A 71,208-nucleotide genomic window follows, 5' to 3' on the forward strand; every position below is an offset into this window, starting at 1 on the left:
CATTTTATTAGGAAATAAAGTGAACAGTCTACTCTCGATAATGCCAATTATCATTGGTGAGATTTTAAAATTTATTATCTTTCACTTTATTCGAATGATCTTTAAACATAGAAAGAGCTTCTTTATAAGATAAATAAGAAACTACAGAATTCAGTTTCATCTATTTTTTTAAGAGTTGATAAAATAAAGTTATTTGACTTTGCTCACCTCCTCGAGGGTTGTACTTCATATATTGATTTGGTTACTAGCATTCGTTTACTTTTTGCTCACACTTCTGAAGTAACATAACTGTTTGCACTCCTTGCATTGTGTTAGGCATTACAATTTAACTTCTCATTACCATTAAACTTTTGGAATGCATGAAGTTTTGTTGAAAATAATAAAATTTTATCTCAACTTGGAGCAAGTCTCTAATAGTTTGCCACATTTAAAATTGTACCTTCTTCTCTATCATTTCTACTGCCTACTCTTTTGAAAAGAAAATGTATAACACCACATATTACCTTCTTCATTCCTTAGTTGAGATCTCTTGCATCTACCCGAAGTCCCTCACTTTCAACTATTTAGATAAGAAGACCGTTGACACAGGTCTTGTGAAGTTTTGTTTGTCTCTGGTCATTAGCCTTATCTCAGTACTTTGAAATTTACCTTTGTATTCTTCGCCTCCTTGGCTTCTTTCGTGACTAAGTACTCACCCTTTATTGAGAGCAAGGAATCGATAACTCTATGAAAGTCGTGCTTATATGGTACCATGACATTGTCAAACTCATGACCCTATTATCTATCATCTCATATCTACATTCCTTTCTAAGTTATTGGTATATTTGTCTCTACGATACTATGACACTCCTATAACTGCACCTATATTCTAATCAATGCTTGATTTTGTGTAGTTGTCCCTCTAAACCCATCGTCACTTCCTCATCCCTTTTGACCACTTGCTTCAACACCTTTATGTTTTCTAAGCAATTCTCCTCTAAACTACAACTCTCATGCATGGCCATTGCCTTCATGTTGTATGGCTTGTACTAATTATATTCTGCTTTACTTCATTGGTAACAACATTCGCTTACTTAGCCTTGTTCTCTAGCATTTTAAGCTTCCTTAAGCAAATATAAGCATTGGAGCAGTCAAACTACCTAGTTACTCTGATTATACCTTTATATGATCAAGTCACTCAAATTGGACTTACTAGTACTTACATTCGAAATTTTTTCTCGATAGTATATAGTCCTTATATGTTGATGACCAAAGATTTCATCCGATACAAAATTTGATGCATGCATAAAACACCCATCTCTATGGTATCATGATATTCACTTATTTAATCCATAGTCTTTCTTGTCGTATTGTTCACTGAAGTGGAGCTCATAATAGCTCTCAATCATATCTCCGTATAAACATATCTCTTACAAGACTTCTCTTATATGTCATTTTTATCTTGAATTATTTTAACACAATCTGTTGTACAATATTGCCTCTCATTAACATCTTTATTATATTTTGATCTTTAAGAGATAAACTCAAACTATAGTTTTTTTATGTGTAGCCTTTGCCTACGCATTACAAGGCCTTTGCCACCTATTATTATATTCACTTCTTTGACAATTGATCTTCGTCCACCTACTCTCGAGTCACACCAAGATGAAGCATAGCTCTAGGGCATTCCATTGCCTAGTAGCCCTTGAAGTCTAATAACTTTGTTAAAATTAGTACGCCATTGTTTAGATCCTAGGTTTCTGTCCTCAGTACAATCTCTATTGCACACCACTCTCTTCATGGAAACTCGAATGGTAATACAATGACATATTCTTCAAGAGTATCTACTTACATGTCCTCTTACCCCATGCCAAAGTTTTTTAACCCCAACTTCACCTCGATAAATTGAGTTATGCTCTTGCCTCTATAAGAGTTCATGCCCTTGACTTTTGTTCAAGGAAAGATTTATATCTCCACTTCATATTCTATCTTTTATGTCGACTCTTTTCTTGCTGCTTGGGCACTTCACCAAGTTTCATCTCAGTTGTTTCACTCATTGGTTTGTATTGAATTGATGGTGGCCCTCGTTCCCACCATCCATGGGTCAACTCTCCATTAAGTCCAATCTCTACATCGACTCTAAGTATGCTTTCATTTAGTGTTGCTTTAGTTTTCTCTCCGACCTGATCTTGCAATGCATCCACCAATATATTACGTCATATGATAACTCCTCGTCGCTTGCTCAGTTCATTAAACTTTATGGAGTTGTAATTTTGAGGTATCTCTCCTCAAAATATGTAATAAGTTATACATGATTCTTCCTTTGGAGAATCAAGACTTATCCCTCCTAGATATATATCCTATTAGAGCAACTTTCCTATTTACATCTTTCCTTTTAGAAGTTTTAGAGACTATCATCCTCTTAGACTATTCTACTTTGCTGAACGAGTTATGCACTATTTAGCTCCCGTGAATAAACTTGCTAGATTGTGACTCTTCTAATTCAACCCTTGTTGTGCCCCTCACGACTTAGTAATATGTTGAACTTATTGTATACTTTGGGTTTATACAAACGTTTCCTTCTTATGTTGAAGAAAAAATTTCAATGTTCAATAGCACCGAGTTTTGGTCACCTTAGAATAGTCATGAATAGTCCATCGTCTGCATACAAGTTTTTTGTATAAGTAATAAATTCTTTAAGTTAGTAATTTCTCTCACCTCTATGAGCTTTGCACAACCCTTTCGATCATTGAGCAACCCATCCCACCTTACATAGTTTTATCCTTTACCAAGTATCATGTTTGTCTTAAGCGCTATAAAGTTTGGTTTCCAACGTCAAGTCTTAGTTCAAAGTCAACCATCCTAACCTCCGTATGCTATAGATTCTTTATAGTTCGATTGTCCTTATGGTGTCTTTGTGTGAAGGGTTGGCTATTTTTCTTTGAATGCTAATCTTGAATGCCCACTCCTCTAAGTGACTCTTTTCCCTACATCTCTATGCTCGTTTCTCTTAAATAATCGTGTATGCTGACTACCGTTAATGCAACCCTGCTAATTCTCCCGTGTTTATATGCAAAATGTTTCTAAGTATACTTGTCCAACTCTAATACCATATGTCATAGACTTAGATGGTTTTGCATAAGTAATGTGACACCATTACATGTTTATCCTTAAAAAAATCAGCATGCTTAAATCCTCTTATAGCCCTTAAAGACATACAAAAGAGAAGACAAATTAGAGAAAGCATTTTACTTGTGATTCACAAGTAGCCATTTCAGCAAACATTTGATAGACGATGTATATTACAAACATAGATTTTGGAAACTCTGAATGGTCATGTGACAAAGGGTTCAAGGTGGATTGTCATAGGTAAAAATCCTCACAAGTGCCCACATGACACTATTGTAAAAACCCTGAACACTACCCCAAAAGCCTATCTAACCATGTGACACATAGGTAGCTCCTAGGTGTTATGCTGGTTGACACTTCGCACTACTCTATAGAGCTAGAAAATCAATAAAATGACTACTTGGATTGTTTTTAAGCAGTTCTACTTATACATGATAATTGCACATAACTTACGTTTATAAGCCTAAAATGACCACAAAAGTTAACCAAAATGAGACTACAAAACCTATTATAAGTCATCTACATGCTCTATAAAACATGAATAAAATCAAAAGACGCGAATATATATAAGTATTATATCACATCAATACATATATATATTTGTGTCTTTTTATATATCTTACAAATTACCTAAGATATATCTTGCAAATTTGAACGCTTACTAAAAAAATTTAAAATCAAAATTTTGAGTTAAAAATTAAATATATATCAATCTTATTGGTCAATTTTGCAATCAAATAATTGCCAAGATCAAATCCTTCCCTCCCTTGTGATTATAATGGTATTTATTACAAATTTTTCTAAATATTTATGATTTTTTAATTATTTAAAAAATTAATCTTAATAAAATCAAAATGTTGGGAATAGTTGATACGTGGAATATTGACCTTTAATGTTAAATATAAAATTTTGATAATAAAATTAATTAAAAAGTTTTAAAAATTATCTTATAAAAACCTAAATTATATAGGGGTATTTTGATTAAATATACGGATTGTCAAATATTTAGATGTCAAAGATTAAAAGTAGTGTCAATGGCTCAAACAATGTGATAAAAGTTCTTGATGTTATACTGAAAAATCGAACATTATATCAAATATTGAAGAAGGATAAATTGATATGTCGAAATATACGATGATATACTAGAGGATCAACTGACATGCCAAAAGAATGCTAATGCACTGAAAGAATAAATGACTTTCCAAAAGACGCGGTGCTATATTCAAAAAATGAATGTTATTTTGAAATCTTTCTTGAAGTTAAATTAGGGTTCAATTACGCTAAATTCGAGAAATGTCGAGTTACTGAAGTGGGTGAAAATGGATTATTCTCTTGCTCACTCCCAATCTGCATTGAACGGCACATAACTACAACTGTTTGATCTGTCACAAACCGAGGATGCTTGCAATAAGCATAGAACAGAGAGATCTCTGCCACAAACAGAGAGCTCTAACAAGCACAACACAAACAGAGTGGTAGAGCGAAACAAGAAAGAACACCAGATGGGATTGTATAGCGTTTTATTTTCCTAAGAAAGGCAATTCATTACCAACTTCATTTACCTAATGCACCACACACTGTTCGATGACTTGAAGAACCAATTACTTCTTTCAGGTCCTCATCAATGTATGTATGTACGTACAACTCGAACGCCATTATCTACCATTCGAATCGACTTCATCCGCTGGCACTTCTTTTCTCTTCATCATTAGCAATATGCAGTCCAGAAGATGTCTCTGTATCTCGGGGAGATCAAGAAGAGGAGAAGCATTTCAGGGATCAGCAGAAGCAGGTATGGCGTGTCTGCAGAGAGGACACACATGGCTTCTCTCCAACCATCGAGTGAGACAGCCGCCATGGAAGGCGTGCTTGCATGGCATCCGCGTCACCTCCACGCCCTCGTCGAACTCCGCGAAGCAGATGATGCAACTCTCCTCTCTGACATCTCCTCCACGCTCGTACTTCACCACCGCCAGCTCCTTCACCGCATCCGTCGACGCCGGGATGCCGCCGAAATTCCCGTTCTCGCCGACGCCTTCGACGTCCGAAGAAGGTTCCTCATCGATCGGGAAGTGGGCCAAAAGTACGTCCACGATCATGTCGAACCCGTTGCCCGAGTTCAAAGCCGTCTCGACTGGATAATTGCAGAAGGCAACGAGTTGTCTCTCCAACCGCCCGGCGAAGCAGATGTCATAACCATAGACGCCGGCGATTAAGAGAACGGTCGAGATCGCCTGGCGGCGAGATGCTTGGTGGAGGAAGTCGCCGAGAGTGAAGAGAAAGATGTGGTAGGAACGGGGCGGTTCCTCCACGACTTGACCTTCAAGAATGTGCATCACGGTGTAGCCGAGTTTGATCACCACCGGAGCCGATGCCGGCCTCCCATGAGTTTGATAGGCCGTGAGAACCCAATCGGCATAGCCATGGACAGGAGTCGTCTCCATCGCCTTCTTGTCGCACTTCAACCGTGTGAATGAACTCGGCTCAATTCCTGCCATGGAGTGGCTTTATATATATATATATAGAGAGAGAGAGAGAGAGAGAGAGATTCTGGTCTGCGAATCCGAGACGGGATCGAATTCATCGAGTACAAATCGTAAAGACAATCGGACGCGTAGTTTCCGTTGCCACATAAGTTTGCGGGTTGGACTCCGAAAGCAGTTCCATTCGACACGTGTTGAAATCCTACGGAACAACGAACTTGCTTCGTTCTTGATGGATTATTAGTGAAGATTTAATTGGAAATCGAAAGCTTTTATGACGTCATCTCTGTTAAGTCAACTCTTTCCTGCTCCTCCGTGTTGACGGAAGCCATTCACTACTAGACGCCAAATTAATTCCTCCCTAAAACCAATCAAGCATTGACATCCAAAATATAGCTCCACAGCAAAATGTCGAATTAATTGTTTTTAATATTTTAATATTTTATTATATAGTTCGATAGTAATATATTGAATTAATTTTTATTATTTTTATTATTTTATTTAAAAATATAAGGATGATTTTTTTAAAAAAAATACTTATATTTTAGTTTTTTTCAAATGATTATCTCATTTTATTTCAAACTATCCCTTCTCGTCCGCCCCTCTCACTTGGTTGCCATCACCATCACAGTATCTTGCCTTTCCCCCCCCACTCTCTCATTGCTTGATCTTTCTCTCTTATCTTTTCCTCTCCTTTCCAGTAGCTCATCCTCTCCTCCTCTTCCCTTTTCTTCTCTCTCCTTTCCGTCGTCACCTCCCTTCTTCTCCCATCATGGATGGCGAGCAATGACAATAAGTGGATAATGAGCTATCACATATTTAACTTTTCTTATCTAACTCATGTGGCATCTTTGCATGTCCAACCGCAAAAGGTCAACTTCTCCAAAACTTCTTATGATCCCTTGAGAATCTAGAAGATAAGTTATAGAAACTATTTAAATTGGTATTCACTAGTAATCATTTTAATAAACACTTAATAGGCAATACGAATGACAAATATAAACTTCGCAAACTCTGAACGGTCACTCGACAAAGGGTCTAAGGTGATTTGTCGCAATTAAAAGTCCCCATAAGTCCCCATATGATACTACTACCAAATAAGGTAATGAACTAGCCCTAAATACTATCCCAAAGGCTCATCTAACCATATGTCACCTTGGTAGCTCTTGGGTATTATGCAAGTTGACACTCTATACCACTTTATGGGGCTAGAAAATCCCTCAAAAGACTGCTTGGATGGTCTATTTCTGGACAATTGTATCTATACACGATAATTGCCCACAACCTATATTTACATAACGACAACTAAAGCCAACCAAAATGGGTATACCAAACCTACTATAAGTCGTTTACATGCTATGAAAAATATGAATAATACATTAACAAATCCAAAAGATACAGACATGTATGAGTATTATATCGAACACCCTATTTACAACTTCATATATAACATTCTCTCCCACTTATTCATTTAACGTCCTTGTTGAAGACTTTACATATGCTACATTTTTTAACTTTTGTTAAATTTTTAATCTTCTACTCTAGCTGCAACACACCTTTTAGCTCCCAGCTACTCTTCATCATTGTTATTGAGTAGTCGAACTTTAATCTGCCATGTTACTTCAACTCACCAATGACTCAGACACTAGTATAGAATCGACTAAGTTATATTGATCATTATAAGTTCTTGTAGATAGATGAAGGAAAAAGTCCTTCCTTATTATAAACTAGCCTCTTAAACGTTTGTTTGAATTGGGTTGATGCTTGTTTGAACTTGAATAAACATTACCTCAAAAACTTTAAAGTTTTTGAGGTCTTTTCTTCATAAAATATACCCATCAATACCTCTCAATTTATTATCGTTTTCAAGTAGGTCAGTATCATTTCTGCTTTTGATTGCCATTTTATTAGGAAATAAAGTGAACAGTCTACTCTCGATAACGCCAATTATCATTGGTGATATTTTAAAAATTATTATCTTTCACTTTATTCGAATGATCTTTAAACATAGAAAGAGCTTCTTTATAAGATAAATAAGAAACTAGAGAATTCAGTTTCGTCTATTTTTTTAAGAGTTGATAAAGTAAAAGTTATTTGACTTCGCCCACCTCCTCGAGGGTTGTACTTCATATATTGATTTGGTTACTAGCATTCGTTTACTTCGCCCACCTCCTTGGAGCAAGTCTCTAATAGTTTGCCACATTTAAAATTGTACCTTCTTCTCTATCATTTCTACTGCCTACTCTTTTGAAAAGAAAATGTATAACACCACATATTACCTTCTTCATTCCTTAGTTGAGATCTCTTGCATCTACCCGAAGTCCCTCACTTTCAACTATTTAGATAAGAAGACCGTTGACACAGGTCTTGTGAAGTTTTGTTTGTCTCTGGTCATTAGCCTTATCTCAGTACTTTGAAATTTACCTTTGTATTCTTCGCCTCCTTGGCTTCTTTCGTGACTAAGTACTCACCCTTTATTGAGAGCAAGGAATCGATAACTCTATGAAAGTCGTGCTTATATGGTACCATGACATTGTCAAACTCATGACCCTATTATCTATCATCTCATATCTACATTCCTTTCTAAGTTATTGGTATATTTGTCTCTACGATACTATGACACTCCTATAACTGCACCTATATTCTAATCAATGCTTGATTTTGTGTAGTTGTCCCTCTAAATTCATCGTCACTGCCTCATCCCTTTTGACCACTTGCTTCAACACCTTTATGTTTTCTAAGCAATTCTCCTCTAAACTACAACTCTCATGCATGGCCATTGCCTTCATGTTGTATGGCTTGTACCAATTATATTCTGCTTTACTTCATTGGTAACAACATTCGCTTACTTAGACTTGTTCTCTAGCATTTTAAGCTTCCTTAAGCAAATATAAGCATTGGAGCAGTCAAACTACCTAGTTACTCTGATTATACCTTTATATGATCAAGTCACTCACATTGGACTTACTAGTACTTACATTCAAAATTTTTCCTCGATAGTATATAGTCCTTATATGTTGATGACCAAAGATTTCATCCGATACAAAATTTGATGCATGCATAAAACACCCATCTCTATGGTATCATGATATTCACTTATTTAATCCATAGTTTTTCTTGTCGTATTGTTCACTGAAGTGGAGCTCATAATAGCTCTCAATCATATCTCCGTATAAACATATCTCTTACAAGACTTCTCTTATATGTCATTTTTATCTTGAATTATTTTAACACAATCTGTTGTACAATATTGCCTCTCAGTAACATCTTTATTATATTTTGATCTTTAAGAGATAAACTCAAACTATAGTATTTTTATGTGTAGCCTTTGCCTACGCATTACAAGGCCTTTGCCACCTATTATTATATTCACTTCTTTGACAATTGATCTTCGTCCACCTACTCTCGAGTCACACCAAGATGAAGCATAGCTCTAGGGCATTCCATTGCCTAGTAGCCCTTGAAGTCTAATAACTTTGTTAAAATTAGTACGCCATTGTTTAGATCCTAGGTTTCTGTCCTCAGTACAATCTCTATTGCACACCACTCTCTTCATGGAAACTCGAATGGTAATACAATGACATATTCTTCAAGAGTATCTACTTACATGTCCTCTTACCCCATGCCAAAGTTTTTTAACCCCAACTTCACCTCGATAAATTGAGTTATGCTCTTGCCTCTATAAGAGTTCATGTCCTTGACTTTTGTTCAAGGAAAGATTTATATCTCCACTTCATATTCTATCTTTTATGTCGACTCTTTTCTTGCTGCTTGGGCACTTCACCAAGTTTCATCTCAGTTGTTTCACTCATTGGTTTGTATTGAATTGATGGTGGCCCTCGTTCCCACCATCCATGGGTCAACTCTCCATTAAGTCCAATCTCTACATCGACTCTAAGTATGCTTTCATTTAGTGTTGCTTTAGTTTTCTCTCCGACCTGATCTTGCAATGCATCCACTAATATATTACGTCATATGATAACTCCTCGTCGCTTGCTCAGTTCATTAAACTTTATGGAGTTGTAATTTTGAGGTATCTCTCCTCAAAATATGTAATAAGTTATACATGATTCTTCCTTTGGAGAATCAAGACTTATCCCTCCTAGATATATATCCTATTAGAGCAACTTTCCTATTTACATCTTTCCTTTTAGAAGTTTTAGAGACTATCATCCTCTTAGACTATTCTACTTTGCTGAACGAGTTATGCACTATTTAGCTCCCGTGAATAAACTTGCTAGATTGTGACTCTTCTAATTCAACCCTTGTTGTGCCCCTCACGACTTAGTAATATGTTGAACTTATTGTATACTTTAGGTTTATACAAACGTTTCCTTCTTATGTTGAAGAAAAAATTTCAATGTTCAATAGCACCGAGTTTTGGTCACCTTAGAATAGTCATGAATAGTCCATCGTCTGCATACAAGTTTTTTGTATAAGTAATAAATTCTTTAAGTTAGTAATTTCTCTCACATCTATGAGCTTTGCACAACCCTTTCGATCATTGAGCAACCCATCCCACCTTACATAGTTTTATCCTTTACCAAGTATCATGTTTGTCTTAAGCGCTATAAAGTTTGGTTGCCAACGTCAACCATCCTAACCTCCGTATGCTATAGATTCTTTATAGTTCGATTGTCCTTATGGTGTCTTTGTGTGAAGGGTTGGCTATTTTTCTTTGAATGCTAATCTTGAATGCCCACTCCTCTAAGTGACTCTTTTCCCTACATCTCTATGCTCGTTTCTCTTAAATAGTCGTGTATGCTGACTACCGTTAATGCAACCCTGCTAATTCTCCCATGTTTATATGCAAAATGTTTCTAAGTATACTTGTCCAACTCTAATACCATATGTCATAGACTTAGGTGGTTTTGCATAAGTAATGTGACACCATTACATGTTTATCCTTAAAAAAATCAGCCTGCTTAAATTCTCTTATAGCCCTTAAAGACATACAAAAGAGAAGACAAATTAGAGAAAGCATTTTACTTGTGATTCACAAGTAGTCATTTCAGCAAACATTTGATAGACGATGTATATTACAAACATAGATTTTGGAAACTCTGAATGGTCATGTGACAAAGGGTTCAAGGTGGATTGTCATAGGTAAAAATCCTCACAAGTGCCCACATGACACTATTGTAAAAACCCTGAACACTACCCCAAAAGCCTATCTAACCATGTGACACATAGGTAGCTCCTAGGTGTTATGCTGGTTGACACTTCGCACTACTCTATAGAGCTAGAAAATCAATAAAATGACTACTTGGATTGTTTTTAAGCAGTTCTACTTATACATGATAATTGCACATAACTTACGTTTATAAGCCTAAAATGACCACAAAAGTTAACCAAAATGAGACTACAAAACCTATTATAAGTCATCTACATGCTCTATAAAACATGAATAAAATCAAAAGACGCGAATATATATAAGTATTATATCACATCAATACTTATATATATTTGTGTCTTTTTATATATCTTACAAATTACCTAAGATATATCTTGCAAATTTGAACGCTTACTAAAAAAATTTAAAATCAAAATTTTGAGTTAAAAATTAAATATATATCAATCTTATTGGTCAATTTTGCAATCAAATAATTGCCAAGATCAAATCCTTCCCTCCCTTGTGATTATAATGGTATTTATTACAAATTTTTCTAAATATTTATGATTTTTTAATTATTTAAAAAATTAATCTTAATAAAATCAAAATGTTGGGAATAGTTGATACGTGGAATATTGACCTTTAATGTTAAATATAAAATTTTGATAATAAAATTAATTAAAAAATTTTAAAAATTATCTTATAATAACCTAAATTATATAGGGGTATTTTGATTAAATATACGGATTGTCAAATATTTAGATGTCAAAGATTAAAAGTGGTGTCAATGGCTCAAACAATGTGATAAAAGTTCTTGATGTTATGCTGAAAAATCGAACATTATATCAAATATTGAAGAAGGATAAATTGATATGTCGAAATATACGATGATATACTAGAGGATCAACTGACATGCCAAAAGAATGCTAATGCACTGAAAGAATAAATGACTTTCCAAAAGACGCGGTGCTATATTCAAAAAATGAATGTTATTTTGAAATCTTTCTTGAAGTTAAATTAGGGTTCAATTACGCTAAATTCGAGAAATGTCGAGTTACTGAAGTGGGTGAAAATGGATTATTCTCTTGCTCACTCCCAATCTGCATTGAACGGCACATAACTACAACTGTTTGATCTGTCACAAACCGAGGATGCTTGCAATAAGCATAGAACAGAGAGATCTCTGCCACAAACAGAGAGCTCTAACAAGCACAACACAAACAGAGTGGTAGAGCGAAACAAGAAAGAACACCAGATGGGATTGTATAGCGTTTTATTTTCCTAAGAAAGGCAATTCATTACCAACTTCATTTACCTAATGCACCACACACTGTTCGATGACTTGAAGAACCAATTACTTCTTTCAGGTCCTCATCAATGTATGTATGTACGTACAACTCGAACGCCATTATCTACCATTCGAATCGACTGCATCCGCTGGCACTTCTTTTCTCTTCATCATTAGCAATATGCAGTCCAGAAGATGTCTCTGTATCTCGGGGAGATCAAGAAGAGGAGAAGCATTTCAGGGATCAGCAGAAGCAGGTATGGCGTGTCTGCAGAGAGGACACACATGGCTTCTCTCCAACCATCGAGTGAGACAGCCGCCATGGAAGGCGTGCTTGCATGGCATCCGCGTCACCTCCACGCCCTCGTCGAACTCCGCGAAGCAGATGATGCAACTCTCCTCTCTGACATCTCCTCCACGCTCGTACTTCACCACCGCCAGCTCCTTCACCGCATCCGTCGACGCCGGGATGCCGCCGAAATTCCCGTTCTCGCCGACGCCTTCGACGTCCGAAGAAGGTTCCTCATCGATCGGGAAGTGGGCCAAAAGTACGTCCACGATCATGTCGAACCCGTTGCCCGAGTTCAAAGCCGTCTCGACTGGATAATTGCAGAAGGCAACGAGTTGTCTCTCCAACCGCCCGGCGAAGCAGATGTCATAACCATAGACGCCGGCGATTAAGAGAACGGTCGAGATCGCCTGGCGGCGAGATGCTTGGTGGAGGAAGTCGCCGAGAGTGAAGAGAAAGATGTGGTAGGAACGGGGCGGTTCCTCCACGACTTGACCTTCAAGAATGTGCATCACGGTGTAGCCGAGTTTGATCACCACCGGAGCCGATGCCGGCCTCCCATGAGTTTGATAGGCCGTGAGAACCCAATCGGCATAGCCATGGACAGGAGTCGTCTCCATCGCCTTCTTGTCGCACTTCAACCGTGTGAATGAACTCGGCTCAATTCCTGCCATGGAGTGGCTTTATATATATATATATAGAGAGAGAGAGAGAGAGAGAGAGAGAGAGAGAGAGATTCTGGTCTGCGAATCCGAGACGGGATCGAATTCATCGAGTACAAATCGTAAAGACAATCGGACGCGTAGTTTCCGTTGCCACATAAGTTTGCGGGTTGGACTCCGAAAGCAGTTCCATTCGACACGTGTTGAAATCCTACGGAACAACGAACTTGCTTCGTTCTTGATGGATTATTAGTGAAGATTTAATTGGAAATCGAAAGCTTTTATGACGTCATCTCTGTTAAGTCAACTCTTTCCTGCTCCTCCGTGTTGACGGAAGCCATTCACTACTAGACGCCAAATTAATTCCTCCCTAAAACCAATCAAGCATTGACATCCAAAATATAGCTCCACAGCAAAATGTCGAATTAATTGTTTTTAATATTTTAATATTTTATTATATAGTTCGATAGTAATATATTGAATTAATTTTTATTATTTTTATTATTTTATTTAAAAATATAAGGATGATTTTTTTAAAAAAAATACTTATATTTTAGTTTTTTTCAAATGATTATCTCATTTTATTTCAAACTATCCCTTCTCGTCCGCCCCTCTCACTTGGTTGCCATCACCATCACAGTATCTTGCCTTTCCCCCCCCCACTCTCTCATTGCTTGATCTTTCTCTCTTATCTTTTCCTCTCCTTTCCAGTAGCTCATCCTCTCCTCCTCTTCCCTTTTCTTCTCTCTCCTTTCCGTCGTCACCTCCCTTCTTCTCCCATCATGGATGGCGAGCAATGACAATAAGTGGATAATGAGCTATCACATATTTAACTTTTCTTATCTAACTCATGTGGCATCTTTGCATGTCCAACCGCAAAAGGTCAACTTCTCCAAAACTTCTTATGATCCCTTGAGAATCTAGAAGATAAGTTATAGAAACTATTTAAATTGGTATTCACTAGTAATCATTTTAATAAACACTTAATAGGCAATACGAATGACAAATATAAACTTCGCAAACTCTGAACGGTCACTCGACAAAGGGTCTAAGGTGATTTGTCGCAATTAAAAGTCCCCATAAGTCCCCATATGATACTACTACCAAATAAGGTAATGAACTAGCCCTAAATACTATCCCAAAGGCTCATCTAACCATATGTCACCTTGGTAGCTCTTGGGTATTATGCAAGTTGACACTCTATACCACTTTATGGGGCTAGAAAATCCCTCAAAAGACTGCTTGGATGGTCTATTTCTGGACAATTGTATCTATACACGATAATTGCCCACAACCTATATTTACATAACGACAACTAAAGCCAACCAAAATGGGTATACCAAACCTACTATAAGTCGTTTACATGCTATGAAAAATATGAATAATACATTAACAAATCCAAAAGATACAGACATGTATGAGTATTATATCGAACACCCTATTTACAACTTCATATATAACATTCTCTCCCACTTATTCATTTAACGTCCTTGTTGAAGACTTTACATATGCTACATTTTTTAACTTTTGTTAAATTTTTAATCTTCTACTCTAGCTGCAACACACCTTTTAGCTCCCAGCTACTCTTCATCATTGTTATTGAGTAGTCGAACTTTAATCTGCCATGTTACTTCAACTCACCAATGACTCAGACACTAGTATAGAATCGACTAAGTTATATTGATCATTATAAGTTCTTGTAGATAGATGAAGGAAAAAGTCCTTCCTTATTATAAACTAGCCTCTTAAACGTTTGTTTGAATTGGGTTGATGCTTGTTTGAACTTGAATAAACATTACCTCAAAAACTTTAAAGTTTTTGAGGTCTTTTCTTCATAAAATATACCCATCAATACCTCTCAATTTATTATCGTTTTCAAGTAGGTCAGTATCATTTCTGCTTTTGATTGCCATTTTATTAGGAAATAAAGTGAACAGTCTACTCTCGATAACGCCAATTATCATTGGTGATATTTTAAAAATTATTATCTTTCACTTTATTCGAATGATCTTTAAACATAGAAAGAGCTTCTTTATAAGATAAATAAGAAACTAGAGAATTCAGTTTCGTCTATTTTTTTAAGAGTTGATAAAGTAAAAGTTATTTGACTTCGCCCACCTCCTCGAGGGTTGTACTTCATATATTGATTTGGTTACTAGCATTCGTTTACTTCGCCCACCTCCTTGGAGCAAGTCTCTAATAGTTTGCCACATTTAAAATTGTACCTTCTTCTCTATCATTTCTACTGCCTACTCTTTTGAAAAGAAAATGTATAACACCACATATTACCTTCTTCATTCCTTAGTTGAGATCTCTTGCATCTACCCGAAGTCCCTCACTTTCAACTATTTAGATAAGAAGACCGTTGACACAGGTCTTGTGAAGTTTTGTTTGTCTCTGGTCATTAGCCTTATCTCAGTACTTTGAAATTTACCTTTGTATTCTTCGCCTCCTTGGCTTCTTTCGTGACTAAGTACTCACCCTTTATTGAGAGCAAGGAATCGATAACTCTATGAAAGTCGTGCTTATATGGTACCATGACATTGTCAAACTCATGACCCTATTATCTATCATCTCATATCTACATTCCTTTCTAAGTTATTGGTATATTTGTCTCTACGATACTATGACACTCCTATAACTGCACCTATATTCTAATCAATGCTTGATTTTGTGTAGTTGTCCCTCTAAATTCATCGTCACTGCCTCATCCCTTTTGACCACTTGCTTCAACACCTTTATGTTTTCTAAGCAATTCTCCTCTAAACTACAACTCTCATGCATGGCCATTGCCTTCATGTTGTATGGCTTGTACCAATTATATTCTGCTTTACTTCATTGGTAACAACATTCGCTTACTTAGACTTGTTCTCTAGCATTTTAAGCTTCCTTAAGCAAATATAAGCATTGGAGCAGTCAAACTACCTAGTTACTCTGATTATACCTTTATATGATCAAGTCACTCACATTGGACTTACTAGTACTTACATTCAAAATTTTTCCTCGATAGTATATAGTCCTTATATGTTGATGACCAAAGATTTCATCCGATACAAAATTTGATGCATGCATAAAACACCCATCTCTATGGTATCATGATATTCACTTATTTAATCCATAGTTTTTCTTGTCGTATTGTTCACTGAAGTGGAGCTCATAATAGCTCTCAATCATATCTCCGTATAAACATATCTCTTACAAGACTTCTCTTATATGTCATTTTTATCTTGAATTATTTTAACACAATCTGTTGTACAATATTGCCTCTCAGTAACATCTTTATTATATTTTGATCTTTAAGAGATAAACTCAAACTATAGTATTTTTATGTGTAGCCTTTGCCTACGCATTACAAGGCCTTTGCCACCTATTATTATATTCACTTCTTTGACAATTAATCTTCGTCCACCTACTCTCGAGTCACACCAAGATGAAGCATAGCTCTAGGGCATTCCATTGCCTAGTAGCCCTTGAAGTCTAATAACTTTGTTAAAATTAGTACGCCATTGTTTAGATCCTAGGTTTCTGTCCTCAGTACAATCTCTATTGCACACCACTCTCTTCATGGAAACTCGAATGGTAATACAATGACATATTCTTCAAGAGTATCTACTTACATGTCCTCTTACCCCATGCCAAAGTTTTTTAACCCCAACTTCACCTCGATAAATTGAGTTATGCTCTTGCCTCTATAAGAGTTCATGTCCTTGACTTTTGTTCAAGGAAAGATTTATATCTCCACTTCATATTCTATCTTTTATGTCGACTCTTTTCTTGCTGCTTGGGCACTTCACCAAGTTTCATCTCAGTTGTTTCACTCATTGGTTTGTATTGAATTGATGGTGGCCCTCGTTCCCACCATCCATGGGTCAACTCTCCATTAAGTCCAATCTCTACATCGACTCTAAGTATGCTTTCATTTAGTGTTGCTTTAGTTTTCTCTCCGACCTGATCTTGCAATGCATCCACTAATATATTACGTCATATGATAACTCCTCGTCGCTTGCTCAGTTCATTAAACTTTATGGAGTTGTAATTTTGAGGTATCTCTCCTCAAAATATGTAATAAGTTATACATGATTCTTCCTTTGGAGAATCAAGACTTATCCCTCCTAGATATATATCCTATTAGAGCAACTTTCCTATTTACATCTTTCCTTTTAGAAGTTTTAGAGACTATCATCCTCTTAGACTATTCTACTTTGCTGAACGAGTTATGCACTATTTAGCTCCCGTGAATAAACTTGCTAGATTGTGACTCTTCTAATTCAACCCTTGTTGTGCCCCTCACGACTTAGTAATATGTTGAACTTATTGTATACTTTAGGTTTATACAAACGTTTCCTTCTTATGTTGAAGAAAAAATTTCAATGTTCAATAGCACCGAGTTTTGGTCACCTTAGAATAGTCATGAATAGTCCATCGTCTGCATACAAGTTTTTTGTATAAGTAATAAATTCTTTAAGTTAGTAATTTCTCTCACATCTATGAGCTTTGCACAACCCTTTCGATCATTGAGCAACCCATCCCACCTTACATAGTTTTATCCTTTACCAAGTATCATGTTTGTCTTAAGCGCTATAAAGTTTGGTTGCCAACGTCAACCATCCTAACCTCCGTATGCTATAGATTCTTTATAGTTCGATTGTCCTTATGGTGTCTTTGTGTGAAGGGTTGGCTATTTTTCTTTGAATGCTAATCTTGAATGCCCACTCCTCTAAGTGACTCTTTTCCCTACATCTCTATGCTCGTTTCTCTTAAATAGTCGTGTATGCTGACTACCGTTAATGCAACCCTGCTAATTCTCCCATGTTTATATGCAAAATGTTTCTAAGTATACTTGTCCAACTCTAATACCATATGTCATAGACTTAGGTGGTTTTGCATAAGTAATGTGACACCATTACATGTTTATCCTTAAAAAAATCAGCCTGCTTAAATTCTCTTATAGCCCTTAAAGACATACAAAAGAGAAGACAAATTAGAGAAAGCATTTTACTTGTGATTCACAAGTAGTCATTTCAGCAAACATTTGATAGACGATGTATATTACAAACATAGATTTTGGAAACTCTGAATGGTCATGTGACAAAGGGTTCAAGGTGGATTGTCATAGGTAAAAATCCTCACAAGTGCCCACATGACACTATTGTAAAAACCCTGAACACTACCCCAAAAGCCTATCTAACCATGTGACACATAGGTAGCTCCTAGGTGTTATGCTGGTTGACACTTCGCACTACTCTATAGAGCTAGAAAATCAATAAAATGACTACTTGGATTGTTTTTAAGCAGTTCTACTTATACATGATAATTGCACATAACTTACGTTTATAAGCCTAAAATGACCACAAAAGTTAACCAAAATGAGACTACAAAACCTATTATAAGTCATCTACATGCTCTATAAAACATGAATAAAATCAAAAGACGCGAATATATATAAGTATTATATCACATCAATACTTATATATATTTGTGTCTTTTTATATATCTTACAAATTACCTAAGATATATCTTGCAAATTTGAACGCTTACTAAAAAAATTTAAAATCAAAATTTTGAGTTAAAAATTAAATATATATCAATCTTATTGGTCAATTTTGCAATCAAATAATTGCCAAGATCAAATCCTTCCCTCCCTTGTGATTATAATGGTATTTATTACAAATTTTTCTAAATATTTATGATTTTTTAATTATTTAAAAAATTAATCTTAATAAAATCAAAATGTTGGGAATAGTTGATACGTGGAATATTGACCTTTAATGTTAAATATAAAATTTTGATAATAAAATTAATTAAAAAATTTTAAAAATTATCTTATAATAACCTAAATTATATAGGGGTATTTTGATTAAATATACGGATTGTCAAATATTTAGATGTCAAAGATTAAAAGTGGTGTCAATGGCTCAAACAATGTGATAAAAGTTCTTGATGTTATGCTGAAAAATCGAACATTATATCAAATATTGAAGAAGGATAAATTGATATGTCGAAATATACGATGATATACTAGAGGATCAACTGACATGCCAAAAGAATGCTAATGCACTGAAAGAATAAATGACTTTCCAAAAGACGCGGTGCTATATTCAAAAAATGAATGTTATTTTGAAATCTTTCTTGAAGTTAAATTAGGGTTCAATTACGCTAAATTCGAGAAATGTCGAGTTACTGAAGTGGGTGAAAATGGATTATTCTCTTGCTCACTCCCAATCTGCATTGAACGGCACATAACTACAACTGTTTGATCTGTCACAAACCGAGGATGCTTGCAATAAGCATAGAACAGAGAGATCTCTGCCACAAACAGAGAGCTCTAACAAGCACAACACAAACAGAGTGGTAGAGCGAAACAAGAAAGAACACCAGATGGGATTGTATAGCGTTTTATTTTCCTAAGAAAGGCAATTCATTACCAACTTCATTTACCTAATGCACCACACACTGTTCGATGACTTGAAGAACCAATTACTTCTTTCAGGTCCTCATCAATGTATGTATGTACGTACAACTCGAACGCCATTATCTACCATTCGAATCGACTGCATCCGCTGGCACTTCTTTTCTCTTCATCATTAGCAATATGCAGTCCAGAAGATGTCTCTGTATCTCGGGGAGATCAAGAAGAGGAGAAGCATTTCAGGGATCAGCAGAAGCAGGTATGGCGTGTCTGCAGAGAGGACACACATGGCTTCTCTCCAACCATCGAGTGAGACAGCCGCCATGGAAGGCGTGCTTGCATGGCATCCGCGTCACCTCCACGCCCTCGTCGAACTCCGCGAAGCAGATGATGCAACTCTCCTCTCTGACATCTCCTCCACGCTCGTACTTCACCACCGCCAGCTCCTTCACCGCATCCGTCGACGCCGGGATGCCGCCGAAATTCCCGTTCTCGCCGACGCCTTCGACGTCCGAAGAAGGTTCCTCATCGATCGGGAAGTGGGCCAAAAGTACGTCCACGATCATGTCGAACCCGTTGCCCGAGTTCAAAGCCGTCTCGACTGGATAATTGCAGAAGGCAACGAGTTGTCTCTCCAACCGCCCGGCGAAGCAGATGTCATAACCATAGACGCCGGCGATTAAGAGAACGGTCGAGATCGCCTGGCGGCGAGATGCTTGGTGGAGGAAGTCGCCGAGAGTGAAGAGAAAGATGTGGTAGGAACGGGGCGGTTCCTCCACGACTTGACCTTCAAGAATGTGCATCACGGTGTAGCCGAGTTTGATCACCACCGGAGCCGATGCCGGCCTCCCATGAGTTTGATAGGCCGTGAGAACCCAATCGGCATAGCCATGGACAGGAGTCGTCTCCATCGCCTTCTTGTCGCACTTCAACCGTGTGAATGAACTCGGCTCAATTCCTGCCATGGAGTGGCTTTATATATATATATATAGAGAGAGAGAGAGAGAGAGAGAGATTCTGGTCTGCGAATCCGAGACGGGATCGAATTCATCGAGTACAAATCGTAAAGACAATCGGACGCGTAGTTTCCGTTGCCACATAAGTTTGCGGGTTGGACTCCGAAAGCAGTTCCATTCGACACGTGTTGAAATCCTACGGAACAACGAACTTGCTTCGTTCTTGATGGATTATTAGTGAAGATTTAATTGGAAATCGAAAGCTTTTATGACGTCATCTCTGTTAAGTCAACTCTTTCCTGCTCCTCCGTGTTGACGGAAGCCATTCACTACTAGACGCCAAATTAATTCCTCCCTAAAACCAATCAAGCATTGACATCCAAAATATAGCTCCACAGCAAAATGTCGAATTAATTGTTTTTAATATTTTAATATTTTATTATATAGTTCGATAGTAATATATTGAATTAATTTTTATTATTTTTATTATTTTATTTAAAAATATAAGGATGATTTTTTTAAAAAAAATACTTATATTTTAGTTTTTTTCAAATGATTATCTCATTTTATTTCAAACTATCCCTTCTCGTCCGCCCCTCTCACTTGGTTGCCATCACCATCACAGTATCTTGCCTTTCCCCCCCCCCACTCTCTCATTGCTTAATCTTTCTCTCTTATCTTTTCCTCTCCTTTCCAGTAGCTCATCCTCTCCTCCTCTTCCCTTTTCTTCTCTCTCCTTTCCGTCGTCACCTCCCTTCTTCTCCCATCATGGATGGCGAGCAATGACAATAAGTGGATAATGAGCTATCACATATTTAACTTTTCTTATCTAACTCATGTGGCATCTTTGCATGTCCAACCGCAAAAGGTCAACTTCTCCAAAACTTCTTATGATCCCTTGAGAATCTAGAAGATAAGTTATAGAAACTATTTAAATTGGTATTCACTAGTAATCATTTTAATAAACACTTAATAGGCAATACGAATGACAAATATAAACTTCGCAAACTCTGAACGGTCACTCGACAAAGGGTCTAAGGTGATTTGTCGCAATTAAAAGTCCCCATAAGTCCCCATATGATACTACTACCAAATAAGGTAATGAACTAGCCCTAAATACTATCCCAAAGGCTCATCTAACCATATGTCACCTTGGTAGCTCTTGGGTATTATGCAAGTTGACACTCTATACCACTTTATGGGGCTAGAAAATCCCTCAAAAGACTGCTTGGATGGTCTATTTCTGGACAATTGTATCTATACACGATAATTGCCCACAACCTATATTTACATAACGACAACTAAAGCCAACCAAAATGGGTATACCAAACCTACTATAAGTCGTTTACATGCTATGAAAAATATGAATAATACATTAACAAATCCAAAAGATACAGACATGTATGAGTATTATATCGAACACCCTATTTACAACTTCATATATAACATTCTCTCCCACTTATTCATTTAACGTCCTTGTTGAAGACTTTACATATGCTACATTTTTTAACTTTTGTTAAATTTTTAATCTTCTACTCTAGCTGCAACACACCTTTTAGCTCCCAGCTACTCTTCATCATTGTTATTGAGTAGTCGAACTTTAATCTGCCATGTTACTTCAACTCACCAATGACTCAGACACTAGTATAGAATCGACTAAGTTATATTGATCATTATAAGTTCTTGTAGATAGATGAAGGAAAAAGTCCTTCCTTATTATAAACTAGCCTCTTAAACGTTTGTTTGAATTGGGTTGATGCTTGTTTGAACTTGAATAAACATTACCTCAAAAACTTTAAAGTTTTTGAGGTCTTTTCTTCATAAAATATACCCATCAATACCTCTCAATTTATTATCGTTTTCAAGTAGGTCAGTATCATTTCTGCTTTTGATTGCCATTTTATTAGGAAATAAAGTGAACAGTCTACTCTCGATAACGCCAATTATCATTGGTGATATTTTAAAAATTATTATCTTTCACTTTATTCGAATGATCTTTAAACATAGAAAGAGCTTCTTTATAAGATAAATAAGAAACTAGAGAATTCAGTTTCGTCTATTTTTTTAAGAGTTGATAAAGTAAAAGTTATTTGACTTCGCCCACCTCCTCGAGGGTTGTACTTCATATATTGATTTGGTTACTAGCATTCGTTTACTTCGCCCACCTCCTTGGAGCAAGTCTCTAATAGTTTGCCACATTTAAAATTGTACCTTCTTCTCTATCATTTCTACTGCCTACTCTTTTGAAAAGAAAATGTATAACACCACATATTACCTTCTTCATTCCTTAGTTGAGATCTCTTGCATCTACCCGAAGTCCCTCACTTTCAACTATTTAGATAAGAAGACCGTTGACACAGGTCTTGTGAAGTTTTGTTTGTCTCTGGTCATTAGCCTTATCTCAGTACTTTGAAATTTACCTTTGTATTCTTCGCCTCCTTGGCTTCTTTCGTGACTAAGTACTCACCCTTTATTGAGAGCAAGGAATCGATAACTCTATGAAAGTCGTGCTTATATGGTACCATGACATTGTCAAACTCATGACCCTATTATCTATCATCTCATATCTACATTCCTTTCTAAGTTATTGGTATATTTGTCTCTACGATACTATGACACTCCTATAACTGCACCTATATTCTAATCAATGCTTGATTTTGTGTAGTTGTCCCTCTAAATTCATCGTCACTGCCTCATCCCTTTTGACCACTTGCTTCAACACCTTTATGTTTTCTAAGCAATTCTCCTCTAAACTACAACTCTCATGCATGGCCATTGCCTTCATGTTGTATGGCTTGTACCAATTATATTCTGCTTTACTTCATTGGTAACAACATTCGCTTACTTAGACTTGTTCTCTAGCATTTTAAGCTTCCTTAAGCAAATATAAGCATTGGAGCAGTCAAACTACCTAGTTACTCTGATTATACCTTTATATGATCAAGTCACTCACATTGGACTTACTAGTACTTACATTCAAAATTTTTCCTCGATAGTATATAGTCCTTATATGTTGATGACCAAAGATTTCATCCGATACAAAATTTGATGCATGCATAAAACACCCATCTCTATGGTATCATGATATTCACTTATTTAATCCATAGTTTTTCTTGTCGTATTGTTCACTGAAGTGGAGCTCATAATAGCTCTCAATCATATCTCCGTATAAACATATCTCTTACAAGACTTCTCTTATATGTCATTTTTATCTTGAATTATTTTAACACAATCTGTTGTACAATATTGCCTCTCAGTAACATCTTTATTATATTTTGATCTTTAAGAGATAAACTCAAACTATAGTATTTTTATGTGTAGCCTTTGCCTACGCATTACAAGGCCTTTGCCACCTATTATTATATTCACTTCTTTGACAATTGATCTTCGTCCACCTACTCTCGAGTCACACCAAGATGAAGCATAGCTCTAGGGCATTCCATTGCCTAGTAGCCCTTGAAGTCTAATAACTTTGTTAAAATTAGTACGCCATTGTTTAGATCCTAGGTTTCTGTCCTCAGTACAATCTCTATTGCACACCACTCTCTTCATGGAAACTCGAATGGTAATACAATGACATATTCTTCAAGAGTATCTACTTACATGTCCTCTTACCCCATGCCAAAGTTTTTTAACCCCAACTTCACCTCGATAAATTGAGTTATGCTCTTGCCTCTATAAGAGTTCATGTCCTTGACTTTTGTTCAAGGAAAGATTTATATCTCCACTTCATATTCTATCTTTTATGTCGACTCTTTTCTTGCTGCTTGGGCACTTCACCAAGTTTCATCTCAGTTGTTTCACTCATTGGTTTGTATTGAATTGATGGTGGCCCTCGTTCCCACCATCCATGGGTCAACTCTCCATTAAGTCCAATCTCTACATCGACTCTAAGTATGCTTTCATTTAGTGTTGCTTTAGTTTTCTCTCCGACCTGATCTTGCAATGCATCCACTAATATATTACGTCATATGATAACTCCTCGTCGCTTGCTCAGTTCATTAAACTTTATGGAGTTGTAATTTTGAGGTATCTCTCCTCAAAATATGTAATAAGTTATACATGATTCTTCCTTTGGAGAATCAAGACTTATCCCTCCTAGATATATATCCTATTAGAGCAACTTTCCTATTTACATCTTTCCTTTTAGAAGTTTTAGAGACTATCATCCTCTTAGACTATTCTACTTTGCTGAACGAGTTATGCACTATTTAGCTCCCGTGAATAAACTTGCTAGATTGTGACTCTTCTAATTCAACCCTTGTTGTGCCCCTCACGACTTAGTAATATGTTGAACTTATTGTATACTTTAGGTTTATACAAACGTTTCCTTCTTATGTTGAAGAAAAAATTTCAATGTTCAATAGCACCGAGTTTTGGTCACCTTAGAATAGTCATGAATAGTCCATCGTCTGCATACAAGTTTTTTGTATAAGTAATAAATTCTTTAAGTTAGTAATTTCTCTCACATCTATGAGCTTTGCACAACCCTTTCGATCATTGAGCAACCCATCCCACCTTACATAGTTTTATCCTTTACCAAGTATCATGTTTGTCTTAAGCGCTATAAAGTTTGGTTGCCAACGTCAACCATCCTAACCTCCGTATGCTATAGATTCTTTATAGTTCGATTGTCCTTATGGTGTCTTTGTGTGAAGGGTTGGCTATTTTTCTTTGAATGCTAATCTTGAATGCCCACTCCTCTAAGTGACTCTTTTCCCTACATCTCTATGCTCGTTTCTCTTAAATAGTCGTGTATGCTGACTACCGTTAATGCAACCCTGCTAATTCTCCCATGTTTATATGCAAAATGTTTCTAAGTATACTTGTCCAACTCTAATACCATATGTCATAGACTTAGGTGGTTTTGCATAAGTAATGTGACACCATTACATGTTTATCCTTAAAAAAATCAGCCTGCTTAAATTCTCTTATAGCCCTTAAAGACATACAAAAGAGAAGACAAATTAGAGAAAGCATTTTACTTGTGATTCACAAGTAGTCATTTCAGCAAACATTTGATAGACGATGTATATTACAAACATAGATTTTGGAAACTCTGAATGGTCATGTGACAAAGGGTTCAAGGTGGATTGTCATAGGTAAAAATCCTCACAAGTGCCCACATGACACTATTGTAAAAACCCTGAACACTACCCCAAAAGCCTATCTAACCATGTGACACATAGGTAGCTCCTAGGTGTTATGCTGGTTGACACTTCGCACTACTCTATAGAGCTAGAAAATCAATAAAATGACTACTTGGATTGTTTTTAAGCAGTTCTACTTATACATGATAATTGCACATAACTTACGTTTATAAGCCTAAAATGACCACAAAAGTTAACCAAAATGAGACTACAAAACCTATTATAAGTCATCTACATGCTCTATAAAACATGAATAAAATCAAAAGACGCGAATATATATAAGTATTATATCACATCAATACTTATATATATTTGTGTCTTTTTATATATCTTACAAATTACCTAAGATATATCTTGCAAATTTGAACGCTTACTAAAAAAATTTAAAATCAAAATTTTGAGTTAAAAATTAAATATATATCAATCTTATTGGTCAATTTTGCAATCAAATAATTGCCAAGATCAAATCCTTCCCTCCCTTGTGATTATAATGGTATTTATTACAAATTTTTCTAAATATTTATGATTTTTTAATTATTTAAAAAATTAATCTTAATAAAATCAAAATGTTGGGAATAGTTGATACGTGGAATATTGACCTTTAATGTTAAATATAAAATTTTGATAATAAAATTAATTAAAAAATTTTAAAAATTATCTTATAATAACCTAAATTATATAGGGGTATTTTGATTAAATATACGGATTGTCAAATATTTAGATGTCAAAGATTAAAAGTGGTGTCAATGGCTCAAACAATGTGATAAAAGTTCTTGATGTTATGCTGAAAAATCGAACATTATATCAAATATTGAAGAAGGATAAATTGATATGTCGAAATATACGATGATATACTAGAGGATCAACTGACATGCCAAAAGAATGCTAATGCACTGAAAGAATAAATGACTTTCCAAAAGACGCGGTGCTATATTCAAAAAATGAATGTTATTTTGAAATCTTTCTTGAAGTTAAATTAGGGTTCAATTACGCTAAATTCGAGAAATGTCGAGTTACTGAAGTGGGTGAAAATGGATTATTCTCTTGCTCACTCCCAATCTGCATTGAACGGCACATAACTACAACTGTTTGATCTGTCACAAACCGAGGATGCTTGCAATAAGCATAGAACAGAGAGATCTCTGCCACAAACAGAGAGCTCTAACAAGCACAACACAAACAGAGTGGTAGAGCGAAACAAGAAAGAACACCAGATGGGATTGTATAGCGTTTTATTTTCCTAAGAAAGGCAATTCATTACCAACTTCATTTACCTAATGCACCACACACTGTTCGATGACTTGAAGAACCAATTACTTCTTTCAGGTCCTCATCAATGTATGTATGTACGTACAACTCGAACGCCATTATCTACCATTCGAATCGACTGCATCCGCTGGCACTTCTTTTCTCTTCATCATTAGCAATATGCAGTCCAGAAGATGTCTCTGTATCTCGGGGAGATCAAGAAGAGGAGAAGCATTTCAGGGATCAGCAGAAGCAGGTATGGCGTGTCTGCAGAGAGGACACACATGGCTTCTCTCCAACCATCGAGTGAGACAGCCGCCATGGAAGGCGTGCTTGCATGGCATCCGCGTCACCTCCACGCCCTCGTCGAACTCCGCGAAGCAGATGATGCAACTCTCCTCTCTGACATCTCCTCCACGCTCGTACTTCACCACCGCCAGCTCCTTCACCGCATCCGTCGACGCCGGGATGCCGCCGAAATTCCCGTTCTCGCCGACGCCTTCGACGTCCGAAGAAGGTTCCTCATCGATCGGGAAGTGGGCCAAAAGTACGTCCACGATCATGTCGAACCCGTTGCCCGAGTTCAAAGCCGTCTCGACTGGATAATTGCAGAAGGCAACGAGTTGTCTCTCCAACCGCCCGGCGAAGCAGATGTCATAACCATAGACGCCGGCGATTAAGAGAACGGTCGAGATCGCCTGGCGGCGAGATGCTTGGTGGAGGAAGTCGCCGAGAGTGAAGAGAAAGATGTGGTAGGAACGGGGCGGTTCCTCCACGACTTGACCTTCAAGAATGTGCATCACGGTGTAGCCGAGTTTGATCACCACCGGAGCCGATGCCGGCCTCCCATGAGTTTGATAGGCCGTGAGAACCCAATCGGCATAGCCATGGACAGGAGTCGTCTCCATCGCCTTCTTGTCGCACTTCAACCGTGTGAATGAACTCGGCTCAATTCCTGCCATGGAGTGGCTTTATATATATATATAGAGAGAGAGAGAGAGAGAGAGAGAGATTCTGGTCTGCGAATCCGAGACGGGATCGAATTCATCGAGTACAAATCGTAAAGACAATCGGACGCGTAGTTTCCGTTGCCACATAAGTTTGCGGGTTGGACTCCGAAAGCAGTTCCATTCGACACGTGTTGAAATCCTACGGAACAACGAACTTGCTTCGTTCTTGATGGATTATTAGTGAAGATTTAATTGGAAATCGAAAGCTTTTATGACGTCATCTCTGTTAAGTCAACTCTTTCCTGCTCCTCCGTGTTGACGGAAGCCATTCACTACTAGACGCCAAATTAATTCCTCCCTAAAACCAATCAAGCATTGACATCCAAAATATAGCTCCACAGCAAAATGTCGAATTAATTGTTTTTAATATTTTAATATTTTATTATATAGTTCGATAGTAATATATTGAATTAATTTTTATTATTTTTATTATTTTATTTAAAAATATAAGGATGATTTTTTTAAAAAAAATACTTATATTTTAGTTTTTTTCAAATGATTATCTCATTTTATTTCAAACTATCCCTTCTCGTCCGCCCCTCTCACTTGGTTGCCATCACCATCACATTATCTTGCCTTTCCCCCCCACTCTCTCATTGCTTGATCTTTCTCTCTTATCTTTTCCTCTCCTTTCCGGTAGCTCATCCTCTCCTCCTCTTCCCTTTTCTTCTCTCTCCTTTCCGTCGTCACCTCCCTTCTTCTCCCATCATGGATGGCGAGCAATGACAATAAGTGGATAATGAGCTATCACATATTTAACTTTTCTTATCTAACTCATGTGGCATCTTTGCATGTCCAACCGCAAAAGGTCAACTTCTCCAAAACTTCTTATGATCCCTTGAGAATCTAGAAGATAAGTTATAGAAACTATTTAAATTGGTATTCACTAGTAATCATTTTAATAAACACTTAATAGGCAATACGAATGACAAATATAAACTTCGCAAACTCTGAACGGTCACTCGACAAAGGGTCTAAGGTGATTTGTCGCAATTAAAAGTCCCCACAAGTCCCCATATGATACTACTACCAAATAAGGTAATGAACTAGCCCTAAATACTATCCCAAAGGCTCATCTAACCATATGTCACCTTGGTAGCTCTTGGGTATTATGCAAGTTGACACTCTATACCACTTTATGGGGCTAGAAAATCCCTCAAAAGACTGCTTGGATGGTCTATTTCTGGACAATTGTATCTATACACGATAATTGCCCACAACCTATATTTACATAACGACAACTAAAGCCAACCAAAATGGGTATACCAAACCTACTATAAGTCGTTTACATGCTATGAAAAATATGAATAATACATTAACAAATCCAAAAGATACAGACATGTATGAGTATTATATCGAACACCCTATTTACAACTTCATATATAACATTCTCTCCCACTTATTCATTTAACGTCCTTGTTGAAGACTTTACATATGCTACATTTTTTAACTTTTGTTAAATTTTTAATCTTCTACTCTAGCTGCAACACACCTTTTAGCTCCCAGCTACTCTTCATCATTGTTATTGAGTAGTCGAACTTTAATCTGCCATGTTACTTCAACTCACCAATGACTCAGACACTAGTATAGAATCGACTAAGTTATATTGATCATTGTAAGTTCTTGTAGATAGATGAAGGAAAAAGTCCTTCCTTATTATAAACTAGCCTCTTAAACGTTTGTTTGAATTGGGTTGATGCTTGTTTGAACTTGAATAAACATTACCTCAAAAACTTTAAAGTTTTTGAGGTCTTTTCTTCATAAAATATACCCATCAATACCTCTCAATTTATTATCGTTTTCAAGTAGGTCAGTATCATTTCTGCTTTTGATTGCCATTTTATTAGGAAATAAAGTGAACAGTCTACTCTCGATAACGCCAATTATCATTGGTGATATTTTAAAAATTATTATCTTTAACTTTATTCGAATGATCTTTAAACATAGAAAGAGCTTCTTTATAAGATAAATAAGAAACTAGAGAATTCAGTTTCGTCTATTTTTTTAAGAGTTGATAAAGTAAAAGTTATTTGACTTCGCCCACCTCCTCGAGGGTTGTACTTCATATATTGATTTGGTTACTAGCATTCGTTTACTTTTTGCTCACACTTCTGAAGTAACATAAGTGTTTGCACTCCTTGCATTATGTTAGGTATTACAATTTACCTTCTCATTACCATTAAACTTTTGGAATGCATGAAGTTTTGTTGAAAATAATAAAATTTTATCTCGACTTGGAGCAAGTCTCTAATAGTTTGCCACATTTAAAATTGTACCTTCTTCTCTATCATTTCTACTGCCTACTCTTTTGAAAAGAAAATGTATAACACCACATATTACCGTCTTCATTCCTTAGTTGAGATCTCTTGCATCTACCCGAAGTCCCTCACTTTCAACTATTTAGATAAGAAGACCGTTGACACAGGTCTTGTGAAGTTTTGTTTGTCTCTGGTCATTAGCCTTATCTCAGTACTTTGAAATTTACCTTTGTATTCTTCGCCTCCTTGGCTTCTTTCGTGACTAAGTACTCACCCTTTATTGAGAGCAAGGAATCGATAACTCTATGAAAGTCGTGCTTATATGGTACCATGACATTGTCAAACTCATGACCCTATTATCTATCATCTCATATCTACATTCCTTTCTAAGTTATTGGTATATTTGTCTCTACGATACTATGACACTCCTATAACTGCACCTATATTCTAATCAATGCTTGATTTTGTGTAGTTGTCCCTCTAAATTCATCGTCACTTCCTCATCCCTTTTGACCACTTGCTTCAACACCTTTATGTTTTCTAAGCAATTCTCCTCTAAACTACAACTCTCATGCATGGCCATTGCCTTCATGTTGTATGGCTTGTACCAATTATATTCTGCTTTACTTCATTGGTAACAACATTCGCTTACTTAGACTTGTTCTCTAGCATTTTAAGCTTCCTTAAGCAAATATAAGCATTGGAGCAGTCAAACTACCTAGTTACTCTGATTATACCTTTATATGATCAAGTCACTCACATTGGACTTACTAGTACTTACATTCGAAATTTTTCCTCGATAGTATATAGTCCTTATATGTTGATGACCAAAGATTTCATCCGATACAAAATTTGATGCATGCATAAAACACCCATCTCTATGGTATCATGATATTCACTTATTTAATCCATAGTCTTTCTTGTCGTATTGTTCACTGAAGTGGAGCTCATAATAGCTCTCAATCATATCTCCGTATAAACATATCTCTTACAAGACTTCTCTTATATGTCATTTTTATCTTGAATTATTTTAACACAATCTGTTGTACAATATTGCCTCTCAGTAACATCTTTATTATATTTTGATCTTTAAGAGATAAACTCAAACTATAGTATTTTTATGTGTAGCCTTTGCCTACGCATTACAAGGCCTTTGCCACCTATTATTATATTCACTTCTTTGACAATTGATCTTCGTCCACCTACTCTCGAGTCACACCAAGATGAAGCATAGCTCTAGGGCATTCCATTGCCTAGTAGCCCTTGAAGTCTAATAACTTTGTTAAAATTAGTACGCCATTGTTTAGATCCTAGGTTTCTGTCCTCAGTACAATCTCTATTGCACACCACTCTCTTCATGGAAACTCGAATGGTAATACAATGACATATTCTTCAAGAGTATCTACTTACATGTCCTCTTACCCCATGCCAAAGTTTTTTAACCCCAACTTCACCTCGATAAATTGAGTTATGCTCTTGCCTCTATAAGAGTTCATGCCCTTGACTTTTGTTCAAGGAAAGATTTATATCTCCACTTCATATTCTATCTTTTATGTCGACTCTTTTCTTGCTGCTTGGGCACTTCACCAAGTTTCATCTCAGTTGTTTCACTCATTGGTTTGTATTGAATTGATGGTGGCCCTCGTTCCCACCATCCATGGGTCAACTCTCCATTAAGTCCAATCTCTACATCGACTCTAAGTATGCTTTCATTTAGTGTTGCTTTAGTTTTCTCTCCGACCTGATCTTGCAATGCATCCACCAATATATTACGTCATATGATAACTCCTCGTCGCTTGCTCAGTTCATTAAACTTTATGGAGTTGTAATTTTGAGGTATCTCTCCTCAAAATATGTAATAAGTTATACATGATTCTTCCTTTGGAGAATCAAGACTTATCCCTCCTAGATATATATCCTATTAGAGCAACTTTCCTATTTACATCTTTCCTTTTAGAAGTTTTAGAGACTATCATCCTCTTAGACTATTCTACTTTGCTGAACGAGTTATGCACTATTTAGCTCCCGTGAATAAACTTGCTAGATTGTGACTCTTCTAATTCAACCCTTGTTGTGCCCCTCACGACTTAGTAATATGTTGAACTTATTGTATACTTTGGGTTTATACAAACGTTTCCTTCTTATGTTGAAGAAAAAATTTCAATGTTCAATAGCACCGAGTTTTGGTCACCTTAGAATAGTCATGAATAGTCCATCGTCTGCATACAAGTTTTTTGTATAAGTAATAAATTCTTTAAGTTAGTAATTTCTCTCACCTCTATGAGCTTTGCACAACCCTTTCGATCATTGAGCAACCCATCCCACCTTACATAGTTTTATCCTTTACCAAGTATCATGTTTGTCTTAAGCGCTATAAAGTTTGGTTTCCAACGTCAAGTCTTAGTTCAAAGTCAACCATCCTAACCTCCGTATGCTATAGATTCTTTATAGTTCGATTGTCCTTATGGTGTCTTTGTGTGAAGGGTTGGCTATTTTTCTTTGAATGCTAATCTTGAATGCCCACTCCTCTAAGTGACTCTTTTCCCTACATCTCTATGCTCGTTTCTCTTAAATAATCGTGTATGCTGACTACCGTTAATGCAACCCTGCTAATTCTCCCATGTTTATATGCAAAATGTTTCTAAGTATACTTGTCCAACTCTAATACCATATGTCATAGACTTAGGTGGTTTTGCATAAGTAATGTGACACCATTACATGTTTATCCTTAAAAAAATCAGCCTGCTTAAATCCTCTTATAGCCCTTAAAGACATACAAAAGAGAAGACAAATTAGAGAAAGCATTTTACTTGTGATTCACAAGTAGCCATTTCAGCAAACATTTGATAGACGATGTATATTACAAACATAGATTTTGGAAACTCTGAATGGTCATGTGACAAAGGGTTCAAGGTGGATTGTCATAGGTAAAAATCCTCACAAGTGCCCACATGACACTATTGTAAAAACCCTGAACACTACCCCAAAAGCCTATCTAACCATGTGACACATAGGTAGCTCCTAAGTGTTATGCTGGTTGACACTTCGCACTACTCTATAGAGCTAGAAAATCAATAAAATGACTACTTGGATTGTTTTTAAGCAGTTCTACTTATACATGATAATTGCACATAACTTACGTTTATAAGCCTAAAATGACCACAAAAGTTAACCAAAATGAGACTACAAAACCTATTATAAGTCATCTACATGCTCTATAAAACATGAATAAAATCAAAAGACGCGAATATATATAAGTATTATATCACATCAATACATATATATATTTGTGTCTTTTTATATATCTTACAAATTACCTAAGATATATCTTGCAAATTTGAACGCTTACTAAAAAAATTTAAAATCAAAATTTTGAGTTAAAAATTAAATATATATCAATCTTATTGGTCAATTTTGCAATCAAATAATTGCCAAGATCAAATCCTTCCCTCCCTTGTGATTATAATGGTATTTATTACAAATTTTTCTAAATATTTATGATTTTTTAATTATTTAAAAAATTAATCTTAATAAAATCAAAATGTTGGGAATAGTTGATACGTGGAATATTGACCTTTAATGTTAAATATAAAATTTTGATAATAAAATTAATTAAAAAGTTTTAAAAATTATCTTATAATAACCTAAATTATATAGGGGTATTTTGATTAAATATACGGATTGTCAAATATTTAGATGTCAAAGATTAAAAGTAGTGTCAATGGCTCAAACAATGTGATAAAAGTTCTTGATGTTATGCTGAAAAATCGAACATTATATCAAATATTGAAGAAGGATAAATTGATATGTCGAAATATACGATGATATACTAGAGGATCAACTGACATGCCAAAAGAATGCTAATGCACTGAAAGAATAAATGACTTTCCAAAAGACGCGGTGCTATATTCAAAAAATGAATGTTATTTTGAAATCTTTCTTGAAGTTAAATTAGGGTTCAATTACGCTAAATTCGAGAAATGTCGAGTTACTGAAGTGGGTGAAAATGGATTATTCTCTTGCTCACTCCCAATCTGCATTGAACGGCACATAACTACAACTGTTTGATCTGTCACAAACCGAGGATGCTTGCAATAAGCATAGAACAGAGAGATCTCTGCCACAAACAGAGAGCTCTAACAAGCACAACACAAACAGAGTGGTAGAGCGAAACAAGAAAGAACACCAGATGGGATTGTATAGCGTTTTATTTTCCTAAGAAAGGCAATTCATTACCAACTTCATTTACCTAATGCACCACACACTGTTCGATGACTTGAAGAACCAATTACTTCTTTCAGGTCCTCATCAATGTATGTATGTACGTACAACTCGAACGCCATTATCTACCATTCGAATCGACTTCATCCGCTGGCACTTCTTTTCTCTTCATCATTAGCAATATGCAGTCCAGAAGATGTCTCTGTATCTCGGGGAGATCAAGAAGAGGAGAAGCATTTCAGGGATCAGCAGAAGCAGGTATGGCGTGTCTGCAGAGAGGACACACATGGCTTCTCTCCAACCATCGAGTGAGACAGCCGCCATGGAAGGCGTGCTTGCATGGCATCCGCGTCACCTCCACGCCCTCGTCGAACTCCGCGAAGCAGATGATGCAACTCTCCTCTCTGACATCTCCTCCACGCTCGTACTTCACCACCGCCAGCTCCTTCACCGCATCCGTCGACGCCGGGATGCCGCCGAAATTCCCGTTCTCGCCGACGCCTTCGACGTCCGAAGAAGGTTCCTCATCGATCGGGAAGTGGGCCAAAAGTACGTCCACGATCATGTCGAACCCGTTGCCCGAGTTCAAAGCCGTCTCGACTGGATAATTGCAGAAGGCAACGAGTTGTCTCTCCAACCGCCCGGCGAAGCAGATGTCATAACCATAGACGCCGGCGATTAAGAGAACGGTCGAGATCGCCTGGCGGCGAGATGCTTGGTGGAGGAAGTCGCCGAGAGTGAAGAGAAAGATGTGGTAGGAACGGGGCGGTTCCTCCACGACTTGACCTTCAAGAATGTGCATCACGGTGTAGCCGAGTTTGATCACCACCGGAGCCGATGCCGGCCTCCCATGAGTTTGATAGGCCGTGAGAACCCAATCGGCATAGCCATGGACAGGAGTCGTCTCCATCGCCTTCTTGTCGCACTTCAACCGTGTGAATGAACTCGGCTCAATTCCTGCCATGGAGTGGCTTTATATATATATATATAGAGAGAGAGAGAGAGAGAGAGAGAGAGAGAGAGAGATTCTGGTCTGCGAATCCGAGACGGGATCGAATTCATCGAGTACAAATCGTAAAGACAATCGGACGCGTAGTTTCCGTTGCCACATAAGTTTGCGGGTTGGACTCCGAAAGCAGTTCCATTCGACACGTGTTGAAATCCTACGGAACAACGAACTTGCTTCGTTCTTGATGGATTATTAGTGAAGATTTAATTGGAAATCGAAAGCTTTTATGACGTCATCTCTGTTAAGTCAACTCTTTCCTGCTCCTCCGTGTTGACGGAAGCCATTCACTACTAGACGCCAAATTAATTCCTCCCTAAAACCAATCAAGCATTGACATCCAAAATATAGCTCCACAGCAAAATGTAGAATTAATTTTTTTTAATATTTTAATATTTTATTATATAGTTCGATAGTAATATATTGAATTAATTTTTATTATTCTATTTAAAGATATAAGGATGATTTATTAAAAAATATTTATATTTTAAATTTTTTTCAAACGATTATCTTATTTTTAATTCAAACTACTACCCCCTCTTCCTTAGGTTGGCAAGACTGTCACCTAATCTCACCCTTCCCCTCTCCTCTCTCATTGCTCTATCTTTCGGCCTCGTCTTTTCCTCTCCTTCCCAATAGCTCATCCTCTCCTTCTCTCTCCCTCGTTCTTCGCCTTTCTTCCCACTCCTTTCTTGTCATCTCCTCTCTTCTTATCCTATCGTGGATGACAAGCAATGACAATAAATGGACAATGGATTATCATGGATTTAACTGGTCTTACCTAACTCATGTAATACCTTTGCATGTCTATCTACAAAAGTCAAGTTCTCCAAAAACTTCTTGTTGTCCCTTGAGGACATACAAAAGAGAAGATAGGTTAGATAAATCATTTAATTGGGTATTCACCACTAGTCATTTCAACAAATATTTAATAGGCAATATGAATTACAAATATAGACTTCACAAACTCTAAACAATCACTCGACAAAGGGTCCAAGATGATCCGCTGTAGTAAAAAGTCATCACAAGTTCTCATATGATACTATGAAACAAAGCAATGAACTAGCTCTAAATACTACCCAAAAGACTCATCTAGTTATATGTCATCTAGGTAACTCTTGGGTATTGTGCAAGCTGACACTCCACACCACTCTATAGGGTTACAAAACCTCCCAAAAAGACTGCTTATATGACTTATTTTTAGACAATTTTACCTATACATGATAATTGCATACAATCTATATTTACAAATTTAAAATGACTATTAAAGCCAACCAAAATGAGGCTACCAAATCTAATATAAGTCATCTACATATTGTGTAAAGCATGAACAAAACCGAAATGCATAGACATACATGAGCATTATATCGAACACCCTATTTATAACTTTATCTATAGCATTCTCTCCTACTTATTTCTTCGACGTCCTTGTCGAAGTCTTTATGGATGTTGCATATTATAACTTTTACTGAATCTTTAATCTTTTATTCTAGTTGCAATGCACTTCTTGGCTCTTAGCTATTTTTTGTCATTGTTTTTAAGTAGTCGAACTTTAATCTATTTTATTACTTCAACTCGTCAATGATTCAGACACTAATATAGAATCGACCAAGTTATATTGATTCTTATCAATTTTTATAGATAGATGAAGAAAAAAGGCCTTCCTTATTATGAAATAGTCTTTCAAATGTTTTTCAAATGCCTATTGGAACTTTAATAAGCATTACCTCACATGCTTTAAAGTTTTAGAGGTCTTTCTTTTGCAAAATATGCCCATCAATTCCTCTCCACTTAGTTATTATTTTCAATTAGGTTCTTATCGCTTCTACTTTTGATTAATATTTTGTTAAAAAATGAAGTAGACAATCTACTATTGAAAGCGATAATCATCATTGGTGAAAGCGATAATTATCATTGGTGAGATTCTGAAAACTATCATCTTTCACTTTATTTAAAGGATATTTAAACATGTGTAAATCTCTTCTATAGGATAAATAAGAGAACTAGGAGATTCAATTTCGTCCGTTCTCTTAAGAATTGATAAGGTGAAAGTTAATTGACTTATCCCACATCTTCAAGGATTATACTTCATGCATCAAATTGATTACTAACATTCATTTACTCTTTGCTCATACTTCTGAAGCACCCTAAGTATTTACACTCTTTGCATTATATTAGCTATTACGACCTTCTTATTTTGTTGAAAAGAGAAAAATCTAAGTAAGCCCTAATTCCCAAGGTGTGACCACGCCGCCAACATCATGAGGTTCATGCAGCTTTAAAGCTTTCATGACTGTGCTCGTGAAGTAGATCCGATTACTTATGAACTGTTAAATCATATACATCATTAGACATACCACAATTAAAGATTAGAATATATCTTAAATTAGTACAAGGGACCAATCTAATTATTAGTGTGGTCCATTGTGAAGAGGCCATGTGGTTTACTCATTCGGACCACTTCCCTACCATCACCTAAAGCTATCAGACCACTTCCCATGCATCGCCTGCAACCCCACGACAAGTTGCAATGTCTCCTTTAGGTTTTACGCAGTTTTGAGGGATCAGCTATCTTTTTGAAGCAAACAAAGGCTAAGTCAGCTAAAATGTTGCTCTTTCTAAGGGAGCAGCTTTTCTTTTTTACCCACTGGTGAAACCATTGATCTTTGTAGGCCAACAAACACTCGAGCTATAGTTGTTGAAGAACAAGTTGTCACTGTCTGAAATATGATGATGGTAAGATCTTTTTGTCAGCTTAAGCTTTTCAGTGCATTTATCAGTGATCCAGATTTCTGATAATAACATGCTCAACAGAACTGACGAAATCATATCTTATTTAAAGTCTATATAGAAACATCAAACGACAGCAGTTCAAATCTGACACCAACATGCATGGTGATCTCAGGTGAACAGATGTGCTACTGCTCTTTGCAACATCAACTGCAGATAGGTTCTACCATATGTGGTGTAGTTTTAAGCATGATATGAGCTTATATCAATCAGGCTTCCTCTGTCGATTCTAACACCATCTTCAGTTAACTTTTGAGCACAACCATTACCATGCTTCTTATATATAGCTGAATGTTCACTTTTGAGTGCCATGGCAGCCAGCAGTCTCACACAGAGGTACATCTTCTGCCTTCTGCTTCCAGGGCAAAGGAAAATTTTACATCCGGTACCTAGAAGAAGCTTGTAATGGCTATACATTCATAATCGATATGAAACATGTTCTAAGTTGTCTGCAAATGCTGCTTATTCTAGATGATGATGATGATAGGAAGGTAGAGAGTCTCTGCTATGTCTCATGGTGATCTTGATGGTGGTGTTCCGATGCGGTGTTCCTTTTGTGGAGAACCATCAAGTTTGGGATTGCTGCATGGAGAGAAGTTCTGAGAGCATTTGCAGATGATTCTGAGCTTGCCATTTGAAGGTGGCTATACTGCTGGGGTTCCACTTTGGATGCAGCGGCCATGTATGATGCAAGTATTGCCACTGGATGGTGACCATGTGGCACTTCACTGTGATCATACGAGTAAGCATTTGGTGTCTCCAAATGGTAGTAGGGATTGTAGGTGATTGCACTGTTCCCCAACACAACACCATGATCCTTCAAAGCTTCTTTCTCTTTGCTCCTCGGAAGAACATCCAAGTTGACAGCTTTCGGCATCATGCTTGTGCCGTCCGCAACGTTGCTGCTAAAGATATCTTCAGTTGCCAAACTAGACGATGATGCTAATCGTTGAGCTTTGTCTCTGTGAGTGTACTCATCATCATCACCAACGGCGTTGCCGGAGTAAGCATGAGCCGAACCTGTCACGTGAGAGTTCGCCACGGGCTGAGGAAACCGAAAGAGATTTCCCGGTAGCATTTCGAGTGGGGGAAGCTTATCGATCTCATGCTGAGCAGCACTGAGAAGCCAATCCACAACTTTGCTAGGTTGATTGAAGCCGAGCTTATCTTGAAGGTCATACAATTGAATTGCTGTAGGCACCGAAAGCCTCACGCGCCGATCCCTCAATCCCCTTATGGTCGTGACCTTGCTGTGCCTATCTTTCCCTCCAAAGGTTCGCGAGACTCGAACAATTCTTGGATTGTTGTGTGCCGTCCATGATCTCAAACTTGGTTGAGCCTTGCTCTCGCTGGTGCCGACATCTTGCCCGGTGAGTTCCCCTTCTTCTCTTGAACTACGGATCATCTTAAGATATTCTAGACATCAGTTGCTAATCAATTTAGATGGTTTGTGTAGCATGTCAAAGCATGAAACAAGTCTATTGTATACGACATATTCCATCATGCATCATCAATCTGGAAATTTCTTAGTTTAAGTTGTTCTTTAAGACTCTTTTTTCATGAATATATGGAAGAACATATATAAAACAAAAGAAAGTGAGGATCAGAGGGACAGTAATTAATTAGATTTTGGTTTACTTCCAATGAATCTAGATCTCGACAAGAAGAACATGAGCTGAAGCTACTTTGCAACACTTAAATCTTTGGATAAGTAGATCAAAGATGACATCTTTTATTCGTCTCATGGAAAATATTATCCAAGTAGAATCCAGAATTAATACATGTATCTATTTCTTTTCCTCGATCAAGAAAGAACATATATATATATATATATATATGTATCTTGATCATCCCTCTTTGATCAACTTAGTAACGAAGAAGAGTGAGAAAAACTTGAGAACGCAAAATCTCCACAAAAATTCTTGAGTTCAATCGAGAATCGTCTTTTCAAGACTTGTTGCAGAATCTGAGAGTCAGCAAACAAGCTCTCACCTTCAATCTCCTCTTCAGATTAGATAGGATTTCAACTCCAAAACCAGCAGCAACTCGATCAGGCTATTATGACTGACTTCTGATGCTGGAGAGACGCCGGATCTGCACGAACCCTAGAAAACAAAAAGGAAAAGGTGTAGTCCATTTGCAAACATGTGGTGGATACTTATGCCCATCAAATGGACAGGCAAGTCACTGTTTTTATCCTTCTACATCACACACATCTTGTAACCACTGCTTTATTTACGAGGGGTAAGTTGGTCTAATCCAATGAGCCATAGATGTTTCGCTCTTGTATTTACTGTCATCCCTCACAGTCGTCTGTGTTAGAACAGCCATTACTCTTCACTCTTTCTTCATGGACAGCTTACTCGAATGATGCATGCCTTATGTCAAGAAAACCAGGAAAAAGGAAATAATTATTCTGAAACCATATGATCACTTTTTCTCTCTCCTGTGCATCATATGTACCTTAGAGAAAAGTTATATTTGGATCGACCATGTTCCTATTTCTGTGTATATGTATGTAGTAAAAAGAATTTGCAGGTAAAGCATGCATACTTGAAACCCTAAGAAGGTAGCAGATAGACCAGGGACCATCAGGACCTCTTTAAGACATCTACCAAAGCTCATGGACCACCAAGTATGCCAGCCTTCCTTGGCTAGACAACTCTGTGCAAAGCAAATGGTGGCCAGTGCAGATGGTTGAAGGCTGCCAAGAAGAGATTGACATCCATAATGGCCCCTGCAATGCACCACATTGGATCGCATTCAGCATCTTGCACCGAGCCGTGAAGCATTTTACTAAGATGAGGTCTCCTCTTTCGATATCATCACACGGTTGACTAAGGTTCTTTGTTTCCAGCAGAAAGAAAGCGGTGTTCTCAAAGCTTCTAGAATCATCCTGAAGGCTTCTCGATCGAGAGGTGAGATATTTCATCGTATATTCTCGTAGTAGCAGCAGGAGTCTCGTTGGTTCATCTGCTTCTTCGAGCTTTCAGTGTTTCCAGGCATGTATACATCTGCAAGGGTTAAAAGGACAAAAAAAGGCTCTTACACAAAGTCGGATATGGATGTTCTCCTCCAGAGTCACACAACTGCAACATACAATCTGCAGGAGAAACGCTGAGCAGCAGTAGCATGGCTCCTTAATCCCTGCCAGCCAATCTGAGGAAACAAGAGGTCAAAAAAGAGAGGAGTTCAGAGCGGCTCTTTCTCACCTTATCTACAGAGAAACCCCGAAAACTCAATGCCAACTGCTAGTCTTGTTTGGAGAAGAAAGCAAAGCAAAGTTCACCACGCAGAAGCCTTTCGCCTCTCTGGGGGGGGGGGGGGGCGCGGGTGGCCTGAAAAGACGAGGATGTACTGATCTGAATGCTGAGACCCCAGCTGTCACATGCCAATCATTCTAGGGTTTTGCAGTGATGCATTTAGGGATAAGATTAGGGTGCAGGATTGCTGCAGAGGGAGAAGGTGGGTGGTCCAGAAAGAAAGCAGTGAAAGGGTGCGTCAGAATGCTGCATGCAGTGTGTCCTGAAACTGAGGCAGACACCAGCAGATCCAACACTGGCAGCACAGCAGCCCTTTTGTGCGCCTCCCCACCCAGCAACCCCCTTAACCTGCATCCTTCGATCAGTTCTTCATTCTATTAATCTAAATCATGTTAATAATAGCATTTTGCATTTTGATATGCACAGAAAATATAAAATCAGTTAGTTAATTATCGTTCGTTACACAAACAACACATAAAATTCATGAAAGAAAAATATTTAAATGACTTGATTTAAAATATTCATAAGAGTCCAAGTGACACTAGAGATTAACTTAAATGTCGGAAGGATCGATTTATTCTTTGGACTTCGATCTTTGTATAAGATGCTTTTTTTAACTCAAAACAATTTTACAGGTATGAATTGGAATCGATATTTTTCCATAAATATCAACCACATGCATCGGATCGGATCAAATCGAGTTGATCATCTCGATCCATGTTCAGTCCATCTCAAACGTTCTTTTTGGGTCTATATCGTGTGATTCCCTGTCCAAAAATAATCGGGTCGGGTAGGACAACTTCAGACGTGCGCATCCGCCCACCTGAGCTTAAATAATGATAATAAATAATAATAATATAATAGCGGTTCCCTTTTTAAAGCTCTGCGCGCTCCTCTGCCCCCGCCCCGGTTCTTAGGGCTCCCGTGAAAGCGAGGCTCTTCTCTCCCCGTTTGCCCCGATCTTTTGACGTCTCCAAGAAGGTAATTACCTTTTTTTTTTTCCACCCGCTTTGATCCATGCATTTGCTTCCCTAAATTTGTCCATCGGAAAATATTCCGGTTTGATTGATTTCTCCTCTGTATATTTTTGGCATCATTTCTGGTTTTTCTCGTTTAGATTTCGCTACGATTGACTATTTTTTATACGGTGGTCCTTGTTTGGTTCTTTCACGTGTTCTGAGAACGAGACTGAGAAAAAGGGACGATGTCTGGGTGGGGTTTGGAGTGTTCGGTCGGATTGCTAGCTTGGTTGGTTCATCGTCTCTTGATAAATGCTTTGGACAGAGGATTTGAGCTACCGGGTTTAAGGTTTGGTGGTTTAGGGATTTCGAACTCGTTGTATTTGGTGTTTTTAGGGGTTTAGGCTTTTGCCGATGGGGCTTAGGAGGGGGAGGAGGAGAGAGACGTGGGAGGTCACTCTATAACCCTTAAAAGAAAAGAACCGGACTGCATCGTCCGTGATGGTCCGCGTCTGGATAGGCCAAATGATGTTCCATGTTGGAAGGAATTATTCTATCGGCAGACATTGTCATGTCTATTCTTTTACTTCTCTAATTGTTCTTTTTGAAACATGGAAACTGTAAAAGATTTTTGTCCTCTGCTTGGGATATAATGTATGCATGCGTGCATACATATATTGTGTATCTACACATGTAGAGAGAGGCTTTGCCACTTCGACTTATTCCTAGTAACTGTTATTTGTGGAGTGTTTGTCTTCCAGTTTTAGTAGTTCAAAGTTTGATAAATAGTTTTAAGCTCAGTTGTCCCCCACAGAAAAAGCTGCAATACTTAATCAGTAAGGTATCATGCAACTATTGACTTTAGTTCTTTATGTTGCTCTCATATTCACACATTTTCAGGTTAGGTTATGAAAGTTAGTCCAGTGCCAGCACCAATCCATCTGCCTACAGCTAAGGGAAAGGTGGCTCCAAAGGACCCTGAGGCACCAGTGGTTGAGTCTACAATGCCTGCTTGTGCCACTGAATATTTGGTTTCTAGTAGCAACATGTCCTAGCGTTATAATTCTCTAAAGTTGTTATCTCATATTTATATTATTCTAATGTCTGAATTTTCTAACTCAGAAGAAGGCCATTCCATCTATATTCAGAGCTCGCCTCTTAATGCGAAGGTTCATCAAGTCAAGGAAGAGTTAAAGAAATTTGAATCTATTAAACCTGGTGGTGTCCAAGTTAGAAACCACAAAAGCATGTTAGAAATTCTCAAATTTTACAATGCACATCTGTTTGAGTGGTTGCTGACTTTTTTTTTCCACGCCCTTGTTACTTGCAGATTGAGCACTTTAGTATTGGCTTTGTTGAGTTCAAGTCACTTAAATCCATGGAAGCTGCATTTGAGGTATGGTAAAATGACTGTGTTCAGAATTTGTATTCATTTCCATGATTAAGCTTTTTCTATAGGAAGTGCATATGAACTTTGAAGAAATTGGCGAGATTGTCTCTTATTATTTATCAGATGGTCTTGATTCATTCCTCAATTTTATTTGGATGTTGTTTGCAATAAGGCATTACTCTCCTGGAGCACAATGACCAACTATAACTGGCTCATGTAGCCACCAGTAATGCCAAATCACAGGCACCACCAACATGCCAGGCCTGCAAAGAATTGAAGTATTATGGTGTATTTGTACCTTTTATTTCCATATCTCACCAGATGAAGTCAGTTGCCTTTTTTATTTTGTTATTTAAGGAACACCATGCCAGTGATACCATATCTTTCCGTATCTCACCATAAGACTTAATTGATTAATCATGCTAAGTATTTGTTTGGTATCATCTTGATTTTTCATTTTCTAAAACTTGGACACCTTTGTTATATTTTCACTTTGTTTTTATTCTTCTAAATAGAAATAAGTTTAGTGAATAAAGGAAACTGGATAGGACATGAGAGGCAAAGGGTCTGAAAAAAGTTATCTGCATGGGAAGATTACTTGCAATCCTCATTGGTCATGGTTACTTGTCTCCCTTTTGAATTTTTTGGTAGGTGAATTTTGTTTTCCTTTCAAAAGAACTAAGAAAATTGTATGACACGAAAAATAAAAACATCACTATCAAACATATGCATGTCTGGATTTCAAATTTCTCTTTTGAGAAAACAGGATACTTGACTATGCCAGAAATTACCTAAATATATATGGGGAAATAACTATCATGTGAACATAAGTTCTGAACAAGGTGACAGTAGCCATAAACCTGAATATATGGGAAATAACTATTATGTGACCATATGTTCTTAACAAGGTGACAGTTTTCATAAACATTTGATGCACTTTGATTGCTTGTCTGATTATCAAGAAGTATTTAATGTAATTTTATACATGTAATGAACAATTTATTAACTTCCTGTAAAGTTGAAACTGCAGTCACCTAGCAAGAGAACCAATATTTGTAGCCCTTTTCTTAGCGGAGTGCAGACTTGATGGTAACGTCTTTGTAAACTTCCAGTTCTCACCGTGGACTTTGCTGTTGGTCATATTTGTTCCTGTTTATTTGTTTGCATAGAGAGTCTAGTTACTCTATGTTACCATCCCATTTTCCAGAACTGGAGCTAGGAACAGCATGTGCAGATCTTAGATGAGTTTCAGATGTACCAATTCTTTGTCCTTTCTGTAATGTTCTATTCAATGGAAAGGGTCTTTCTGGGAGATCTCTCATTGAGTCAGCGTGAGGCTATCTATAAAGTTTGTGCAAGCTAATCAACAAACCATGATCACTGTCCTTTAAGATATTAATAAATCATTCTATAATTTTCTTATTGCAAAAGATGGCATACTGTTTCTGTCAAATTGATGGTAAAATTAGTTGTTCTTCCTTTCTTTCTGATGCATTACATTCTGATACTTATGACTGTTTGCTTCTTCAATTGCTAATGGTGTGGCCACCAATAACAGCAATGGGAGTGGAGGAGAGGATACTTACAACTGGGGAGAGGTCGATTCAGAAATGGCAATTTCAGGGGACTTAAAAGCTTTGGGGTCAATATGGGCTCCAGGAGAAATGACTTTGTAATCAGGTTGAGTACTCTGGTTGTGACTGAGGGCCACCATATCAGGGCAATAATAGTCATCAGCAATGAGTCTTTCGGAATGGTGGACCTAAACAACTTGCTGTTACTGCATAAAGAATATTTGTCCCTTGGTTGAGACCCCAATCTTTTGGTATTAGGATTTGTCATTTGTTGCGGTACATTACCTATGAATTCATGATCAGTGATTTAAATAGGTGCTCGGGCGCTCGCCTAAGCGCTCGGGCAAGGCGAGGCGAGGCTCAAGCGCCTCGTGTGTGCACCAGGCGATGTGCTTCAATGAAGCGCCGCCTGGGCGCTTTGAGCGAGCGCCCGAGTCTATTAGGCGAACCGAACCGATTTAATGCTGGTTCGGTTCGTAGTTTCTTACTGCAAAACAACGCTTCACGCCTGTGCGACCCCGAGGAACCCTAGCGCTCCTTCTGCCTTAGCCGCCGACGTAACGGACTGAGCCTTCCTCTGTTGTCGACGGACAAGTCCGACAGTAGAAGGAAGCTACGGGGGCTGTCGGACTTGTCCGTCGACAACAGAAGGAGAGGGAGAGGACCACAAGTTCCTCCGCCACCGACGGATGCCCTCTAGAGCTTCTGTCACTGCTGTCGCTGCTGTCCGCAGCTTTCACCGCTGCCACTACTATTGTTCGCAGCTTCTGTAGCTATCGTTGTTGTCGTTCACAGCCCTGCTACTATCTTTGTTACTGAACATTTTTTCTCCTCCCTCTAACTTTAAGTAATATACTGTTAATAGTATCTTAAACCACTGTCGCTGCTGTCGTTCGTAGCGCCGCCGCTATCTCCCTCTGTTACTGTTAACAATTTTTTCTCCACCCTCTAACTTTAAGTAATATACTGTTAACAGTATATTTTAATTTTAATATTATATTTTAATTTAAATAATTATATTTTTAGTTATATTATTTATTTTTTATATTTTAATATTTCAAAGAATTTTTTTCTCCTCTTCTAACTTAAGTAATATATTGTTAATAGTATATTTTTAATTTAATATTATATTTTTTATATATAAATAATTTTATTTTTAATTATATTATATATATTTTATATTTTAATATTTTAGAGCGTCTTGTTTCGCCCGAGCGAGCACATAGCGCCTCGGGTGTCTTGGGACCTTAGCGTCTTTTGACGCCTAGCGCTTTTTAAATCATTGTTCATGATTAAATTTCATTGGAGGTTTTTCTTGCGGGGTGTAAACGAAGAGATTCTCAAGCTTAGTTTGTTCCCACACTTAAGTTCCTAAGGTAAATCAGTATTATTCTGCTGTTGCTTCCTGTGGATCCACCAGTGCATTACTAGGAGAAAAGCTTTTGCCAGAGGTACCACTCCAAATCTCCTAATTTCTTGATCATTTATGTATTTTTTTTTCTTGGAATCAAGATTAATTTTAGAATGAATTGTGCTGGATCTCAAATATGCATGAGCATCTTGAGCTTGCAGATTCAGTGTTTCTTATATCTAACTCTCATACAATGTTGTCTTGTACTGTCTTGTGTCTTGTGGGAGACCCTCTCCGGAGAGGGCATCCTGAGCTCATCAAATAGAAAGCTCGAAAACCACATCACTATACTCTTGCAAACTAAGTTGTTTGATAATATTAATTAAAAGAACACCAAGACTAATTGTAATATATAAACTATGCTGATGTGCCAATTTTGCTCTTGATGGTTGCTGTAACATTTTTCTATGGATTAATTGTCTGCCTGTAGATGAGACAAACAGGATGAGGATGTTTGTTGGAGTCTTTGGCACACATCAGGGCTCTGTTTGGAGGAGTCTGCTCAATGCAAATGTCAGGTTAGGATATCTAATCTCCATGTGATTGCACCATCACCTCATCTTGCGAGTAAATAATTCTAAGTTGGTCTAATCCAGAGGTTCTAGATTAATTGCATCCTTAATTTTCGTTAATGTTGATGTCTTCGATGGAAGTGCATAAATCTGCATTATTCTTAGCTGATAACATAGTGGAAGCAATTATAGAACATATATTGAGCCGTTGACTGAGTCATTTTGAAATCTCATTCCATAATTTTTGTTCTTCCTGGGTGGTGGTGATTCAGTCAACCACTAGATAACAAAGTTCATTGATTGGTTAGTATTCTAATCCCTCTTATGCTAATGAACGACGCATCAAACTTTATTAGATGCTGGTTTAAGTGGATGAAAAGATCCACATTGTTGATCTGTGCACTGCAACAAATCCACTGATTGATGAGCAAATCCAATGACTGAAGGTAGGATAATATAGATAATCTCATGATAATGCTACTTTATGAGCAATGACGGACAACTTGCCGACCTTTTCCCAACTGTGTCTCTATCGGGCATTCTTCAGGCAATAATTCTCCTGGTTATCTCATCCATAAGTTGGCATCCTTCTGTTATTCGTATTATTAGCTCTTCAATAAAGCTATTTACCAGCAGCAAATTAAAATTTTGAATCGAGTCATTTTCTATTTTAAAGGTAACGTTTGTGGTTTTCATGGATATATGCACATTCTTTTCCAATAATTCATTCGTATCAGTTATTTTCTCACCCTACAGAATTGCTTCGTATCTTTACTTAAGCTACGACTATTAACACGGCGACAACTAGGGTGAAGCGAGGAGCACTTGAAACAGAGAGACTGCCATTGTGGCTGAACCAACCCGTACTTGGTCGCGCTGATGTGGCCTCTTTCGAAACATGGGACCCTCACAACGGCCTCGTCCGCCATTGGGATCAGGTAGCGTGAACCCTTTTCATTTTTCTCTGGTGATTCAGCACCACTAAGTATCAGCTACAGTGATGCGGGGGAGCCGGACCGCGACGGACGGACACGTGTCGTAATGACCTCTACGAAACGTGCACCTCGGACAGCAGGAGGCCACGTCATCGGCTCTGGCGCCAGGTGAGAGGCGCCGCGCCGCTTGGGTGGCGTTAATGCGTACTTCCCTTAAGCCACGTGCGACCCTTCTCCCCCGGGGTTAGGACACGTGTCCTCCCCGGCTCCGGCGCCGCGCCCTACCTTACACGTAGGGGCATTTTGGACATCACAAACACTCCTGGAGAACATGACCCTCTGGCTTCCCCTCTCTGCCGCCCGTCTCTTTCTCTCTCATGTTTGATGGCGTCGCTTCGAGTCGTATACGAGACTTCATCTTCGTGTACCCTCTCTAATATATATGATTCTGAGCTCCAGGGGGTTCAAAGATCTCTTTTTCGTGTTCTCTTCTCTGTGTTCTCCTCGTCCCATATCTTCTCTGCTTGTCCTCCTATTTACCTCTGAACTTCGAGTCGTAGCCGACACCAGCTTACGGGTTTGAAATTAATAGATAAAAAAGATCAAAACTGTGAGAAAAAAAGTTCGCTTTTTGATCGGAAATCTGTGTCTTTTGTTCCGCGGTTTATATCTGATCTTATGATGGAAGTAGAGTTGGTGAAAGGGGAGGTGGAGCTGGAACGTCAGTCGTCGGTTATCGAGAGTTCTCCGAGGGATTTGCTTCGTAGATTGTCTGGAAACAACTGCTTCAATGAGCAGCGGGAGGTTCCGAGCGGGGAGTCTGATGAGGTCGAGCTCAATCTCAACCTCGGCCTCTCCCTCGGCGGATGCTTGGGGGTGGACCCGAGGGGGAAGAAGCTGATTCGGTCATCGTCGATCGCGTCCTTCTCGTCGCTGCCGAGGGAGCACGAGTTCTCTCCGGGAACCCCGACCATGGTGAGGACGAGCTCGTTGCCGACGGAGACGGAGGAGAAGAGGAGGAAGATGAAGGAGTTGCAGGGTTTGAGACGATTGGAAGCGAAGAGGAAGAGATTGGAGAAGAGGAAGTCGATCAAATCATGTAATCCGAAATCAGATGTGGGTATGGACGGAGGAAAGAGTTTGGCGCACCCCTGCACAGTCAACGGCCGCCTCAGCCTTCCGATCGGTAGCCAGTTCAGTGGGCTGTTCAGTGTAGCCACTCCTCCAGCCCTACGGCCGTGGACGTCAGGGTCTAAGATCACCGCAGCACAGGGGTCCGAGCTCGAGAACCAGACGCCTGCTCGAGGTACTGCATCCTTGTAGGATTTTGGTCAATTCCTGCTTTTTATCCATCGTATCGATGATGTTTTATCCTCTTTGTTGTCTATATATTTTATTGATGATGAGTTGCTGAGAAAGTAAGTGTTTCTTTGTTACTTTTATTATATAGGGATAAGGGAATTTATTTATCTTATAGTGGGTAGAAGGCAAAATTTTTGAGGTTGATAGTTGTTTAGTTATGATATATTTATGATGGGCGTATCGAGCGGTATGCCATAGCGTAGTTTTATGATATATTCATGATAGGCATACCGGTTTATCATTTGACCGGTATGTACCGTCCATACCGGGCGGAACCATTCGAAATTGTATACCGGTATGAAGTATGATTCTGTCTAACTTTTGTGTTATTAGTGTTTCTTCTCTATTAACACCGGCTGAATGTTTTGGGTAATTCATGTTTCTAGTTTCTTTCTAAGTATCAATTTGTAAGTCATTTTAAGTTTTAGTAGGTCTACATTCCTCAACTGGACTTAATCCTCAAGCTAATATATCTTGCATGATTACCTTAATTGGTATTATGATATACACAATTTATATTTCAAGTTAGTCTGACATTTTCCTTTTGATTAACAGCCAACACTATTTTATAATTCAAACACATTATTGTTCATGTTAGCAGACTGTAGATTCTGCCAAACAGAAAGTACTGATAACAAGTTCTATGTTTTGCCTTATGTTGTTGTTTTTACATAAGTGCTGTTGTAATATGTTTATATAATTAATAGGATATCTTAGGTTATTGTCGAATATACTATAGACCATTAATGACAACATCAATTATTTGATCATGTTACATGTAGATCCTTCAAATCATAATTTGTAATGACAAGTTCCACCTTTTCATCATAGATTCCGATATCATTGTATAATTTGTACATCAAATAGGGAGTAGCAACAGCAAGTTCCTTTTTTTTTCCTCATATCATTGTTCGAAGATACTTCAATTTATGTGTTCGAACGACAACTTTCATCTTTTTTCGTCATATTTTCTCATTTTATTGTCTGAATATACTTCAAACGGGAGGGTGCGACGACAACTTTCATTACTTTGCCATATCACTATCCTAGATTCTTATATTATTGTCTGTATAGTAGTAGTGACAAGGCTCATTATTTTTTACATAGAATTTGGCTCATACTTCATTGTTAGCGATGAAAATAATGAATAGAGAACCTTGACTATCATCATATATGTCACCTATAATATAATAGTTGCACTTTTCTAGAATGCTACTGATTTTTTTTTTTTCTCGAAAAGGCGGCTGTTATGCTATCTCTTGAAATGTAAATTTACTGTTGTTATTAATCTTTATCTGGGGAAAGAATTGTAGTAGAAAATCTTTATCTGTTGTCTTCTATTTTATTTAATTAGTCTACTAGAATTGGTGGTAAGAAGTTTCCGATGCAAAAACATGATCTTGGTGCCAATGCTTCAATATTGTTTTTTTTTTTTTTGTAAGAAAAGAAAAAGAAATTAACTTCTTCTCCTTTCTCTATTTTATCAGGGTTGTTCAACCTGCCTGCTTTTAGCAGTAATGCAGATTTCAATGACACGGCAACTGTGCAATCAGTTTCTGCTCACAAGACTGCAATTGCCCCTCTCGTGTCGGGAGCTCGGATAACCATTACTCCCATTGGCGGAGAAGAAGACCCTTTGAAGAAGAAGAAGGTAAGATTAACCAGGGATGCAAGTCTGGGGAGGAACATGATAGGGGAGATGCCATGTGTATCCACCAGGGGAGATGGCCCAAACGGGACGAGGATCGAGGGCTTCCTCTACAAATACAAAAAGGGAGAAGAGGTAAGAATAGTATGTGTCTGCCATGGCAGCTTCCTAACCCCAGCTGAGTTTGTTAGGCATGCAGGAGGTGGTGATGTAACCCACCCTCTGAGGCATATCGTCGTCAATCCCATGCCATCAGCCTTAATGAGTTTAAGATGATGATTACCTATGAAAGATGGACGAATGTTACTTGCAGGTACTTACAGGCAACTACTTAATCTTCTTCTTGGAGGAGGCAGAGACTTTATGAGGGCCTAATGAGTCCTTTCTTTGCTCTTTGGTTTCTTTTCTTTTCCACTCCCTCAGTCAAAAGAGGAAATTAGTGGACCAACCTCGAAACCCTTTCGTCGCTCGGATGATCCCCCCACTCCTCTCTCGAGAGCACACCTGGTGAATGCCTCCCGCAATCAAGAACGTTCAATATAAAGTGGACGGGTGATGCATGACTGTAATCACTGGGTCACACGTCGACCGGTCGATCTGAGGGCCGGCCCAACTTACCTTCTTTAAACGGGCTTTCATTTGAGACCCTTAATGGGCTGCATACCGGCCTTACGCGCAATAGGCGAGTAATACAAGTGTAATTATTGCTCTACATAAATTATATGATATAATAATACGTAATTATGGCTTTCCACGTTCAACCTTCAATACAAAATATCTTTTCTTGAATCATAAAATTATTATCTTTATAATGGCATAGAGATGATGCAATAACTTTTCGTAATGATTTATCGCAAACATATCTAATACCTTAACTTATTTACTAGATCCAAAAAAACCTTAATGTATAGTAATTAAATCCTTTTAGCATCTCGATCTATATATTTAAAAAATTTATATTGAAATATCTATAGTTATGAAGGTAAAATATTTAATCCTATTTATCCTAATACTATCAGCTTTACCAACGAAAGATATAGTATATGAATAAATCGTTTTGCCTCACCTGCCTCATCGTCCATGATGTAAATGCCTCATCTATCTCTTCTTCTTTTTATAACATCAACACAGATGCAAAACGATATCGGAGGAAGAAGAGAAGACAAAGCAGTGTGGCACCGACATAGATATCTCACCTCCCTCTTCTTCTTCCTCATCGTTAATGTTCAGATTGACATGGACAAGATCGACCATCACCACAAACAACCACTCATGTTGTCACCATCAGTCACCACCATTAAAATTATTTTTTTGTTTATTACTTTTGTATCATTAATATAAGTACTATATCTTTCGTCAGTAAAACTGATAAATACCAGATAATTTCTTCTGAAAATTAGGCCGACTGAATCACCAAGAAAAATTTCTTGGGTGATGTGGTGGAACCATTCTTGTTTGCAACATTTGGGTATAATAATATTAGATAGTAAAAGCTCTTAGGTACATAAAAAATAGTAAAAAAGCTAAAAAAGAACTCTTTGCACTCTAACACAAATAAAGCACCATAAGCAAGGAGAAGCCAAGTAATGTCTATATGAACTTTGCTTTAATGTTAGAGCAATCTCTTAAATATTGACTTAATAGATTCTGATCCACTATATATCCAGGAACAAAAACTAAACTTCTTGACATCCGAAAGGTCAACGAGTATTTAAGCCTAGAACATCGCAAAACAACTATACATGGACATGCTGTCGAATGCAAATAAAAGACGCCAATTAGATGGATGATGAAAGCAGGCATGTACATCTAACCTGAGTTGGCAAGGCATTAGCTTTACATGAACTGATGCTTGAGATAACACTACAGCTGTGGGGTAATCAGATGTCCAAGTCAAAGCCATACCAGCAAATAAGGCCAGTTGACGAACGAACAGAAGACAGATTGATCAAAGTTTTAATTGCACTTTTTCCCCACATCCATCTTGGTCTAGGGAGACCTTTGGTGTCATAGAGACCCAAGAATCACCATCCATCACATAATGTGGCATTGATAAGCTGAGATCTGCAGAAATAGGTTGCCTCATTTCGGCATCATCAGCCTTGTTAATTGTTCCATCCTCAGACTTCGGAGGAAAAAGTGCAAGTACAGTACCTGATCTTTGTGATACATCAAGGAAGCTTGATGGACTGTCACAAATCTTTGACACTGGATGTATTTGATTGACAACAGGTGAAAAACTCTCTTGCTTTACATATGGAGTCCTTGAAAATCCAGGAGGAACATCTGATTGAGCTGAACTTGTTTTACCCAACAACTTCACCAAAGGTCTACATGCAGGACCTGCCTCTTGTGAAATTGGGCTTTCAAATGGAAGGCCAGGAGGAACAACCCTTTTTCGAATTGGTTTATCTACCTGACCAATATCTTTGCCGCCTTCCATATCAATCTCCATGTCAACATCCTCATTGCTGCATTCAAAAGATGTAGTTGATGGACCATGCTTATTAGTCTTCAGGTCAGCAGCAGCAGGACTAAGAGAAGAAATCTCTTGCCTATGTTGATGGTGCTTCCGTTGTTTCACATGCCGAAACACACCCCATAGGTAAATCTGTTCATTTATACCTGTTTCCAAGCATATCAGTTTTAGAACCTCAATGAAATATCAAAGTCTCAAGTGACTAAAATTCGTTTTACTTAATATGACACTAAAAACCACTTTCCGGTCTAAACTTCAGAGACATTATTTCTTACATTACAACGGAATAGAGCACCCCATTTGAATATGCAATTAAATAAAATCCAGAACAATTGTGAAAAAGTAAGAAGAAAAAAGAATGTATTTGCTAGCAAGTTCACATGAAAAGAGAAAGGTGGTAGAAAGGCCAAGTTGCAAACTTGTATTAATTAATAAGTAAAATTCCAGCTTATTATCAAACTGCATATTGTATTCAATACAATTTTGGTAGAAATAAAAAAACGCATAATTCCATGGTTGAGATTTTTATTATGTTTGTTCATATAAATAGAAAACATGCACTCACGATGAGAGTCCACTGTCAGTTGTTGAGATGGGTATATCAGTAGCTCCACGTCTTCTATCCAAGTTTGCATTGCAAAATCACATGAATCAATCCGCTCCAGAAGTCGAAAATACTTCTCTTTAGGCCTGTAAAAGATTGATGTGTTGATTAGCAAGAAGGATCATCTAGATTTAGATTATGGAAGGAATAAAACGAATTCATGCTAAATTGTTCAGTGTTATGCAGAGATCAATGCTTGGGGATTAAAATGCTGATGAAGAAATGGAGGAAAGCATCTGAAGATAATATGCCAAGATAGAGAACAGAAGGACATTAACCCAGCAGTGTTTCTTCCAATATTAAATTTCATATATATAAACATGGTCAAATTACTTCATGTCAGAAAGAAAGTTACCTCTCCAATTGACTAGGAAAAAAGTATAAACCGATGTCATCATAGGTAGGAGGATCTGACTGAAATATCTTTGGCCATGCATCTCTCCGAGGTAGCATATCGAGCTTTAACTTCATGGGCAACTTCTTCGAAATGTCATAAGCCTTAGGAGACACTTGAGAAGGAAAATGAGCTTGAATTTCACCATATATATGGATACCCATATCAAAGACTTCAAAGGTCCCCCTGTCCACAACAAAATGACAAGTGATGATTGAAGATATGCTGAGTCAGCAAAATCAACAACTGCAAATAAGCAGTATTCTTCTTTTCTTCTTATCCTAATTTACATACTGAGATTTCTTAGATGCTCAAGCTTATATTGAATAGATATCATAGTGGAACAAATTAGAAAAAATCCCATTTTCCATGGTTCATGCAGATAATACACACACACACACAGGGAGAATTAAAAGGATTGCACTTCTCCAGATATGAGTGATAAATTTTCAAGTTAACAGCAAGATTCTATCAAGTTATCATGGTTAGATTGACAAGCAAACAAAAATGTTTATCCCCAATTGTAAATGAGCAGAAAAATCAAAGAACTCCCCTCATATGAGTACTAATAGCTGGTTGTCAAGCATACCCATATGAATTTGATTGGATTATGCAATAAAAATTGTATTACTAAAGGCTAAAAACATAATACTCATTTACCTCCTTATAGAGTATAAGAAGACAAATCAAAGCACTTCCCTCATGCAACAACGTATAAACAGCTACTTGTCAACCTAACCTAGGTGAATATTAATAAGGTCACTTTTTGTATTATACACTAGGCAACATATTACTTAAAACTTGCAAAGATATGGTTAAATATCAATTAAATATCATGAACTCATGATCACAGGCCTGTTTCTCAAGCAAACAACAAAGCAATAAGATATTGTGTGTGACATCCACTAAGCAACATTCACAAATCTGGATAATATTTAACAATTGCAGTGCATTATAAAATGATTTAGTTGGTAGTTATGATGATACTTAATTAGCATGGGCAACCACTGCTGAGTGTAACTAATCTCCATATGATTTGTGCAAAGATTCCATCTGAAAGATAAATGTTACCCTAGTGTTGCATTTGCAAAGCAACTAAAAATAGCATGTTGTAAAGAGCATTATGTAAGTAGGAACTCATTCAGTGAAGAGGACTAATCAACTTGTCCACCCATAATTAGTTTGGACAAGTCTAGGACAGGAAGAGCATGTGAGGAAAAGCTAATTTAAGTTTTGATTTCTTTAATCAAGTGAAGATGTTTATAATAACAATTAACAGCTGGTTGTATATTTATAACATATATTAAGCATCGACTGCAATAGTTTATGTTTTCTTAATAAAAAATTGTAATAATTACTTAGAACTCTAACAATAAGCTCTGGGAGATCTGAGTCCAAAAAACAAAAAGATGCAGTTGGGCTGAGTTAACCCAAATAGATTTAAGAGTATTATTATTCAACGGAAGGCCAGCAAGCCAAACAGCTGGAATGTTATTGTTAGCATATTCGTACTGAATGAGAATGTCATCAAGAAAATCTAGAAGCCTCAAGGAAAATTTTAATAAAGCTGATGAATAATCTATAGTTTTTATAAATTGTATGGCAACAAGCTGTTAAATCAACTATATTATTGGCAAATCAATCCAAGAAATTATGATAGTAGGAGAGGTTGTTTCATGCATTTATTTAAGATAATGTTGGCTGCACCCTGTTTTTTTTTATTTCAGGTAAAGAACATGTTCATCTTCACAACATATAAATTTGTATAAGATTCCCATTCCCTTCTCATATTTAATTTCCCAGTCATTCTTTTACATCATCAAATTAGTGCTGAGTCCTTTATATAAGCTGATCTTAGAAATGTATTACATTACAAGGGAAGTGCATTTAGGCCAATTCTCCTGAGTTGATAACTGCAAACTGTATGAAATTCTGACATATTTTCACCTTAAAGCACAAAATGAATGCTATAAATTTGCATCCACTCTTAAGTCTTAACACATCTTCAATTGATTCAATCTGAATACGATATGTAATTATTTAAGCCATTATATAACAAGAACTATTAGCGATAACCAGATCCTTGTAAATATTTTAGAAGCTCCATAACATCATCATAACCCTTATCATCCAAGTTTTCCCATCAGTAGAGAATTAGCTGTGCTGCTAGTTGTGTGCACATTGAGAAGACTCAATGAAAGTCTAAAAACATTCTACAACAACTACCAACATAAGCCTATTGCTTAACATTTATATCTTAGGTTGAATTCTAAACCAAAACAAATACAAAAAAGAGGGACTTGCTAGAAAGCTTAATAGAAAAGTAAATAGATAGAAACCTTTACCTAATTAATTAGTTGCATTTTAAGCTCATGAAAGCAAAGTGCAAATTTGAAACTTCTCTAAACTTGGGGAAAATCTAGATGAAACAGGAAGTTTCAATGATTGTTATACGGAGTAAAATTCATCACAAAGGCACAAATAATTCAACAATTTAACAATCTCAAAAACTTTGTATGGAGATCAATTATATTTGACATTCAAAGCCAAGGGATTTTCAATAAGAAGTCCATTTTCTTTTGATTTGTAAGCAAGGGAGGCCTGAGACTTACTTCCAGCAAGTTCCTGGTGCAGGGCAATTCAGAAGCTTTTCATTTGGATTAATTAGCAAAGTAAGTGGTAGATCATTTTCTTTAGAAGCAAGTATCTTGCACTGAGCAGCAGAACATACAATTCCACCTGTTAAAGCATGTAATTGAAATTCAGAATATAAGTTGTAGGAGTATCTTCTGCAAAATGACAAATGTGGACAATTTTTGGACAGTTCTATCAGATCTAATTTTATAAGTTGGGTGTTCTGAAGGAGAACTTAGCAGGAATATGGAGCCCTGCTGATTCTGTAAGGCAACTAGCCCTCAAATTTTTATGGGCTTTGGCAACATACAAAAACGATACAAGAACCCATTGAAGACACTAAAGGAAAACGGATGAGATGCATTGTATTAGGTATCTCAGACTCATGCAGATGGTGATCAGAAGGGAGGAGTAAATGAAACAATAAAGTTAAAAACCTACCTGAAGTGTCATATGTTCTTATTATTTTGTTCCTATCTCTTGTGGGCTGTACTCCAACATCAACACATTTTGCTTCTTTTTCCTGGATATGCTTCAGTTGAAAATAATCAGAAGCAACAATAGATCTATCCATGTGTTTCTCCTCGGTAGGTGTGGCAGAGGTCTCTCCTGTTATCCATGAGAAGGGATAGTTAACAAAAATAACATACATGAATCTTTACAGTGTTCAATATGCACTGAGCAAGAGAGATTTTGACACTGGAAAGTGGCACATGCATACCTAAGGCCTTACATTTTGTTCTATTCTTTGTTCTATCATCAATGTGTTTTGAAGCATCGGAACTAATGTTAGAGGCTGCAGGTACAATGGACTTCAAAGATGAATTGTAATCTGTAATACCAACAACTCTTTCATGAGTGACTGAGAAGTAGAAACTCTTGAATATAGTTGAAAACACATATAACCATGACTCAGGAACTTAAATGAAAAGGAAAGCAAAGAACAGAATGTTACCAGATCAAAGGTGAACCAGAAGTGTACCTGAAACTTTATTTTTTTGCATGTTCCCTTCTTTGTCATTAATAATATCTTCCCTAACTATAATGGCTTTTCCAAGAGAACGGTCAGTGTCAGTGTCAACAGTTGCTTCATTTGGTTGCCTGGGAACCCTGGTACTTGTCAAATGACGGGATCTAGAGATATTGGTGAATGATTTTCTTGAGTTAAATGGACATACACTTCGACGACACGATACACCTGAATTACCCTGTTTACAGTATGCTGTTGCACCATAATTCAAGGCTACTTCTTCAAGTGTAATAAACTTAACTTTGGCATTTTCAATTGTCTTGACGGAAACATTAGAGAATGATGAGTGCATTGGATGCCTTCTATTCTGCTGCTTTCTACCATCATTAATTTCTTCAGGAGTTGGATCATCATTCAAGTGGGTACTTACTTTAGTTGGAGATTTAGCCCTCTTTGAATTAAAAGTACAAATTTTGAAGGAATCACTTTCTGTACGTGTATCCTGCATCTTTCCTTCATGAACTCCATGAGCTTTTGACAGACATCCATGACAATACCAAACATCTGGAACCCTAAATTGCAGAACTTGCATGCAATAACTGCAACATTAAAATGAGAAATCATTATATTAAAAAAAAGGATTGAGATAGCAAAGATCATCATAACCAATGTAACGTAAAGCATATAAATCTTATTAAAGGCCTATGCTTAGTATTTCTGGCTTTCCCTGTGCCAAATGAGCTGGAACTGACCAAATAAGCAGAACCAACTGGATATTGTATTATAAATTGATATTGTAAATTTTTCGGCTAGATTGCATCTTGTAGGCCATGTGAAACTAAATGACAATATTCAGAAAATATATAACCAAAGAAAAGTGACTAGAATCTCTCCTATCTGGAATTCTTTTACTTCTCGCATTCTTCATCCATCAAGATCATAAATTAATTTGAAAAATGTCGTAGCATATAGTTACAGTATCATATGCTTGCACGTGTGAGTCGGGCATCCAATATATAAAGAGGAGATTATCTGACCCTTCTAGAACCATAAAAGGAGCCTTGTGGAGTACAATCATCCAAGATACTCTAATACTTCACTAGGAAAAGAGAAGCAGAGTTACAAATTTGAACCTGGACTTAGTCACTTCAGCATTTTTTGCAGTGTCAGGAGGACCACCCTCTGATTTACTGATACTCAGCTATTTTGGTCAATACAATGATTATATCATCAAGGATTGTGGTGATTGGGCCACAATTGACATATTGCATATGGTAGCAACAGATTCATGGGCTTGTAATACTTGAAATATTCTTCATGTGCAACAATAATTGGGGTCCCATGGGTCTACATATGGACATTAAGCATTTAAATGAAGAGACCGTGGCACCTCAATACTACAATTGTAGAAGAATATGACAAGATATACATACAAATATGAGTTTGACTAATATTTACAACTTCGCTTAAAAATTTTAAGCTATGATTACACACACCATATGATCACTGGGTCGGTATGTTACTTATGTTGTGAGAATATTCCATCAGCTTAAGTAAGGATATCTAAAAAATCAACCAAAAGAGAGTATCCTGTGCACGAGACCCCCAGCAATGAGGGGTCTAGGGAGGGTCAATGTATGTAGCTTTACCTTTAAATATTTAGAGAGCTTTTTCCATGACTCGAATTATGGTCTATCAGGTCGCAAAGTGTAGTAACTTTACTGTTATACTAAGACCTGCCCTCAACTAGAAAATAAACTACATTGTTCAATTTTCATTTCCGCCTAGATGGGATCCAATACAATCCATATCCTTTGATACAAGAGTGTAAGATCCAAAGGTTGGTTTGAAAGAAGTATGGTGGGATGGAATAGAAACTAAGAAAGGCCATACATAACAAGGCCGGCAAAAGTTACTTTTCAGGTACAAGTCAAAATTCTACAGAAGTATTGAATTGAGGACCAAGAGCTACTTCAATTAATTTCTTTGGTAATCAACTGCTAAAAGATAATGTTGTATCAAACCATATTACTATGACATAAAGGAAATTCCAAGAATATAGTGTAACTGTGAAGTTAAGGGAGAAAGGAAGGAAGTTAGGAAGAGATAATTTGAATGATCTGGATGTTGTACTTAGATGGCTGAAACAAGATCCATAAAGCTGTTTATTGGAGCTTAACTAGGTTAATTAAAAAAAATCCATGAATGTACACATGCATATATGTGTACAAAAAATGTAAAAGGCCTGAAGGGCAAAAAAAATTTATATTTGACAATATAGTAGTTTTCTACTTAGCCATTTCATTGGACTGAGTTCATTGTTTGTTTCTAATAGACAGTGCAACTTACAAATCTCATGTTTCAAAATATCTGTAGACAAGTGAATGCTAGTAAAAGTTGTTGGGTTTACATGTGTTCAGAAGCCCTTTTGCAACAATGACAGGTGACGATATCTTCCATGAAGCCACTGTCTCCACAAATATCACAGATTTTAGTCTGCAAGAATAAGAGAATGTCATTGCACTGCATATGAGCAATAGAAGTAAAAAAATAATGCACAAACCCTGGATGAAAAGAGATACAGGAACTTGGTATAACACAAAAGAAAATTTGAAGTAAATGTCCTGCCTAAAAAAGTAATCTTGGATCATGGAGTCAATGCTATAACTATGTAATCAAAATGATACAAATAAAATATTTCCCAACCTAACTTTGATTTGTAACATATTTCAAACTGAACCTTTCAAATAATACATGGTAGGCATCAATCTTTCAGTAATTCTAGACTAGAAATTGCAAGTTAGGAAAAATCAAACACTTTGTGATTCTTAATCTTCTCCTTTTTGTACATATTTAGAGTTTTCTTTTAAATTAAAATCGATAGGCGTAAACCTCTGATCCAATTTTATTCTCCTTTCATACAGGAAATAGCTCTGTTCTCAGTACAAGTCATCATATGAATTCCCCACAAACAATCCTCACCGACTGGAGCTGTTAAACCCTTAGTTTCTTCATTTCTTATTGATGCTCATACCATTTCAATTTGTAACTTGTCTTCACACGCTACATTGACACCTCAATCACTTCTCATGAAAGATCCCTGGTTCCTGATAGATTCATCTAGTTCGTTAGGCAACCCACCTTGTTTCTATTCATTTCGTGGCATTACCATTTCAATATACTCCACATTGTTCTATTACATTATCCACTATTTTATTTGTTCTCCTTATGCATCCATTAAAACATTTTCGCTTTCCTTGTGCAAAACAATGGGAATCACCTTTCCATAACCAAAAATATACTAAACATGCTGCAGCACATGATCTTCCATCACATGCAAAAATAGATGCCATATGCGTGGTACGCCATTAAATTATGTACAAGGATTTTAAAGGGAGCATCACTTTCTGTTCTATCTCCACATTAATACATCGTCTCTTGCTGCTTCTCTTGGTACCTAGCCAGTCTCTTTAAAGCTTTCTTTTCATCTCTCCAACAGGCACTGATATGATTCAGCACGCCACAAGCAGTAGGTTTTCACTCCCTACCAGCGCGGAAAAAGATATGCAATCTCGAACGGAATGAGAATATGTCATTAGATGTTTAGCATAAAGCATTTGACAAATTGGTCAAATGATTACTTAGCTATCCAATACAGGATTATTTTCCATTCAAAAATACCTAATAAGCTACAGAAAATTTAAAAAGAAGAACCGATTAAACATTACCCATCAGAAAATTCAAAAGAACTCGGTTCGGATTAAATCCCATAACATCAGAAAAGAAAATAAACAGAAAAAATCTAAACAAAGGGAGAAAAAGTAAAAGACGGCACATTTAGAAAGAGACACAGCAAGGCATGAAACAATGGAAAGGAAAGAAGGCATGCATCGAATAAGCTCTCTCACCTTCTCCGCCTTCTTCTCAGAATTCGCCATTGCCGGCAGGCGATCGATACGACCGCGAAGAGGCCTCTAGGGTTTTAGAGCGAAAACCCCAGAGCTTCTCCCCTTGCTCGAAGCGTAAAATCGACTACGGGGAACCGATGGGGGAGACGAAGCGGTCCCTCTCTCTCTCTCTCTCTCCCTCTCTAACCATGTGTGGCTACTTTCTTGGCGCTTTCGTTTGAAACGCCATTTGTCGCACCCACTGCCTGCCTTGCTCACTGAAAGGACGCCGTGCGGGACCCATCAATGGGTCCCACTGTCACGTCATGGGTTAAGTGATCCTTTTGCGTGGGCCCCGCTTGACATCCAACTATAGTAAATCATCATGGTTTCGTGATTGATCGGACGGTAAAAAAAAATCATATATATATATATATATATGTATATATATATATATGTATGCATATATATATATATATATGTATGTATATATATATATATGTATGCATATATATATATATGTATATATATATATATATGCATATATATATGTATATATATATATATGTATATATATCCTGACATACAATAATAGTATGGTTTTGTGATTGATCGGACGGTCAATAGCACGAGGACGTCGAAACATGGGAGGCAACGATGAGGGTCTTGGAGATGGAAACGGAGATGTTGATGGACGATGGATGGACGATCAAAGCTGAGTGGTGCCATTAGGACAATCATGGCCGTAGCTGGGGAACACGTGTCACATGAGACTAGATTCCGATGGATGATTGGCTCGGTTTGCTAACACAAAACCGAGCGGCCGAGCGACTCGGCCGGATTAGTGACGTAGACCGGAAATTAACCCAAATTAGCACTATGAAGTTTATATTCCAACTAATTAATTTATTGAACTTGACTAATATAAGAATGACTAATTAGCGTCAGATCCAATATATGATCGGATCTAACACGGAATACAGAGTATGGATCCAAAATTTTAGATCAGCATGAATTCTGATATTTGATTGAATCCAACGTGAAATAATAAATATGGATTTAAATTTCTAGATGTGACTCCATCTACTAAGGCAACAAACATGTCATTATTCCATACAATATCATAGTGTCATATCAAATGATAGTCTATCATAAAACATCCGAATGGACATGTAGTGTGTATATTAGGATTAGTAAGTGTTTTTTTTTTATTCTCAAAATTAGTATTTTTGGAGGACAAATAATGTAAGTATGGAAAGGCTTTGTGTAAAGAAAGAAATTTTAAAAATTAAAGCATGACTATACAATAAATACCTTATATATCTATATCTTGAAAAGGAAGTATACAAGGAAATATCTTTTTAAGTGTCAATTCCTCTCTGGTAGATTAAAAAGTAAGTCTACTAAGGAACATACTAGTGGGTGGTATGTAGTGTGTATACTAGAATTGACAAATATGTTTTTGATTCTAAAAATCGATATTCTTGTAGAATAAGTAATTCAAGCATGAAAAGAATACTAAAAATTAAAAGTCATTTGTCTTCTATAGTTATTTGTCTTCATCATTATCAAGAGAGATAAATGAGGAAGAGAATATATAGTACAAAATGATGGTCATAATGAACCGGAAATAGATGATGGGTGGTGGCAGTCTATGTTATGCAATTAGCTAGAATAGTTGACTATAATACTTCTATACTGAGGGTAAAGACATAGACAAAAGTCTTATGATAGGACTTTAACATTTCGACAACGACAGATAAAAACGAGAATTAAAGAATGGAAGTGATAATGACACAAGCGATGAAGTTTAAAGATAATTTTATCCTTTTATAAAATTAAAGATCCTCTACAAAAATAAATAAAATAAAACACTTCCAAAAAATAAAAATAAAAATAAAAACTTGAAATTTTTTGGGAATTGCCTAACCATAATTGAAACATTAAAATAACAATTTCAAGCAAAATATTCGCCCACCGTGGGGCTCGAACCCACGACCACAAGGTTAAGAGCCTTGCGCTCTACCAACTGAGCTAGACGGGCTTAGTGTTATTAGGTGGGTAATAAATATATATATTATTAATATTATTTATTGTAGACAGCTTTACCACCAACAATCCTATGATTTCATGAGAAATAGCTCGATCAAACTACTATGCTCGGAGATCTCGGATTAACTTGAATATAGGTATTTTGACAATTTACATTGGGAATATTAGTGGTAATCAATAGGAAATATGGTTTCAAATTAGTCATATTTTATCCCACATAACTAAATCTCAACTATTTTGAAAGAATATTCTTTGTCTACTTATATTTTTTTTAATTTAAAAATTATATTTAAATGATTATTTATAATGCATTTTATAATATATCAGTTTATATTTATAATCTCCTTAATTTTATGAGCAGAATCAGACGATTATAAAATTCTATGGGATACTAATATTAACTCAATAAGCCTAAAACCAGATGGCCTGTTATAATTTACATGTCTCAAAGTCATTTGCATATCACTGATCACTAAAAGTTCTGAAGGCATGGGCTCTAATTTTGCTCTAAATTACCACACTTGTTGCATCAACTTGCTCCAAAGTGAACCTTTAAATGACACAGGCACTTTGAGTAGATCTTTAGATCTGCAGAATTAGAGTGACATGACATAGAAACAATAAATAACAACTGCTAAAGACATCATCCAGAAAAGGTTTTAAGTTATGATGGCAAAAATCACATGTTTAACTTGGGGCTTACCTGTAATGGGCATGAAGGGAAACAAAAGGAGAATAATTTTGCAGCTTTTTTGAATTAGAAGTATGTAAATGTGCTAATACCCTCCTCTGTTGGAAAAATAATGATGCAACACCCTAATCTTCTTTATCTTCATTGATATACAAAGACCTATGACTAATAAAAAGATGAACAACCACCATGGATGCTGATTCCAGCAGCCAGCACCTCTGTTAGGTTGTTGTCTAAACATTATGACAAGATTACAACTCAGCCCCCTTCAGTTCATGTTTTAAGGATGCCATTGTTCAAGAACGATGTATTTTCTTTTCTCGTTTCTATTTTTTGTTGGAAGGGGGTGTTGAAAAAGCATTAAGGAAAATTGATTGATATCACAGGCTTTTGGAAAGGAAGAAGAAAAAGAAAAAAAAGAAAAAAAACAATCGATCGATGATTTAAAGTGAGAGACAGAGAACCCCCTCAGGAAGATTTCCAGGCACTGGAAGTGGAGTGATGTTCCTTTTCGGAAAGAATACGACTCCATTAGCATGAGTCCTGCCATGAAACTTGCCCAGATGGTTGAGAATGGAGAACCTCTCCAATTCTTGGCACTCCAGTCGTAAATCTAACAATGTAGACCCCTTCTCCAACCTGAATTGGATCAGTCGAAGGAAAAGATCAAGTACAGAAGTATGGCCAGAAATATAAAAACTAGACGAAGGAGACTTTGGCTTGTGAGAAAAAAAACTTGCAATGTCAGTAAATTCACAACTATCGTACTGATTCAAATTTTTAATATTACTAGGTTCAAGAAGTAAAGCGAGAAAAATGCATCCAGAATATTTAGCAGTGTCTTGATTATTATATGAAATGTGGCCATCCAAAGCCAGATAACCAGCCAATGACTCAGCTCAAAATGCCATTAGATTTCTTAACCATTTCTTAGAACATGGTACACAACAAAATGCCAGGGGAGATGCATTATCTTTTCTTCCTCAGGTACAAGCATTCAAGAGAAAATCTACAATAAGAAACAATCTGCACCAGAGAACTAATAATGCAATTTATTTCTCTTTCTAAATAATCTTATGGAATTTTACGAATCCATTTGGGTCACAGCATTAAAGCCTGCATCCAACTAGGTCTCGTGAGGTAGACGAGAAATTCCTTTAAAGCTCTCTTTTGATACTGATAACCTATCCTTGACATGATAGCACCTTAGTAGTCATTTTTTCAAGATCAATGTCCTACATATGCTAAACCACTTGAGGTTGGGTCTATTCCATCTGATGATCAACACCGTTGGTCTTTGCCAATAAGTTCAGAAAACATAATAGGCCACAATGCTCATAAGCTGGCTCATCACACTTGATCGACACAGCTGATCAGATCATACAATGGAAACTAACACAAAACTACTAGAAAAATATAATTTCAAACAAATAATATATAAAAAGGCATCTAAAGGTAAAGGAAAGAAAATAATACTCATACCTTATGAAATCAGTTTTGAGTTTCTTGGATTTACCAATGAAATTTTCTGCAAACTTTGAGAAAGTATTGTCCTCCACCTTCTGTGAAGTCTTAAGCTCCCCAAAAATCCTAGAGTTAAGTGGGGAAAAGATATATGATTAGGGGCAATAGTTCGAACTTCAAAAATTTATTATATGAGACAGTAAGCACCCAAACAACATAGATATCACAATAGAACTGTAAAATGTTGCATCCTTACTTCATAGGTAAGAGAAAACAAACTAATATTGTGAGATCATACTACAAGGTCTTGATGAATTTCAGGAGGGTGCTTACATATTTTCATTTCCCAACAAAACGTGGGAATCGCTTTCTGAAAATGAAACCAGGCTACATGCATCTGAGAGGGCTGCCTTAGCGACAGAATAAGTCACACTTGCATAGGCTGAAGTTGCCTCTCCTTCGAACAGCATAGCTGGTACAGCTGGAATAAGTTGATGCATCAGCTGAGTTGTCAAGATTAGCCTTCTTCGTGATTGAGGCATCAACAGGTCATCTTCCATGGTTTCAGCTTCATCATCCATCTAACCATATAATTCACTTGTGAGCTCTTGAGATATAGTATGCAAAAGTGATTAATACCAGCCAGATCGGTGAGATAAACTAACCTTCTCCATCAATCTATTGGCAGACATTGTCCAATCCAATTCTGTCATCCTGAGGAAGAAAAAGCAAATTTATCTGACTGATTCAACACTAAATGATGATTCTTTGAATAGCAAATTATAAATCATAAGGTACTAATTAAGCAAAAGGTCATCAACACCTGATGCTTTGTGACCTTTCTGGACACACTGTTATGATCTTATGCCATGGCATATCTGTAATTTCACTTTTGCGTTTCTTCGATCTTAGAATTATATCATGGTCCATGACATTCTGAGCCAGCAAAAAAGGAGATGATCTACTGGGATCTGTCTTAATGGCTGATGTACCTTGGCCATAGCTACTACCATGACTGCTGTCAAGCTTTTGTTCCACTACATCACTATCATCCATCCTTGCAGGAAATTTTTGAACAAAGGGCTGCTGAATGGCAGTTTTTCCACTCCTCTGGGCATCACATAGAGCAACCATTCTGCCATTTTTGTAGGTTCCATAATGTTCAGACCAGAAAGGAGCTATATGAGGGCTAACCCATGTGTGCTCACTACGTCCCAATACATTCGCTGTGGAATTTGTACTAAGGGGATGTGTGTGAGTATGGAGTTCAGGCCGTCCTGCAATTGATGTGCTTGGATTTTTTTCTTTAATGCCACTTGAATCAGAGCTTAGCATTTTAGCATCTGATGGAAACAAAATCTGAGAAGCTGCTCCAACTTTACCATCAGCAGAAAATCTGTAGACTGCATTTTGCCTGTGATCAAATCTTTGATCCATATTGAAGTTCACCTGTGAGGTATTGGAACTAAAAGCAGTTCCTCTTGGTACGTTTCCTGTCATCTTGTTTAGATGAGAATCAGAAGCCTTCATGGATTGTATTTGATGAAGTAATGAGTATTTTTGTTGTTGAATATCTGAAGGCTTTAAAACGCATCCAGAGATATCAAGATCGCCGCTAGAGGAGACAATACTTGCTGGGGGAGCATGTAATACCTGAGAGCTAAAAGGTGGATCCTGCTCCTGCTGCAGACAAAGTAACGATGAAATTGAGACATTGGGAACTGCATCTAAAGGTGGCTTTAGTGATTCTTCTATGCTGTGGGATGCATTCTCTGACTTCGGAATAACATCCACCTTCTCAGTTTGTATCAGATTTACGGATTTGCCCTGAGCTGGATTTACTTCTCCCTTTTGCGAATTCACAGATCTTGAACCAACTTCAGGGGTACTTTCTTCCTTGTCCACTTGATCACCTACCTTAGGCAGGCCCAATGGACTTGTATCTCTATCATGGTTTATTATGAACTGAAGTACATTTGGAGTAAGCAGAGGACTGATACCAGCTTGATGTTGTCGAGCTGATATACTTGTCCACACATTGTGAAACATTTTTGAGAAGCCATCTTGCTGAGATAAACCTGATAATGAAGATTGTGAACCTGATTTCGTTTCTACAACAGGTAGTTGCTCACCGGAATTTGTAATTTGAGAAAAGCCTGCAAATGTTGGCTTTGTTTGATCAGTGTTCACTGAGCAAAATCGTGAACCAACAGGTACATGATTTTCAGCAGCAGAAACAATACCCGGGGTTGGTAATGTACCAACCAGAGAAGGGAATGATGTCTGAACAGATTTCCCAGTTGCACTTCCATCATTAGAGTCATGTAGCTGCTCGGTGAGTGAGGCACTTTCAACAATTGCTCTTGCATTCACTTGTTTACCAAATGAAAATTTGACAGACTGATCCAATACTTCACGAGAAGTTGTGTTAGAAATGTGTTGTTGTTGCCATTGTTGTTGTTGGTGCTCCAGGTGATCTTTTGCACTAGAACTGTGTTGCTGTTGAAGTTGCTGCTGCTCCTGCAGTTGATTTCCTGCTAAGGGAAAATCAGCACTGGCTGAGTAGTTAAAATGCTGATTTGCTTCTGGGTGTTCATTAAGTTTCTGCCCAGGTAGGCTGGACATCTTATCCCACTTGTCTATTTTAGAGGGATCATCAAGGGCAAGAACAGATCGAGCTGAAGATGTAAAATTAGACCATCCCTGATTCTGATATCCTGCATTATTGTCCAATTGTGCACTGTTAATATCACTGAAGGATTTATGAGACATTGGCACAGATGGAGGGGTCAATTGCAATCCAGTTCCCTTTATGTTAGAAGACCCATCAAAGTGAGCATGTGTAACAGAAAAATCAGCAACAGCTTGTGCAGGTATATCAGATGAATTCACAGAATTTCCATTCCCTGACTGATCAACCTTGTGAAGAAGCTCAAGCACATTTTTGCTGCAATAAATTATATAAATTCAAGCATTAGAAAGATCCAAATGCATATGATCTATAATGTTGAAACCAGACATGTTGGGTAAATAACCGAAAATGGCCTCTACAGAATTTGTAGAAATCCAGTTTGAATTCAACAACAAATGTTTCCATAATGATTGATCCAACAACGACTGTAATATAAGAAATAGTTAGGTGCATTCTAAAAACCCATGACCATTTGGTTGAAAAAGACAGAACACAGTGGCAAAGAAGGCAAAATCTGTAGCATGCACCATTTAGATAATGGCACACTGAACTATAGCATGGGGATCCTAGGAGGCAAGGATCATTATAAAGTAATGGAAATAAATAGGTGCTCAACCAGAAATGTACCTTGCTTGAGCAATCGTTTCTATCTGGGAATATTGAATAGTTGATCCATTAAAGGAACTGCTGGAAGCATAGACAGGTATGGTATTTCTGGACAGAAGATTCCCTGTTTCAACTGCAATCCTCTGTAAATTAGAAAAAAATTCTTATGAACAGGGATGAGCGTTTCAATATAAGGAAACATCAACAAGTGGGGGAAAAGAAAGTACAAAATAAAAAATGGCTCCAAACAAACTATAGGTACCTTAGATCCGTCCATATGATCGCTGCAAACAATATGACCAGAAAACTGTGATGTTTCGGCAAATGGCTGCTCACTATTTGAGCTGGATTGGTTCTGTAAACTTAATAGGTGGTTTGGTGGGAATGAAGGTTCTGCAGTTCTCCTCATTTTTCCCAGTGAATTCTGTAACATTCTAGACCCCACAGTATGTTGACCATACTGAATTGAGGACTTCTGGCTTCCACTCATGAAAGGATGTTGGTCATTACTAGTCCACAGAGACCTCTCTTTTGCTGCATCTTCAATATAACCTTTGCCTGAATCGACTCTTCCATGCTCTTTTTCATTATCATGGGTATTGCACAATCTTTCTGAGGTGGCATTTAGAGACGTCGCCCATCCTTGTGGGCTCCTGCTTGGCTGATTCTGATTTTCTTCTACATCTTTGTCCCCTTCAGAGCTCATACATGTATTAGGGGCAAAATGTATCCCAAAAACAGATTTCTGTTTGTTAGTAACCTGTCGATGTTTGTTCTGGTTCAATTTTAAGGCATTTGGGTTCCTAACAGAACCATAATTACTTGCTAAGGAATACTCGGCTATCTTGGGACTGCTAATATCAGATTTGACTGATTGCAATCCAGAATTTAGATAAACTCGATTTTCACCAATCTTCCACAAATTGCCATGGTTTTCTTGATAATTCAAGGTCTTGTTACTTCTAGATGCCGTTGGATAGCTAGAATTCCAGCCACTAGGAGCATCGGACAGGGGCAAATTTTGCTGGTCACCCCAACGACCCCCTATGTCTTTTGACTTGAACTGAATCTCCTCATGCTGCTCAATGGTCTTCCCAACCCATAGTCCACTACTTGAAGGTCTTGGAGGTAGGAGACCATCTTCTACGAGTTTGGTTTGATCTTGATTCTGACAGAACTCTTTGTTATTAGCTCCTTGGGTGGACAACTTGAAGGACACTTGGGGAGCCTCAGTTAAAATCCTATCATTTTCTTCATGAGCAAACTCCGAAAAATTCTGATTACTAGGAGAAGTAGAGGAGTTTGGAGTTGCATTAGCATCATTAAACAAAGGAAAAGATCTTGAAGTTACAGAAGTTACACTCTGTAGGTTGCTATCATCCCAAGCAGTCGGTTGTTTTCCGTTGACATTAATTGGACCCGAAGGCTTTCCCATCACTTGTTCTGTCTTTTGAAAACACAAACCACTTGTCTCTTCTCGGAGCCCCTTGTCACTACTGGAAGCTTGCACAGCCTCTTGCATAAGAGCACTCCAGCTCCCACTATGGATAGAAGGAAAGGAACCATAATGATCATTCTCTAAAGTATGCCCATGTATATCTTCACCCATGCCAGAGATAAGACTCCCTCCAAATGAAAATCCCCAGTTGTCATTATCAGAGCCAAACAAGATCTTCTGTTCTATAGGATC

General features: G+C 37.3%; 9 protein-coding genes and 1 non-coding gene across 19 annotated transcripts in view; 1 reads left to right on the top strand and 9 right to left on the bottom strand.

Annotated features, from left to right (window-relative positions):
- Positions 1-4,880: 4,880 nt before the first annotated feature.
- LOC135613956 (putative RING-H2 finger protein ATL53) lies at positions 4,881-5,606 on the bottom strand. The gene has a single exon (XM_065110953.1). It carries the CDS (start codon positions 5,604-5,606, stop codon positions 4,881-4,883), a length of 726 nt encoding a protein of 241 aa, XP_064967025.1.
- A 6,623-nt stretch (positions 5,607-12,229) lies between these two features.
- On the bottom strand, positions 12,230-12,955 carry LOC135613957 (putative RING-H2 finger protein ATL53). Its single transcript, XM_065110954.1, has one exon. It carries the CDS (start codon positions 12,953-12,955, stop codon positions 12,230-12,232), a length of 726 nt encoding a protein of 241 aa, XP_064967026.1.
- Positions 12,956-19,591: 6,636 nt separating this feature from the next.
- Positions 19,592-20,317, bottom strand: LOC135613958 (putative RING-H2 finger protein ATL53). Its single transcript, XM_065110955.1, has one exon. It carries the CDS (start codon positions 20,315-20,317, stop codon positions 19,592-19,594), a length of 726 nt encoding a protein of 241 aa, XP_064967027.1.
- A 6,625-nt stretch (positions 20,318-26,942) lies between these two features.
- On the bottom strand, positions 26,943-27,668 carry LOC135613959 (putative RING-H2 finger protein ATL53). Its single transcript, XM_065110956.1, has one exon. The coding sequence runs from the start codon at positions 27,666-27,668 to the stop codon at positions 26,943-26,945; it is 726 nt and encodes a 241-aa protein (XP_064967028.1).
- A 6,765-nt stretch (positions 27,669-34,433) lies between these two features.
- Positions 34,434-35,159, bottom strand: LOC135613961 (putative RING-H2 finger protein ATL53). The gene has a single exon (XM_065110957.1). It carries the CDS (start codon positions 35,157-35,159, stop codon positions 34,434-34,436), a length of 726 nt encoding a protein of 241 aa, XP_064967029.1.
- A 2,859-nt stretch (positions 35,160-38,018) lies between these two features.
- On the bottom strand, positions 38,019-41,545 carry LOC135586367 (transcription factor TCP5-like). Of its 4 annotated transcripts, none has more exons than XM_065114090.1 (3): positions 41,204-41,545; positions 39,984-41,005; positions 38,019-39,396 (listed from the first exon to the last, which is right to left on the bottom strand). In XM_065114090.1, the coding sequence occupies exon 3, from the start codon at positions 39,394-39,396 to the stop codon at positions 38,497-38,499; it is 900 nt and encodes a 299-aa protein (XP_064970162.1). In that variant the 5' UTR covers positions 39,984-41,005; positions 41,204-41,545; the 3' UTR covers positions 38,019-38,496. The 4 variants fall into 4 exon arrangements, with proteins under 4 accessions (XP_064970162.1, XP_064970163.1, XP_064970164.1 ...); XM_065114091.1 differs by having other exon boundaries at positions 39,984-40,096; positions 40,545-41,243; XM_065114092.1 differs by having other exon boundaries at positions 38,019-39,407; positions 39,984-41,253.
- A 5,114-nt stretch (positions 41,546-46,659) lies between these two features.
- On the top strand, positions 46,660-51,809 carry LOC103989237 (ninja-family protein AFP3). 2 transcript variants are annotated; one of them, XM_065114093.1, is made up of 5 exons: positions 46,660-47,106; positions 47,857-48,038; positions 48,099-49,341; positions 50,885-51,358; positions 51,469-51,809. In XM_065114093.1, the coding sequence occupies exons 3-4, from the start codon at positions 48,714-48,716 to the stop codon at positions 51,319-51,321; spliced, it is 1,065 nt and encodes a 354-aa protein (XP_064970165.1). In that variant the 5' UTR covers positions 46,660-47,106; positions 47,857-48,038; positions 48,099-48,713; the 3' UTR covers positions 51,322-51,358; positions 51,469-51,809. The 2 variants fall into 2 exon arrangements, with proteins under 2 accessions (XP_064970165.1, XP_064970166.1); XM_065114094.1 differs by having other exon boundaries at positions 47,909-48,038.
- Positions 51,810-52,629: 820 nt separating this feature from the next.
- LOC103989817 (uncharacterized) lies at positions 52,630-62,210 on the bottom strand. 2 transcript variants are annotated; one of them, XM_065114096.1, is made up of 10 exons: positions 62,035-62,210; positions 60,537-60,622; positions 58,139-58,725; positions 57,878-57,988; positions 57,598-57,765; positions 57,135-57,261; positions 54,484-54,708; positions 54,090-54,214; positions 53,200-53,670; positions 52,630-53,109 (listed from the first exon to the last, which is right to left on the bottom strand). In XM_065114096.1, exons 1-10 carry the CDS (start codon positions 62,062-62,064, stop codon positions 52,994-52,996), a joined length of 2,046 nt encoding a protein of 681 aa, XP_064970168.1. In that variant the 5' UTR covers positions 62,065-62,210; the 3' UTR covers positions 52,630-52,993. The 2 variants fall into 2 exon arrangements, with proteins under 2 accessions (XP_064970168.1, XP_009407037.2); XM_009408762.3 differs by having other exon boundaries at positions 52,630-53,670.
- Positions 62,211-63,984: 1,774 nt separating this feature from the next.
- On the bottom strand, positions 63,985-64,057 carry TRNAK-CUU (transfer RNA lysine (anticodon CUU)). Its single transcript has one exon. It is a non-coding gene; the product is annotated as a tRNA-Lys (tRNA).
- A 651-nt stretch (positions 64,058-64,708) lies between these two features.
- Positions 64,709-71,208, bottom strand: part of LOC135615501 (uncharacterized) — a 10,328-nt gene continuing 3,828 nt past the window's right edge. For 4 of the 5 annotated variants that reach the window (XM_065114100.1, XM_065114098.1, XM_065114097.1 and 1 more), the window contains 7 exons: positions 69,781-71,208; positions 69,540-69,661; positions 67,044-69,167; positions 66,886-66,934; positions 66,554-66,801; positions 66,239-66,346; positions 64,709-65,395 (listed from right to left, as the gene is read on the bottom strand). The exon at positions 69,781-71,208 is cut by the window's right edge. In XM_065114100.1, the coding sequence (XP_064970172.1) occupies positions 65,200-65,395; positions 66,239-66,346; positions 66,554-66,801; positions 66,886-66,934; positions 67,044-69,167; positions 69,540-69,661; positions 69,781-71,208 (4,275 nt within the window). In that variant the 3' untranslated portion in view covers positions 64,709-65,199. The remainder of the gene's footprint in view (positions 65,396-66,238; positions 66,347-66,553; positions 66,802-66,885; positions 66,935-67,043; positions 69,168-69,539; positions 69,662-69,780) is intronic. The other variant, XM_065114101.1, reaches the window with a different exon arrangement.

This window comes from Musa acuminata, chromosome BXJ2-6 (assembly GCF_036884655.1).
Source record: "Musa acuminata AAA Group cultivar baxijiao chromosome BXJ2-6, Cavendish_Baxijiao_AAA, whole genome shotgun sequence".
Taxonomy (NCBI): Eukaryota; Viridiplantae; Streptophyta; class Magnoliopsida; order Zingiberales; family Musaceae; genus Musa; species Musa acuminata.

What these genes read in the sequence shown, in the direction of transcription:
- LOC135613956 (XM_065110953.1), bottom strand. Translation starts at nt 5,606, where the DNA reads ATGGCAGGAATTGAGCCGAGTTCATTCACACGGTTGAAGTGCGACAAG.
- LOC135613957 (XM_065110954.1), bottom strand. Translation starts at nt 12,955, where the DNA reads ATGGCAGGAATTGAGCCGAGTTCATTCACACGGTTGAAGTGCGACAAG.
- LOC135613958 (XM_065110955.1), bottom strand. Translation starts at nt 20,317, where the DNA reads ATGGCAGGAATTGAGCCGAGTTCATTCACACGGTTGAAGTGCGACAAG.
- LOC135613959 (XM_065110956.1), bottom strand. Translation starts at nt 27,668, where the DNA reads ATGGCAGGAATTGAGCCGAGTTCATTCACACGGTTGAAGTGCGACAAG.
- LOC135613961 (XM_065110957.1), bottom strand. Translation starts at nt 35,159, where the DNA reads ATGGCAGGAATTGAGCCGAGTTCATTCACACGGTTGAAGTGCGACAAG.
- LOC135586367 (XM_065114090.1), bottom strand. Translation starts at nt 39,396, where the DNA reads ATGATCCGTAGTTCAAGAGAAGAAGGGGAACTCACCGGGCAAGATGTC.
- LOC103989237 (XM_065114093.1), top strand. Translation starts at nt 48,714, where the DNA reads ATGATGGAAGTAGAGTTGGTGAAAGGGGAGGTGGAGCTGGAACGTCAG. An exon ending in GAACCAGACGCCTGCTCGAG is followed by an intron (nt 49,342 to 50,884) that starts GTACTGCATCCT and finishes CTATTTTATCAG; the next exon opens with GGTTGTTCAACCTGCCTGCT.
- LOC103989817 (XM_009408762.3), bottom strand. Translation starts at nt 62,064, where the DNA reads ATGGCGAATTCTGAGAAGAAGGCGGAGAAG. An exon ending in AACAAAATGTAAGGCCTTAG is followed by an intron (nt 57,766 to 57,877) that starts GTATGCATGTGC and finishes CATGGATAACAG; the next exon opens with GAGAGACCTCTGCCACACCT. An exon ending in AAGAACATATGACACTTCAG is followed by an intron (nt 57,262 to 57,597) that starts GTAGGTTTTTAA and finishes ATGCTTTAACAG; the next exon opens with GTGGAATTGTATGTTCTGCT.